This window comes from Eptesicus fuscus, chromosome 11, assembly GCF_027574615.1.
Source record: "Eptesicus fuscus isolate TK198812 chromosome 11, DD_ASM_mEF_20220401, whole genome shotgun sequence".
Classification (NCBI taxonomy): Eukaryota; Metazoa; Chordata; class Mammalia; order Chiroptera; family Vespertilionidae; genus Eptesicus; species Eptesicus fuscus.
The window spans coordinates 63,857,738-63,927,859 of NC_072483.1; the positions used below are offsets into that span (position 1 = coordinate 63,857,738).

At 48.1% G+C, this 70,122-nt stretch overlaps 2 protein-coding genes and 1 non-coding gene across 5 annotated transcripts; all 3 read right to left on the bottom strand.

Annotated features, from left to right (window-relative positions):
* Window positions 1–5,645: 5,645 nt before the first annotated feature.
* C11H2orf72 (chromosome 11 C2orf72 homolog) lies at window positions 5,646–12,298 on the bottom strand. The gene is made up of 3 exons (XM_028137277.2): window positions 11,683–12,298; window positions 8,759–8,875; window positions 5,646–6,051 (listed from the first exon to the last, which is right to left on the bottom strand). The coding sequence occupies exons 1-3, from the start codon at window positions 12,296–12,298 to the stop codon at window positions 5,912–5,914; spliced, it is 873 nt and encodes a 290-aa protein (XP_027993078.2). The 3' UTR covers window positions 5,646–5,911.
* A 13,012-nt stretch (window positions 12,299–25,310) lies between these two features.
* On the bottom strand, window positions 25,311–41,134 carry SPATA3 (spermatogenesis associated 3). 3 transcript variants are annotated; one of them, XM_028137262.2, is made up of 4 exons: window positions 40,252–41,109; window positions 31,898–32,072; window positions 29,491–29,633; window positions 25,311–25,377 (listed from the first exon to the last, which is right to left on the bottom strand). In XM_028137262.2, exons 1-3 carry the CDS (start codon window positions 41,075–41,077, stop codon window positions 29,528–29,530), a joined length of 1,107 nt encoding a protein of 368 aa, XP_027993063.2. In that variant the 5' UTR covers window positions 41,078–41,109; the 3' UTR covers window positions 25,311–25,377; window positions 29,491–29,527. The 3 variants fall into 3 exon arrangements, with proteins under 3 accessions (XP_027993063.2, XP_054579442.1, XP_027993064.2); XM_054723467.1 differs by lacking the exon at window positions 40,252–41,109 and adding an exon at window positions 35,730–36,373; XM_028137263.2 differs by lacking the exon at window positions 31,898–32,072 and having other exon boundaries at window positions 40,252–41,134.
* Window positions 41,135–69,282: 28,148 nt separating this feature from the next.
* LOC114229219 (U6 spliceosomal RNA) lies at window positions 69,283–69,390 on the bottom strand. Its single transcript, XR_003615298.2, has one exon. It is a non-coding gene; the product is annotated as a U6 spliceosomal RNA (small nuclear RNA).
* Window positions 69,391–70,122: the final 732 nt, after the last annotated feature.

Below are 70,122 nucleotides of genomic sequence, written 5' to 3' on the forward strand. Positions count from 1 at the left end.
CTATGGACAAGATAGTGACTCCTAAAATGTACTCCTGCAGCCTTGCCCTGTCTCCGGAGCATTAGGCTCACACACCTACCAGACATCTCTGCTTGATGCTCCTTAACCTCAGAGCTGCACACACTTGTCCATGCCTCCCAGCCCACCCGCCATGTCTCCTGCCTGGATCTCAGTGTGGGGAAGCGTATCCATCAGCTACGGAAGCAGGACCCTGAGAGGCACCTTGATCTGGTCTGCGCCAGATCTGGTCTCCTTAACATCTCTCAGACCAGCCCAGTTCCCATGTCGCTCCGTTACTCACTGGTGGCCTTCCCCTCTTCTTTTCCAGCTGCAGCAGCTTCCAGCAGGCTGGACTTCCTGTCTACTCTCTCACAATCCTCCAGTCCACTTTCACAGCCAGCCAAAAGCACCACCAGAAAACAGGAAGGCAAGGAGTCTCTCCTCAAGCTCCTCCAGGGCTTTCACCCAACCCTACCCACCTTCCATCTTCATGTCCCACCCGTCTGCCCTGGCTTGCCATGCTTCATCCATCCAGAACTATGTGACTCCCAGAGGGGCCATGAGGCTATGTATCTTGTCTTTGACCTTGGTACCTGCTCTTTCTTCCGTCTTCAAGGATTCCCCCCCCCCGCCCACCTCTGTCTAATATGACTTGTCTTGAGTCTCAAACAGCACTTCCTCCGGGAAGCCTTCCTTGCCTACTCCACTATGTGTCCCCTTACAGTGTTTACCCCACTACAGCTATAGTCACGTCTCTTTGTCTATGTTCCAACGGAACAAGGAAGTACTCAAGCGCTCAGTGTCAGTTAGTTATTGACACAAGGCTAGAATTCAGACCTATGTTTTAGAAACCCCTGCCCTCTCCAAGACAAACTCTATTTATTTTCAGCGAAGACTTGGGACTTAGTAAAACCACAGAGAGAATTCTTACCAAGTGCTCTGTATATAAACAACTACCTCCCTCCAACTTTAGGAGTGCCACAGAACGTCTCAGAGCCCAAACAAGGACAGCTGTGGGCTCACACAAGTAGGGGCTTGGTCAGGGCCTCTGTAAGGGCGGAGGGAACTGTGTTCTTTGCCCCTGTGCCCACCTCCTACAGGATTTCAGTTCTGAGCTTTGCCAGAGCATCTCCAGGACCCCGTTGCGGCGCCCTCTAGTGGTCATGGTGCTCCGCAGAAGGCGTGGAATTCGGGAAGGCGTGTGCGCCTTGGGAGCACCAACCCCTACAGCCCAGACCCCTAGCCTCCTGGCATTTAAATCCTGGGTCACAGGAGGCCTCGGCCCAACTGTCAAGAATCAGGCTTGATTGCTTTTTGAGCTACAGTGCGACGAGGTGGAAAGCGCGGGTGTGGGAGCCAGGGGACCCTGCTCTGCCACTTAGCGCTGGTTGTGGCCCTATGGTGGCCGAGCCTTGCTATAGAGGGGGCAGGTCCACCTTCCTGGCAAGGCTGCTGTGAGGGGAAGTGCTCTCTTCAAGGGTCTCGCATAGAACAGTGCTCAATAAACCTCAGATCTTACGTCACCGGGACTGGCCAGGCTGCTGCTTGAAGCATTTGTTCATGGGAGAAGAAATGTGCAATGCAGCTGGTGACATAGGCCTCCCTCCCGTGAATGGGTGCTTGGTGGGAGGGAAACACCTGGCCAGCGTTGGAATTGGCCTCGGCTCACTGAGGCACAAAGAGATCCGGGAAGCCCTAAGACGCTGGGCTTTCCTTTCTTTAAGGATCATGTTCAAGAAGGCAACTCCTATCTTGGGCAACCGGAAGGCTGCCCTGAATGAGTTGATCCTGGAAGTCACTGTCCTCACCTTGCCCAGGGTCTGGATGACTAAGCAACTCTGGGTATGTGGCCAGAGGTGGGAGGAGCCACAGTGAACCCCCAAGGCAGGCCTCCAGCAAGTTTCCAGTGTTCCAGACCATCACTGTGGCATCCCCATAGCCACTAGCCGCAGGTGCTATGGAGCACTTGAAATGTGGCTAGTGCAACTCAGTGACGGATTTTTTGTTGTTGCGAATCCTCACCCCAGGGTATTTTTCTATTGATTTTTAGAGAGAGTAGAAGGATGGGGGAGAGACAAAGAGAAACAGCGATATGAGAGAGACACATCGATTGGCTGTTTCCCACACATGCCCTGACCAGGGCTGGGGATTGAGCCTGCAACCGAGGTACGTGCCCTTGACCAGAATCAAACCCGGGACCCTTCAGTCTGAGGCCCGATGCTCTATCCACTGAGCCAAACCAGCTAGGGCAGAAACTGATTTTAAGTTTAATTTTGTTTCGTTGAAATTTAAAGACTGATACCCAATTCAGTTATAGGAAAGCTTTTAAGTATATTTGAAACAAACTGAGGACGTGAATCTATTTTATCAACTGAAAATTTAACAAAATCTAGACAGACCACGTATTTTGGATAAAAATTTAATATTTGAATTGGGCTGTAGGTGTAAAATTCTCACAGGATTTCAAAGATTCAAATCTCTCAATTTTTTTTCTTAATATTTACAGTTGAAAAACTATTTTGGACATATTGGGCTAAATAAAATGTATTATTAAGATTAATTTCACCTGTTTCCTTTTGTTTTTCCAATGTGGCTACTGGAAAATCTAAAGCTCCATGTGTGCCTGGCGTGAGGTTTCTCTTGGGCAGGGCGGGTTTAGTTTCGCCCGAGGTCTTGTTCCTTCCGACCGCCCACTCAGGCCAGGCCTTTGGCCGGCTTCTCCGTCTCGCCTGCTCTGGTTCTGGCACCTGTTCAGGCCAGACCAGGTATAGAGGCTGAAAGTGAAACCCACTCCTGTCAGGGAGCAAGGGGCTGGGAGCGGCTATCCCGGCAGCCGGGACTTCTGGGGCCGGCAATATACCTGGGGTGTAGGTGGTCAGGGTGAGAGTAGTTAGGGGTTGGGGCAATGATCCGAGGCAACACCCCACTCTGAGAAGACCTTGGTAATCAGTGAGGGAGAGAAGAAAGTCAGGGTGACAAGAAAGGGACCGAATGTCTACAACCAGGACTCAAAATGAGCGTCCTGGTTCTGTCTGGGGTAAGAGGGATTTGTTTAGGTCACAGATTGGGGGCGCAGCCCTTGGCCCCTCTGCAGGTTTGCCTTGGTTTTGGCTTGACAACCTAGGAACTCCTCTTGTGTGCTTAATCTTGGAGACAAATTCTTTGAGAAGAGAAACTGACACAAATATTATAAGGGGCTCTCTGAGACTCAGTTCAGGTCATTTTATCGCGTGAAACATGTGCGTGTGCACACGCAAACATATACTCCCTGTTAACTACCAAGCTAAATACTATCTTTTTTAAAAATCTCTTTTTAAATACTTTCCAACCCCAGCCAGTAAAGTTGCAGAGATGTCCCTCAGGGCAGGGCTGGCGGACTTTCAGGCCAAACTATTTCAGAGCTTCCCACCATTTGCCCAGAAGCCCCGCTCCCACGGGCTCCTGGAAGGAGCACCTCAAGACAGAAAGGGGAAGAGCCGTTGTGTTTGAATTAGACAGCAGTGAGGCACCGTTTGGTTTTGTTAGGTCTAAGGAATCATCGATTCAAGCCAGAAGCAGCACAACTGCCATGTTAGAAAGGTTAGTACCAAGAGCCCAGTCTGTGACCCGGCGGAGGCCCCTGGTCATTGGCTCCCGGCACCACTAACCTAATCCGGGGCCTCCACTCTCAGACAGGCCCACCCCAGCGTTCTGGCCTTGTAATGGTCACTGGGGAGGAGGCCCAACACCAAGGTCCATCCAGCACCCAACTCTTCTGTCTGCTAGACAAGAGAAAAGGACGGTGCTTATCTTAGCCATGTGCCACGGAAGCCAAGAGGGGCCTGGGAGGATGTCAGTCCAGTCTTCATCAGTTGGGAGGCAGAACCCAATCTCAGTCAAGAAAGACCCTCTCTCTTCAAATATTCACAGGAAATACTGAAAGTGAGGGAAAAATGGGCACACCACCCTTTGTACCAGAGGCTTGCAAACTCAAATGCCCACCAGGACCAGGCAGGACCAGGCAGGGGGCCTATATCAGTGAAGTGCAGTAGAGGGGAGAGTGGGAGGGTGAGAAAGGGACTCAAGTGTGTGGGGATGGAATTATAGCACACCCCTCCCCCCTCCCTGAAAACAAGCTTTTTATGTGCAATCTCCCAAGTTTCAAATATTGGCAACAAACTCCTGAGTTTTTAAATACAGCGGAGGAGGCTTCTGCCTTTCAACTTCTGCCTTAGACTTTTCTACCCTCCCCCCACCAAATAATAAAATTCTAACCAAATCATTACAAAGAAATTGATGGATAAATAGAAAAATAGAGCAGCTCCAACAATACCAGTCCCCATATTTTACAACAACATCAACAGTAATTCATTGAGTTCATTCTTGGGCAGAAGGCAGTCAATTGGGTCCTTCTATTGGAGAGATACTTTTGCATTATTAAAATGACACATGCTGTCAAACCACCCCAAATTAAGATGTCATCCTACCTGCCCGCACACCAGTAGGGATTAGGCTCCCCGTTGTAGAAAATAAACTGAGGCACAGAGCAGTGAGGGTCCTCTTTAACATCACAGAGCCCCTCAGCCACAGGCTTGCCATTCCACATTTTGGCACTATCACAGTTATTTTGGCAGAAATAACTCAAGGAAGTTATGCAGCACCTGCCAGAACACTGGGCAAATAGTAGGCACAATTGCATGTCTGCTGAGTGAGTCACGCATGAATGAATGAATTTAACTACTTCCTGATAGTACTTCCTACCAGAGAAAATCAGGAGCTGTCCTAGCCATTCCAAAGACCTGGCGGGCAAGGAAGACAAGGGAGGTAATGCAGAGCTCCTTCTCTGAGTGAATAAGTGGTCTTCCTGGCTTTGAAGGGAACATCCTTGACCCTGTCTGACTCATAACCAGAGAAAAAAGGATTCAGGCACTCAGCACCTCTGGGCTAGGTAGGCTTTGACCTTGGGTTAGGACCTGAGATTGAGAGCAAGTCCTATGCCCTTGTATTAATCCATAACCCAACTTCCCTTCTGTTTGGTGCCTTATTCTCAAAAGAACTTGGCACAGAAAGTCAATGGCAACATGAGGAAGAAAGAGCGCTCTCTCTTCTCATGGCTGTGCAAGGCTACTTCTGTCCCGGGCCAGCAGCACACAGAGCATCTTGCTCTGGCCCCCAGACCCCCAGGTGGCAGTGCAGTCCTTATTCTGACTTGCTCAGGAGCTGAGGTCCCAGGAACCCCAACCCTCTCTGCTCTGGAGGACTCTTCCTAGAATTTGACAAGGGGAAGAGATTGGCTCATCCAATTTCTCAAAGGTGCCACGATTGGCATTTTGAGTGGAACAATTCTGTTTTTGGAGCTTGCCCTACACAATTCGAGATGCCCACTAAATGCCAGGGCGCCCCACAGTCACAGTGAAGCCTTGCAGCGCGCGCGCGTGTGCACACACACACACACACACACACACACGCACACGCACACATTTCCAGTGCTGCGTGCAGGTGGGTAGCCTGGCCCCTGGTTGAGTGACAGGTCTAAGAGCTCCCCTCTCCCTGTTTGATAACTCCTGGTCCAGAGTTCTTTCCAGCTGCATGTGAAGTGATGGATGCTCATGCACACGACCACGGGATGCCACAGCACCACAGAGCCTCAAAGTAAGCCGCCATCTGTCTCAATGGCACAGAGAAACCAAGGCGCAGAGAGAACAACCTCACTGTGACCAGAGTGACCAAACTGGAGGCAGGGGAGGGACCCAGTTCCCAGAGGATACATTTTCCCAGGTCTGGCTTAGCTGAGTAAGTCGCGCTGCCTTGCTGGTAACTGTCGATGCGGCAGTCCCCGGGAAGGTGGGGCTTCATAGTGACTGCAATCCCAAGGTCATCGTGGAGGCCTGGGGGCTCAGTGAGGAGCTGCAGCAGCCCCGGGGTCCAGGCTTCATCTGGAGTCTCCAGCGGGCTCAGCGGGAGTGTGGGCAGCTCCGTCACAGGCTCCCGACCCCTTTCCAGGATCCTCACAGTCTCCGTTGGGAAGTATGACTGTCAGCGCCAGCTCCTCCTCTGGTTCCCGGAAGTTACCTGAAACACAAGAGAGGGAATCACCCAATCAGAAGGTAGAGTCTATGAGTGAGTAAGCTAGGAACCAAAGGAAGGAAATTGGCCCCAGTGACTATCTACTAAAAAAACACACACAGCAAAATACATATCGAAATCCTTAAAAATGTACATACCCTTTGACCCAGCAATTCCACTTCTAGGATTTTATCCTAAGGAGATAATTAGGAATAATTAGTGGAAATGCTGCAGTGATCTTGCTACCAGACTACGGATGAAACAACACGAGGATGGCCCCTCAGAGAGAAGGAAAGAACCTGAGTCCTTGGTGGGGTCACTGGACCCCTGAATCAACCGGCCCTGACGCTGAATCTACCTAGACATTCTTTCGGTGAGATCAGAGTGCCTTGATGCTTGTGCTAGTTTGAGTCACGGTTTCTTGATCTGTAACTGAAATCAGTTACATCCTAACTGATTTGAAGTCCAACAAAGGGATTGGGTGAATTAACTGGCTCACCCATATAATGGGATTCAGGCATTCAAAATGATGTCTAAAGTTCCTTGAACTACACACACACACACACACACACACACACAACTGCAAGTGAAATTGGGGAAATCTGAATATCAAGATCTGTGGATTGTTTCAATGTCAATATCCCAAAATGATGATGAAGAGGTCTAAGTTAACATTATTTTGCAATTAAAAATTTTAAATACCTGATGTAGATTTTATATACTATATAGAAGCAAATTTATTAAAATTTAAATAGTACAAGGAGATATAGACAGATGGTTGGACAGAATGGGTCTACTGCAAATATAAATTTGTATTTACCTTTGAGTGATGGGATTAAGTGAATGATTTATAAATATTTGTGTTCCTTCTTTTGTTCTTTTTTGTTAGTTTGTTTTTATTTTTTTAATTAAAGTATTATATGTGTACATATCTTACCATTGTCCCCCCCACCCCACACCCATACTTGCCCTCACCCCCCAGAGTTTTGCGTCCATTGGTTATGCTTATATGCATGCATACAAGTCTTCTTTTGTTCTTGTTGAGCTTTCAGATAGGTAGAATTCTCAGGTGGCCTCAAAGATTCCCACCCTTTGGTATACTCATCCTGCATAATCCCCTCCCTTGAGTGTGGGTGAGACCTGTGAATATGATTGGATAGTTACTCCCTTGATTGGGCACCTTATATGACAAAGGTGACGGAGAGTCACTCCTGTGATTATGTTACATGGTAGGAGCCCGAGGAGTCCCCACTGACTGAAGGAGCACCTGCCTGTGAGAGGAGGGAACTCTCAGAGCTGACAGTCAGCAAGAAGGCAGGGCCCTCAGTCCTACCGTGGCAAACGAATGAATTCTGCCAACAATCAGATGAACTTGAAGGAGGACCCAGGCTCCGTCAAGGCATGAGCCGGCCCACGCTGAGGCAGCTTTGGGAGCCCCTGAATGGAAGGCCCCACTAAGCTGTGTCCTGACCCCTGACCCTTGGAAAGTGTAAGAGGATAAATGGGTGTTGTTTTAAGCAGCTAAATTTGTGGTAATTTGTTACTAGGCAATAGAAGACTGATAACATCAAGTAATGATTTTTTTTTTTAAAGAGAAACAATAGAAGTTCATTTCAAAGCTCTACTCACTTTTTCTATAACAAAACTATACTATTCAGTACACTCTGGGGTTGGGATCATGTACATTCAGTGGGTTACAACCTGCTTCCCTGAGAACAGTCAGGCGCCCCATAACGGCGTTTTGGTCTATGTGGTTATAATGGAGCGGAAAAACTCCTATTGCTCCGAAGCAGAGGAGCAATAGGCTATCCCTAGGCATGTAGCAGGCTATGCCATCCAGGCTTGTGTAAGTGCACTCTATGACGTTTGCACAGTGACAAAATCGCCTAGGATGCATTTCTCGGATCGTATCCTTGTAGTTAAGCAGTAAACAACTGTCAGTCCTCTCTGGGTCACAGCCTACGGAGTACCTCTGTGGATCTCACTATCTTTCTTTTCCTTCTCCCTCGCCTCCCTTTAGCAGCCTGACGATTCTACCCTAGAAATGGCTCCGGGCTGGTGAGCTCCTTCCTCTCCAATCCAACACTGCCCGCCTTGGGCCAGGCCCCACATCGTCCCTCCTGGGACTCTGCAGTCCCCTCCTAGCTGGGTCTGCCTCTGGTGGCTTCCTGCTCCTCCCGTCCAGTCACCTCTCTAAACACAGCCCTAGTCTCCACAGCCTTTGCTCAGAAATCGCCAGCGTCTCAACTCTCTGCCTTCAGCCTCAGCTCTCAGCAGTCTCCTTCTGCACCTCACCCCTGGCACTCTTGACAGGGGTCCCTTTTCTGAGCATGACATTATGCTGTTAAGCCTTTGTTCATGATGCTCCCTCTTCAAATCTTCCCATTTCTGACTAAGACAATCCCCTGACCCCCGCGCCACCCCCCCACTTGCTCTGTGAGACCATGGGTCTGACTCCACGTGCCTTGCCATGTCAATGGCCTACACTGCCTTCACTAGGCAGAGACTCCTGGGGCTAGAGCCCTGTTGGCCGAGCCTGTGTGCTGGCTCCTGGTGGCCGGGGCACCTCACACTGCTCTCTCCCACCCTGAACACATGGCCAGTGCTCCATGGATGTCAGTCGTCTCCCTCCCTAAGGTCCCTGTGCATGTGACCACTCTCTTAAACCCAAGCACCTGGCCCTGAGTCCAGGAGCAGGAAGCAACTCACTCACCCTGAGCGGGACCACTGGGGGAGGTGGTGGCATACGGGTCCTTCCCCCGGCTCCAGGGACCCCAGGAGAAGCACGCCAACAGCGCCGGGAGGCCGGGTCTCTCCCAGGCTCCTTCTGCTAAAAGGAACACAAAGTCCCAGAGGCAGCAGGTCACATGGTGCTTGACACAACCGAGAGATTTTCAGTTAAGCAAACCAAGAGCTTCAACTATTAACTGCCCTAGTTTCGACTGTCTGATTAAAAACAAAGATTCTGATTTGCAAAAGGGGGTGGAGTTTTTATACTTGGAAAAAAAACCACACCAAACACAAACACAAACAAACAGCCCTGGCCATACGGCTCAGTTGGCTGGAGCATCGTCCTGTACACCAAAAAGTTGTGGGTTCGATTCCAGTCAGGGCACAAACCTAGGTTTCAGATTTAATCTCTGGCAGGGTGCTTTATATAAGGATTGCTCTATATATATTATATAATTTCACCCTCACAAAAACTCTATGATATAGGTACCATGTTGGGGAAACTACCTTGACAAGAATGACATGATATGAATTAAAATTACATAGCACCAAAGAAAATACTCAAGGAGCAGTAATTTCCCCCTGCTTTTTAGTTCAAACTATTTCTTACTATGAAAAGGCTTAATCTTTTTAAATAATCACATACAAAACAGTTATATGTTGATTCTAGTTTCCTTATTATAGTATCACCTAAGTGATGTAGGGATCACTTAAGAGCCCCAACTATGTGGAATAAGGTAACTGCAATGGAGTTTTTAAAAACACACACACAAAACAACTCCAGGAAGCCAAAACAAAATCGGAGTTCATTTTTCTTCACTTGGGGCTTATTTACTCTTAATTCGCACCCAGTTCTAACAGACTGGATTCCTAGTTTTTCAACCCAATGGCAGCTGGATTAGGCATACACTGAGTAAGAGGGAGGGCGTGTCAAGAGGCAGGCAATCTAAAAGTATAAGAATAACCATGAGGTAGTGAGGAAGGGGACTGGGAGACTTAAAAAAGCCATACGCAATTGCTAGGAAAACCTTAGCATCATGAATGTGTGAGTGGTGCTGCCCACTGCAAAAGCCCAGACAAAATTAGTGGACAAATAAATTAGTGGACAATAATCACGCTCATGACCTGTAGTCATTAGTAAAAGGTTTCATATTGTTTAGTGTGTTTTTATAAAAGTAGAAATGAGTTTAATGCAGTAGAGATCAATTCAGTGTTTAAAAAGAGGCAAGGGTTCTGCATGCCAGGCAGGTAATGGGAAATGGGAATACAGTGGTGATTAAACTCATAAGGAAAAGTGACAAAACCATTGGTAAGAAACTAGAGAGTGGAGGTAAGTTTTGGGATTTCATTTTTGAACTTGTAAAGGAGTAAGGGAGATCAGGGAAGACTTCTTGGAGGAGGAAGTCCAGTTCTGAATGATGAAATGGGGTTGGTCAGGTGAGGATGTGGAATGAAAGAAAAGGCTTTAAAAAAAAAAAGGAAGAAAAGAAAGAAAAGGCCTTTAAGACTTTCATTCCAGGCAACAGCAATGTGTATACAAAAGCTTAGGAGGCCAGAGCAAACTTGGCTTTGGGGAATTAAAAGCTATTTCCTGGGTAATGGAAAAAACTAAGGGCTCAGAATTTTCCAGGTACCAGCTCATTGCGGGTGGGGGAAGGTAGAAAATTTCCTCCCATGGGGCCAGGTCAACAATCAGAATGACAGTCCACCTCAGGACATTCCTTGTCTTTCAGGATGCAGGTTGTGGAGTTTCAGATGCAGCAGAAAGGGCTGTGGGCATGGGGTGGGGAGAGGTTAGGGCAGGTTCTTACAGCTGAGATGGATGGCCTCCACCTAGCAGGCCAGGCTGGCAGGTAGGTCTATAACATTTGTGACATCAGAGGTACCAAGTCTCCTTGCTGGAACCTCCCCCCCCCCCCAAGTCTGGCACCTCCGGGTTGCTGATTAACACAGCAGTGTCCAGGTAGGCAGAGCACAGCAGCCTCTAGCCTCAAAAGGAAGTCTGGCAGAGAATGGAGGGAAGACCAGAGGGCTTGGAGAAGAGCAAGTGCTGGCAGTGGGGGAAGCAGGGAGTGCAAAGAATGCGCCGGTATCTCCCAGCTTTGCCAGATCCAGCTATACTTAATGTCTGTATTTTAATCCGAGGACACTGGAAAGCTCCTGGAAAACCTTGTGTACCAGGAGGGAGGCGCTTCTGACTCCTCTGTGGATGGCAGCAGAAAAAGACCCTCACTCTGCTCCCCACACTGCAGGAGAGTGTGAATGGGAGGGAGGTGGCACTGCAGTGGCTGCACAACCAGGGCGGGTAGCCAAGAGGGACTAGAAAATTCTGTGTCCTCAGTCAGTCCCGCACACCCTTTCCCCACACCTCCAAGTCCCAGCACCTATTCCTTTTGCCTTCTTCCTATGACCCGCGGCGCTTACACACTGAGCCTCCTCCACCTTCCCACCTTCGCTTCCTTAGCTGCGCAGCGTCCTAGGAGCTCCAGGCACCACCAATCCCCTCCCTCCAGTCCTAATTCGGTCCTAATCCCTCCTTGCAATTTGTGCAACCCAAGGCTTTCCCATCTCCTCCCATTCCTCTCCCCCGCTCCCCTCCCCCAGCTCCCAGATCTTTGACCAGCCCAGTACAGCCCGCTTGCTCCATCAACTCCCCTTGCCTTCTGTTCGTTCCCTCGGCTTTCCCAAGTCACTGTCCCCCATGCTTTCAGGATCCTCCCGGGACAAACTCGACCCCTGGCCTAGGGCCTGCTCCGCGCTAGCTGGGAGGACCAATGCTAGGCACCTCCCCTCTCGGGGCCTCAGTTTACCTCGGCGCACCAGGGGGCTGGCCTAAAGAGTTCCAACTTCGGGATCCTGGCCCCAGCCACCGCCCACCTGCGCCCACCGGGCCTTGCGCCCCCTCACCTGGTCGCGCGGGTCCGGCTGCTTGCAGGGCCCTGCTAGCGGCGGTCTGGACGGCCAGGCTGGAGGCGGGGTGGCCGGGGCAGTAGGCGGCCGCCTGCACCGGGCCTCCCGCCTGGCGGCCGAACACGGTGCGCAGCAGCGCCTCCAGGAGCCGCAACATCGGCGCCACCGCGTCCTCGGGCCCCGCCTCGGCCACCAGCACCCCGACCAGCGCCGCGCCGGCCACCCGCCGGTCGCGCACATCGCGCAGCATCTCCCGCAGGCGGCGCCGCGGCTCCCTGGCGGCCAGCGACGACGCGCGGCACAGCACGAAGACGAGCGTCGAGTGGATAGCGCGCGCCCTGGCCGTCCCGGGCACCCACCGCGCCCCCGGCGTCCCGGGCCCGGCGCCCTCGGCCACCGCTTCGCCCGGCTTGCCAGCGGCCGGCTCCGGCGGGAACACCGCCCGGGCGAAGTCCCGCAGCAGCGCGCGGCTCTGCTCGCGCTCCCACAGCTCGCCCACCAGCAGCACCTGCCCGCGCCCGCCCGCCGCCTCCACCAGCGCCTGGAAGGGAGGCTCGGGCCGGGCCGCCGGGAGCGCGGGCCGGGCCGCCAGCGCCTCCAGCTCGCGCTCCATGCTCGCCGCCGCTAGCCCTCTGCGGCCGCCGCAGCCCTGCCGCCGCTGCCCGCCTCTCCGGGCGGTGGCGCCCGACCCCGGGAGGACACGCCCCCGAGGGCTGCGCCGGGCCCGACCCCCAGCCCGCGGGCCGGGCTCTCCCGCGCTCCGGCCCGCAGCTGGGCTGGCGGCAGGAGCTTTGTCCCCCAGCCCTCTAAGGATGGCGCCTCCCCGGGGCCTGTTGGGGAAGGGGGCACCCTGAGCCGTGCGTTCGCTCATCCAGCCACCCAACAAATACTTATTAAGCACCTACTAGGTTCAGGATAGCAAAAGGGGGAAATGATCGCGTGCACAAATATACCCTCCCAAGTTAGTTTTGAGACCTGGAGCAGATACGTCTGAGGAATCTATATGGTGTTGGGATAGGAACTTGGAGAGCCAGGGCCTGCCCCCAACAGTGCTGCTTTGGGGTGATGGTGGTGGTGGTGGGCACCAGAGAAGGGGGTAAGGAAGTGAGAAAAGCAAGGAAGCAGTGCTTTCTTTTATTACTTCTGTCATTTAACCCCCCCTTGGGGCCTTCAGCATTTAACAAAAAATGAATTGGGGGCTCATTGTTTCAACAAATACTTATTACTGGCAGGAATACATTTCCTTTAAGGGTCTAGGTCAGCTTTGTGCAACAGATCATTCAGAGATGTGCTTTATACTATCTGTACTGTCCAATGCAGTAGTCACTAGCCACCCGTGGCTGTTGTTGAGCGCGTGAAATCTGGCCAGTGAACCTGAGGAACTGAGTTTTACATGTTATTTTATTTAAATTAAATAGCTGCATGTGGCTAGTGGCTGCGTCATTGCAGTGATGGTCGAGGCTCTTTACTTCCCATCAATTACACCAAAGGCTCTTTAGATCAAGAACCTATTAATACTCAGCTCTCACCGTTACCATAAAACCCTCAATCTGCTGGTCTAGTTACCCTCTGGGCTGCCTCCTATAGTTATGCTGAATAATCTCTTGGAGAATTTGTATGTCCATTCAATAAAACAAACCTTTGTTGAGCACCTTTTAAAAAATATAGTTTTATTGATTTCACAGAGGAAGGAAGAGGGAGAGGGAGAGAGAGAGATAGAAACATCATTGATGAGAATCATTGACTGGCTGCCTCCTGCATGCCCCCTACCCGGGAACCCGGGCTAGTGCCCTTGACCTGAATCGAACCTGGGACCTTCAGTCTGCAGGCCGACACTCTATTCACCAAGCCAAACCAGCTAGGGCGGGCACCTTTTGTGTGTAAGCAGTGGGGATTCAAAGATGCACAAGTAGTCTTGCCCTAAGTCTGATCATCCAGCAGTCGTTGTAGCCAATGTTTGGGGGAAGGACCCTATATTTTTGTTAACATGAACTCTTGCCTCTGTGTACCAACTTTGCCCAGGGCGGAGATCCAGAAGTTTGGGTGGGAAAAGCCCAAGAGTAGAAGCAAGAAGCCCTGGACTGAACTCAGGGATGGATTCCAGCACCTGCTCAGTGATTCAGTCGCTCAACCTATATTTACTGAGGAGCACATCTGTATTCTAGGCAGCTGGATGGCAGAGGGCCAAGGAAGGAACAAAAATCAGATTGACTTGAGATTTCTTAATAGCAACACTGGACTTAAGATAGTTGAATAATATTTAAAACTGAGTTTTGATTTCTAGTTAAATTATCAGGTATTCAAAGGATGGGAAGGTTTATCACATAGAGTCCCTCTTTGAAAACACTGTTGGAGAAATCACTCCAACATGAAGAGAAATCAATACTATAGATGTGCTCAACAATAGTGAGAAGAATTATATCACTTTTTAAAAAATATATACTTTTATTGATTTCAGAGAGTAAGGGAAAGGAAGAGAAAGATAGACACATCAATGATGAGAGAGAATCATTGATTGGCTGCTTCCTGCTTGCTCCCTACTGGGGATGAGCCCACAACCCGGGCATGTGCCCTACCGGGAATCAAACTGTGGTCTCATGGTTCATACGTCCACGCTAAACCACTGAGCCATACCGGCTGGGCAACTCCCTTGTTTAAATGATGCTTGCCTAAGGGAATGGTGCAGGGCAGTGATGCAAAGTACAGCCTGACTGGGCATAAGTGGAGAGGGCGGCAGAGCCATTCGAGTCCCACCAAGCGAATGGAAAGGGAATTGACCCTATAGAAGTCACCTCTTTGAGGAAGAGAAGAAGACAGCAGCTAACTAGGGAAGAACTTTCAGAGGTGCTGTTATTTTTGTACTTTCTTGCAAGGCTTGTCTAAAACCCACGTGCTCTGTCTCTATTCTCTGACTCTAAATTTCCAGGTTAACAATTCCAACTTTTCCAGTGATGGGATAGAGGATGGATCAGAGAGGGGGTGGGTGTTAAACAAAGGTCAGAGTCCAGGGCCAGTGAAGTTTATCTTTACCCTCATTATTTACATGGTGAAGGTTCAGGTATTAATTAACAGGAAACCACAAAGACCTTAAAAAAAAAAATGCTGTATACCAAGAATATTTTTTTCCTTCTCTCTGTCCATGACCTAGAAAATATCATAATACAAATAGGCCTTTCTGATTTCTCTGGTTTTCAACAGAGATATAAAGTGAAACTAGGATTTCTGAAACATTTTGCTTCTTTATGTTCACTTAAGCAGAACTTGGTAGGAAAAGTACTGGTTTGGAAAACAAGGAATAACCTTCATCTAGTGGCTGGTACCTCATCCTTTCTCCTCTTTCCTCCCTTTCTTTCATCTTATTCTCCTTTCCTTCTTCCTTCCCCTTCCCCATCTCTCCCCTTCCCTCCTCCCTCTCTCCTCCCCCTTCTTTCCCTTCTCTTCCTTCTTCTGTCCCTACCTTTGACTTTTCCCATCACTCTTTCTTTTCTTCTTTCCTAACTTTCTTTTCTCCCTCCACACTCCCTCTTCTCCCCTAAGACAATTGTTCTGGGAGCTACAAAAAATGTGGGATTTGGGGAGATTTTATGGGCTTCCTGGAGAGCCAGATAATGGGAGAAAGATCCTTTTTAAAAAATATATATTTTATTGGTTTTTTTTACAGGGAGGAAGGGAGAGGGATAGAGAGTTAGAAACATCAATGAGAGAGAAACATCAATCAGCTGCCTCCTGCACACTCCCCACTGGGTATGTGCCCGCAACCAAGGTACATGCCCTTGACCGGAATCGAACCTGGGACCCTTGAATCTGGAGGCCTACGCTCTATCCACTGAGCCAAACCGGTTAGGGCAGGGAGAAAAATCTTAAAAGCAAGGGAGACTCTGCAAGGGAAGAAAATTGAGGGAGCCCCCAAGGAGCACCCCAGCCACCCTCTGTGCTTATGCCCGCCCAGGCTGTACTTTGCTGGCCCCCCACAGAGGAATGAGGCTGGGCTGGGGTGAGGGATGGCAGCAAGTTTAGGACTGGCTCTGACAAGGGGCCGTGTCCTGGCTGCTGGATGACCAAACAGGGCCCCACTGTGCTATGAGTTCAGTTTCTCGCGATGGAGGCAGAAAAATTTCTCCTTCTTCCTTTCTAGGTTCTTTGGCTGTTTTAATAATAAAAAGGACATAAGATAAATTAAGAGGAGAAAAACGAATTTAATTACATATATACAGGAGCCCACAAAGAGGTGAGACTCAAAGGCAATTGAGGCATGTGAGCCACCCTGAGCTGAGGAAAGGGGTAGGGGCCTGGGCTTCACGGGGAAGGCGGGCCATTCACAGGAAGATTAGTGGAATGGATGTTGGGCAATCAGCTATTTTCCCTGCTAAGCAGATTTTTTTCAGATACAAAATATGTTATCTCCGATAATAGCTCTCTTACTGGTACAGGCCCACTGTCTGAATTCTTTTAGGCAGTTAGGGGGAAGTAAAAAGGCTTTCCTGAGTCTGCTGTGTCTTTGGGCTCAAAATCATCCACATGCCAGAGACCCATTTTGGGGTGGGATAGTCTGCTCCCCTTCCCTGTCTCCCGGCAGGTTCCCTTCAAGGCACTGGGACTGCAGATCTCTGTGACAGCTGGTGCTCATGTGGGGGTCAAGCATCTCAATTCTACCTGGACTTTAAGGGTTTAATGATGGTTTGTTAAGAAGCATGGGAGGGAACGCTGGAAACCGTAGGCCCTGGCTTAAGCCCTACTGTATCCTTGCTCAGTGCAGGATGGACCAGTGGTATTAGAAAGAGAGGTGGGTAGCCCCCTAGGGCACACCTGTACTGGCTGAGGGAGTTGGGGGGCAGGGGGCAATCCTCCATCAGCAGACACCTATATTCAGATCATGCTTGAGACATCCTACCTCATCCTACCCCCACCCATGCACCAAGGGGCATGTGGCAGGGGACTGGGAGGAACAACTGCAAGAACCTCTGTGCAAAGTGGGGGACCAGCCAGTTCTGCTTGGCATCCAGGAGCAGGTGATAAGCTCTCCAGAGCAGGAATGGCACCTCTACATCTTCAGCCCAGGACGGCGTTGGCAAAATGCAGCCTCAGCATGCAAACTTGGAAAGGGGTCTGCACCGGTCACCCTGCTCATGGCCTCAAGGTGACTTCATGGGGACCTGGCAGCGGAGCAGGGAGGGGAACAGGAGCATATGGTGGTGACCTCGAAGCCACTCAGCTTGGTCCTCCTTTAAAATCGCCTTGGTCGGATCAAGTTAGAGCCTTTCCAGAGAATGGCCAGGTCTCTAAGAGCTGAGTGGGGGCTTCACCTTCCCCAGGACATGAATGTACCAATCTCACCCAGCCAGGCACACTTCCTGTAAGAATGGATCGAAGGGTGGTTATCACGGGAGGCATCTCCATTCCTCAGCCAAGGCTCAGAATGAACACCCCTTTATAGAATATCAAATACAATGTCAGCTGTGTCCATGGAGTGGACCTGGGGGTCCCCACTCACCATGGCTCCCTGCCCCCGTACCTACATGTCTCATTCTTGCACATTCTGCAGGCTCTAAGTCCCTGGGTGATGAGATATAGGAAGTATGCATATTTGGGGGGTATGGGTAGTGGGTGACTTCATGATCACTGTTCACAAGGTGCCTGACATATTCAATACTAATCTTCTGATAACACTACCTGCTCAGGCCAGCTCCCCACCAGTGCCTCTCCTGCTGAGAGAGACCAATCAAGAATTCAGCCAGAATGGGTTCAGCAAATGCCTACTTTCTGATATCTTTATGTAATCTTCCTTATGCTCCCTCCTCAATCCCAGATGCATAAAGAAGCTGCAAACTATCATTCTAATGAAGCATTTTTTTTCAGTCTGTTGAGATCTTGCTTCCAAATGAATTCTTTGTTTGGCTCAAGTAAAATTACAAAAAATTCTTTATAAAGAATTATGACACAAACTAGACACAGTCTCTTCTCTATGCTCACAGCCCATAACACAGTATAGTGTCCTGACACCTGCTGTTCTCCCTGGACCATATATTCTGGATATCCTTTGATGTCAACATCTATGGTCTGACATTGTTGTTTCAAAAAACCAAGTAGTTCTATGTATATGATTAACCATATTTTATTTTAACCAGTGCCCTAATGTTGTGAACTTCTATGCAAAATAAAAAGCATTCCTGTGCACCTTACACATACAGACCTTGCACTAGTCTTACGACTTCAAGATGCTCTCACATCATCCTCAAATGCACCAATGTAGAAAAATGGCCCCAAGTCACTTATAATCTTTCTGCTAGTTCAATGACTTCAGCTGTTCTTGGGCAATCTTTTTGTGTTTTAATTGCTTTTAGATCAAAATAATCCTTATGCCAAAGTTGCTTATTTTGGAGTGGCATTTTCGGCCACCCTTCACAGGTCTGGGTGCTGTTGGTAGCCCTCTTACAGATCACAAGGAGAGTCAGTCTCAGTCTGACACTGACTTTATGGAAGGCAGAGTGGGGAGAAAGAAAGAAATGAGATCTTTGGAGTAAGCCCACCCTAAAGCCTATTCTAGCTGTAGACTTCACAGGCCGTGAGCCATTGTTTCCCATATTGTCCAAGCCATAGGGAGCTCTTCCCTGGAAATGAGTCTGCCTAATATCACAGCCAATATTCATAGTACTATGAGTCAGCACTATGGTGAGCCCCACTGTCTCTTTGATTAATTGTGAAACAGATGATGGAGCATCATGCAGCTATTAAAAATGAGATACTGCATGGAAAGATTTCATTGAGAAGTGAAAAGAGCAAGTATCAATTATCAATTATATGTAATGAAGCCCTATTTAATAAAGGGAGGGAAGATGTCCATTTTAACCAAGTAATCTTGGGCGTGTAAAAGGTAGTGAGAGCAGAGGAGGAATCCTGTCATTTTCAGTGATCTCAGCTTGAATCTTATCTGCCACCTGAGGGAGGAGAGGGTACCCGCCCTCCAGGTAGGGCCTCTGTGGAAGGAGGGGTACTCCAGGAAACCTGGCTAGAAGTGGAGCCAGAAGCAAGGCAGAAGGGACCTAGTCTTTGAAATGCCAAGTTGGGGCTAGGGTAGGGTGACCAGACGTCCCGCTTTTGGTGGGACAGTCCCGATTTTTAACAATTTGTCCCGCGTCCCGTGGAGTTTTAAAAAAGTCCTGATTTTTGGAAAGAATGCACAACAAGCTAGGGAACGGTGGGAGAACGGGAAGGGAATATACGGTTTTCGGTGGCCATGTGGCTATTTAGCCAGGATATGAGTTTTATATTATTTTTGTTAATTTTATAATGTTAAACTTTAATAATAACAAATAATTGTTGAGAACTGATTATCGAGAACTGCTTATCAAAGTTCGCATTGTTGATCAGTTGTTAGAATTCGACCACCATTGTTTGGACTTAATGAACAATGGCATTTTTTGGGATTGGCAATGACGAAACCGCCCCCCCCCCTCCCCTCTGGTCAATGGTGTCCCGCTTTACCAATGTTAAAATCTGGTCACCTTAGGCTAGGGGAGGTGGGGGAAAGGGTGTGTGTAGGCATAAACAGAAATACAAGGCTTAAAATGCCCAATGCTTATGAACACAAGTCATCCCAATGGGAGTCTGTTTTTCTGGGCAGGGGCTGAGACTAGAATCTCCTGGTCCTGTCGGGTGAAGGGCACAGGCAGACCCAGGGCCTCTGGGAGGGGAGAGTTGGCTCATGTAGAGACTTGCCCAGGCCACTGGACTTGAGTGTCTGATGGGTAACAACTCTGTCTTATTGAGTGCCCAGTCGTCCAGGACTGATGTAAACACCAGCGCAGGGCAGTACTGAATGAAAGACGGAAGGAAGCAAGGCCGACGTGGGGGTGGGGCACAGGCAGCAAAATGGGGTTTCACATAGGCACACTCCCAGTGGCGTGAGGCCCTAGAAACTGTGTTCCCACCTTGCAGTCATCAAGCCTGACTTCACAGCCTGAAGGTCTGCTTTCTGGCGAGTTCAGAGTTTCTCCTTGAAATGTAAATATTATCTTTAAGGAGCCTCTAGCCCAGGGAAGTCTTGATCTGCTTAACTGCTTTCAGTGGGAATACGGAACTTTAAAGCGTTTGAAAAGAATCCAGTCTGAGAATTTGCATTTTCAGAAAGCTGTCAATAGAGGGCCAAGCGATGGCGCGGGTGAATGAAGTCTTTCAGTGTTTGCTGCTCCATGTGAACAGTACCGGAGAAGTAAGAGAAAGGAGGCACACTGCATTCCCCAGCAGCTGCGGCTGAGGGGGTGGGGGAAGGCCGTTTGCCAAGAGCCAGGGAGGATTCTGGGATGTGTGTGTGGAGTCTCCCCTGCAGGTTTCCTGGGAGCTGGTTAGCATGAGATAAACATGCGTCCTGATTCCCAATACCAAGGGCCACTGCTCCGTGCTCTGCAGCCTCCTCTTACCCCAAGGAGTGGTCTCGTGGGAAGGGGGCAGGGTAGCTATGGGAGAGGGAGAAATTTTCCTCTACTCTTCCAGGTTCTTCTGGCTGGTCTAATAATCAAATAGACGTGAAACAGATTAACAAGAGGAAATGACTGCATGTCATTACATATGGAAACCTCACATACATGAGAATCACAGACATGGGCGGTTCAGAGACAGAAAGGGAATATGGAGTATGTATGACATTCTGAGCTAGGGCTGAGGTAAGGCACCTGGGGCTTCAGAGGGGAGGGACAATAAGAAGAGCAGATGTTCAGTAATTAGAAGTTTGCCTTGTCTTGTGAGAAAGGTTATCTCTGGTAATAAATGTTATTATGGACAAGGCCCCACATTTAAATTCTTTAAGGGAGAGGTAAATGTTTCTCCCGAGCCCGCAGGGTCTCAGTTGCCTTCAGCTCAAAAGAATTCACATGCCAATGTGACACGTCTTGGGGAGCACGTTCTGAATTCCTTTGTAGCCCAGTGGGCAGTGTTGGGGGGGGGTTAGGGGGAGGGCGCAGGTGGAGCCTGGCTGTTTGGTGTTTGTATGGGATTTAGTCCCACACACGGATGGGCTCCTTTTCCATCTCTTCATACTTCAGTGGGGACCTGTGGTGGCTACAGCACAATTCTTGCTGCAGGTTCTGTGTGTGCACCTGAGACCAAAGAGCTGAGGGTGGTTTGTGAGGTGATTTTGTCCCCGCCAGCACTGAAGCCCACTCGGAGTTTAAGTTCATGGATTGGGAGTGATTCTGGTGTCATATGTGGCTGTGCTTCCCCAAGTTCAGCTGCCGAGACAGAAAACTGGATTTAACCAGGGTGTGGTTTTGCCAAATAAGATGCAGGGAGATGGGCAAGAAAGTTGAAGTTTCTTACAACCAAATCAATTCCTAATCTCATCAGAACCAAACGATTTTCCTTTCGCTGTTCCTATACAGTGAGTGGCCAGATTATTATGATCTCTGAACGCATATATTATATATAATATATATAACATACTATTATATATATTATATATATTAGAGGCCCAGTGCATGAATTCGTGCATGGGTGGGGTCCAGCCAGCCTGGCCAGGAAGAGGGGACATGGGCAGTTGGCCAGCCTGCCTGCTGGTTGAGGGGACAATTTGCATATTAGCCTTTTATTATATAGGATATACACTGAGTGGCCAGATTATTATGCATTCAGAGATCATAATAATCTCGCCACTCAGTGTAGACAAAGCAATGCCCCCAAAGATGTATGAAATATTAATCACCAAAGGTGCAAAATGGACTCCAAATGATCCTCTCTCCCACTTCCCCTCAGTTCTGTCCAGTTCCAGGGTTCACCCAGGGGCCTCCTGGGAACCCACGGCTCTTTGAGCAATTATAGCCTTGGGAATCTCACATGCATACCACCTCCTTGCAGATGCCTTATCACTGCATTAAAGGCACCTTCTACCACACCCGCAGAATAGAGCACCATAAGATAAAACTAAACTAAACCCCAGTGCCATTATCCAGTCCAAATATCAATGTTGAGGGTATAAACAGAACATGGTACAAGTAGTTTACTCTTTTTAAAAAATATATATTTTATTGATTTTTTACAGAAAGTCAGGGAGAGAGAGAGAGTTAGAAACATCGATGGAAGAGAAACATCGACCAGCTGCCTCCTGCACACCTCCTACTGGGGATGTGCCCGCAACCAAGGTACATGCCCTTGACCAGAATCGAACCTGGGACCTTTCAGTCCGCAGGCCGACGCTCTAGCCACTGAACCAAACTGGTCAGGGCAGTAGTTTACTCTTGAGCACTGGAGGTGGGCAGGCAAAAGGACTGGGACAGAAAAAGTGGAGGGGTGAAGAAGAGAAAGGTATAAAAGAGACTACAAATATAAAGATTCAGCTTCCTTGTGGAGATGGTCAACTGATCAACCCAGACCCTTCACCCTGAGTGCAGGGAAAGTGGGCTTTCCCACTCACCTATTTTATGCACCCCTTAATGGGGATCAATCACCCCAGACCCGAACCGAACTCTTTAGCTCTCAACCTCCTGGAGGAGTTGAGACTCCCTTGCATTAGCCCTGTAGCTGGGACCAATTGGCTCTCTTCCATGGATACGTTTCTTCTTGGCCGCCTTGGGGCTACACACCAAGCTAGGAGGTGCCTCAAGGCTTCTCAGTCCCAATCCTTTTGCCAGTTTAGGGCTTGATTCATCCTGGCTTTGGCTAAGAATGCATCTTGGGATGTTGACAAGGGTACATTGCCAGTTCAAATTCCTGCTCCAAGTCTTCATGACTGGCTGTGTGAGGTGTCACAATATATATTATTATCTACATATTATTAATGTATATGCTGTCCCTGCATATACAGAGGAGGAGTTGCCTGGGGACAGAGGGTCTTATTGAGTCTCCTGGTGAAGCCAAAACTTACAACAGCAACATGAAGAGCTGTTCTAACTCCTATGGGTTACCAGTGACTAGAGGCCTGGGTTACTGCCCTGTCCAACATGGCACTGTGCCTGGGACCCAGGTAGGAGGTGGAAGAGGCTGCACTTGATATATCACCTGAGTTCTACCATTGGATTTATTAGTTCAGTTCCCTGGATCCTGGTTACTGTAGCCCACCAGGCTCCATGGCCAGTGGGAGAGTGGTTGTCCTCTGGAGGTAGGTGGGGAAAGAATGGAGACCACAGAGTATCAGAAAAGCTCAGGACCTTCAGCTGGTCCTAGGCTCCTGGCACCAATGCGCTGGGTGGACAAGATGGGCACCTGCAGGAGGATGGGGCATCTCGACTTGGCTCAGCCTTTCACCTCTTGTACCCTTACCCTGTGTACCTCTCCCACCCTTGGATGGGCCAGTGAGACAGATCTGATAGTCTGCAGGCCATGTTTAGAGCCAAAGTCTGAGTCCAGCCTAGTGAAGGTGCCCACAGGCCTAGCATCAGCCAGGCTGCCCCAAACTCACAGCCATGGCAGCTTTAGTTGCGGCATTGTGTTCAGAAATATACTTGGTTATACTTCTTTCTACTTTAAACTTCCCTCGTGGCAAGTACAATGCAAGGGTAGTGTAGGGGAGTATCCACAGATGAGTCCCAATAGTGGTGATTGCCAATGAGAATGCTATGGGCATTTTGGAATAAATCTGTGGCATGGGGTCTGTTCTAGGCATTGCATTCTTGGCATTCACCACTAACAGCCCATAGTATCCCCCAGTCACTGTGATAACCAGCACTGCCTATACCTTCCTCTGGGGGTGGGAGGGTAGTACTGCCCAGGTCACCACTGCTCTGAGGAATCCAACCACTAGGAGCCCATGGCTCCAGGCTACTGTGAATCCCTGGCTTGACTACTCAGGCATTCACTCTGGGGAGGGTGAGGGTGAAGGGGAGTGGGGAGAGGTGGAAGATAGCATCAGGGCCCTGGTCACAGGCCCAAACCCATCTGGAGTAGATAGATATCTGCTGTTTATGGCTGCCTAGCATCCACTCCCATTTCTTTTGGTAACAGGTTACCAAAAAATTACTGTTTTTGTCTTTTCCCTACTCTTAGCCCTCATACTTTCAATGGGCTGGACCTTCAATTCCAAAGCTGATCAGAGCACTGCATTCCCCTGAGCAGATCATGGGTTCCCGGAGGGACACAGGACCTACTCAGAGCCCGATGGTAGGCCCTTTACTGCTGGGAGACAAGCTGCCTTCCCTGCCAGACTTGACCTTCAGAGCTTGGGAATGTTGCTGCTGCAGCCATCTGGCCACCTTGTAGAAGGAGCCTGCCTGAACATGGAACTGAGTCTGCAAAAGCAGAGACACATGGTCCTGGGCCATGGCCTGTGCCCCTGGAACAAGCCACAACTGAACCAGAATTCTTTCTTGACTTTTAGAAGAGTCAGTATGTTCTTGTTTTGCTCAGACCAGTTTGGGTTAGACTGTCCAGCATTCACAATAAAGGGGGACCTAATTAATATGCCAGAAAAAGGAGCTAAGTATCTTCAGAGGAGCTCGGCTGATCAGAAGCAGTGGCCATGGGGCCCTTTCACCCTGACCTGCAGGACAGGACCCAAACATGACCCCACTCCACCCGAAGTCAGCACTTTCCTTTGGGAGGCTGGCATCCAAGAAGGGTTCCTGTCACTCCAGGGGTATCCTCTCCCAAGTGCCTGTTAGGAAAGGAAATCCTGGGATTGGAAGGTGGTGGGTGGGCTCTGGGTTCTTGGTACCTGGCCTGGCCCACCTGCCAGTCACACCTGTTCTAGCCTGAGCAGCTGTCAGAGGCACAGCAGGTGACATGCGCATGGCTCTGTGCACTCCCTTCCTTGAGTTCAGGGCTGCTCCCCCTACAGCCCCCTCATCCCCCCCTCCCCCCCCCCCCCCCCCCCCCCCCCCCCCCCCCCCCCCCCGCCAAACACACACACACATGCCCCCTCACATCCCCTGGCTTTTACTGCTGTTTTAGGCATTCTGGAGCTCTAACTCCCACCATCTGCATTTCTGTGCCTGGGGTCTTCCTCTCTAGAGTGGCCAAAGTTCAGGGAAATTCATCGCCTCCCTCCCAGCAGCCCTAATGGATGACTGACAGGATGGGTATGTAAACCATCCCCTTCGAGTGGAATTCCTCTGAGGTGTGTTCTGTTTCCCAGAGTTGCCCCAGCAGACTAAGCACCTCCTCCTGTCTCACAGCCTCTCCCCTACTGGTGTTTCCTGGGATCACCTAGAACTAAGACCTCCGCCTCAGCTGCTCAGGAACCAGGCTCTGGCGGAGTGCAGTGAAGTCACCAGGACGGTCCATGGGCTTCAGGCCCTGCCTCGCCCTGCCCCTACGCCCCCCTCAGAGGTGAAGTTGAATGAAGCCATGTCCCAGAGAGGGAGTGTTCCCAGGCACAGGTGCGGGCCTGGAAAGGAGCCAGCGCATTCCTCCTGTTCCCACTAACCGGATTACCACTGGACGGACGTGGAGTTGACTAGTTTTGTTAGGTATTGAATTAACTAGTATAACTCCTGTTTTTAAAATGGAGAAGCTGAAATGATTTGTTCTGTGAGTGTGTAGAGAAAATTACCTCCACTTGGGTCTGTGGCCCCCAACAGGAACAGCAGGATCCCACCCTGGTTTACCTAGGGCTCAGAAAGTCACCACCGCCCCTGACCCCCACCCCCGACCCCACTTACCTCCCTACCAAGTCCAGCTTTTGTGTCTTGAGTAGAACACAATCAAGAAACAGAATTTTTTTTATTGTTCTATTTTGGTGACAAGGGAGATCCCTGATGGAAACTGGATCTGTAAGAAAAATAAGAACAGAGCCATTAGCTTACACAGTACTTCATGACACCAGAATGCTGGTGGCTCTCCAGCTTTACAGCCTCATCGGTGAGAGTTCAGCAGCAAAGGTCCTCCTGCGGAAAAGAAATTATTTAGGATTCTAATCTCTTCCATTTCTGCACTCACTCTTCCTTTTGTCCAAACACAGCCACCAGCAGACTTGTTTTTCCCTTCAGGCTCTAACGAGTTTATGCAAAGTACCAGGTGCTTATGCAAACTACCAGGCATGCTCTTGGCTGGCTCTCTCTCTCTCTCTCTCTCTCTCTTTCCCCCAACTCTTTTGGCTTAGTGGTGCTGGCACTTTCCATTTCCTCCTCCCACCCCAGGGCCCCCCAGGGCCCCCAGCAGCTAAGAGGAAGCCTCGCTCCCCAAAAGCTAGCCTATGGGGGATTTTTACTACGAGCAGTGCCCAAAGAGAGATGGGAAGCAGCCTCTTGCTTTAGTGCCTCATCCTTCACTGGTGAGATGCTGAGAGAGAGGCACACCAAACTTTAGGAAAGAAAATTCTAAAAATATCTTTTTCCAGAGAGTAGATGTTGCCACTGTCATCAGATGGTTTTTCATTGTCTGGACTGAGAAGGACACCAAACTGCCGGTTTCCTCCCCTGAGGGTCTGCTCCCCCACAACCCACACACTGACTCTCCTACCCTCAGGGTGGTAGCTTGTTTCAGTGGCTAAGCCAACAGATCTCCAGCCTCTAAGCCAACAGCTCTGGGCACTGAGGTTCATCTCACACTGGCTACCATATCGCCTTTTAATTTTATTTTAAATTTCTTTATTGATTAAGGTATTACATGTGTCCTCATCCCTCCATTAACCCCCCACCCTCAATCATGCTCTCACCCCCCTGGTGTTCGTGTCCATTGGTTAGGCTTATATTCATGCACCATATCGCCTTTTAAAACCCTCTGGCCTGTTCCCAATCCACTGCTTATTTCCTGGCAGGGGTCCTATTTAATTTGGCTGCTCCGCTCCTTTGCCCAGCCTTGTCCGGGACAGAAGCAATCCCAGCCCCAGCCAGGGAATGGATCTGGGGATGGATCTAATCCCGCCATGATAATTCAATCCCTATTAATTTGCTTCAGAAGGGGCATGAAACACAATTCAGGGGCATGTCACCCCAATGAGAGGGCAAGTATGCCAAGGAAAGGGCCTCCTGAAAAGAGTTTCTTAACTCAGGAGGAGACACAAGACTCTGGCTGGGTGGCTTGGTTAGCTGGAGCATCACCCAGGTTGTAGGTTTGATTCCCCATCAGGGCACATACCTAGGTTGTGGGTTTGTTCCCCCATTGGGGTGTGTATGGGAGGCAACTGATCAATGTTTTTCTCTCACACTGCTGTTTTTGTTTTTGTTTGTTTGTTTGTCTCCCCCCCCCTCCTCTAAAATCAATAAAAACATATCCTTGGTTAAGGAAAAAAAAATTGTTTTTTATTTATTTATTTATTTATTTTAAAGAAAGAGACATGAGGAGGAGGTAGCCTTTTCCCTGTTTCTGGCTGTCAAGATATGAGGCTGTGATTCTGGAAGCTTCTCCAGCCGCCTGCCCACAGGAGGGACTAGCCTGCCCGCTGCGGAGGGTGTCAGAGATTAAACTGGAAAAGTCCCTTCCCGGCTTTCTGATGACACTGTTGACTTTAGGGAGCCCTGACTCTTCCCAACTGTTCCACAGTTAGGTGAGATAATCTCCTTATTACCATTTTGAATTTGGTTTTCTGAAATTTGTACCAAGTAAATTCATAATCCACTTATCAGATCACTTTAAAAATGCCTCCTGACATTTGGAAACCTACCAATTCACTAGTTCTGGAACCTGCCCCAGAATACAGTACTGAATTTTGAAGGAGAATATGGCCCAAGCCTGCCTCCTCCCCGCCCTGCCCCCGCACCGGAACTCACACTGGTGGGCTCTGCTATAAGGAGACTCTAGAACAAGCATGACAAACTCAAAGGCTAACACGGGCCAGATAAACAAGGTTAAGTTTATGTGGGCCGCAAAAAAATCCAAAAGCTTTAATTTTCAAAGAAATGTAGGTTTATTTAGAAAAGTGTAATATATAAAAAAAAGAACAAGAGCAATGATAAAATTAATGTTTTTTTCCTGACATTTGGCATCTCTTCTCTGCTACTATTTTTCCTACTTCGGGGGAAATCTTGTTCACAGTGATTAGTTTCAAAACTGACCCAAGGTGAATGTCAGTAATTCTGGATCTGACAGGAGACTTATTTCCTTTCATAATTGTAAATAACTGCTCATACCATTATTTTGGCTGGGCAGCAAAAATATTCATTGTGGGCCGCGAGTTTGACATGCTTGCTCTAGAACAAAACACTTTAGCTCAAGTGCAGTCTTCACATTGTCACTGGCCACCATCCACCCAACTCCCGTGACCAGGCCCTGCACACCTGCACATCCCTTCATTTAATCCTCACCACCATTGCCCTGGAGGTACTTCTTCTTCTCCCCCTTCAGAGATGACACTGACTCACAGAAGTTAAGTTGCGAGGCCCCTAACACCCAGCTACCAGGTAGCCCAGTCCTGATGGAACCTACAGCTCTGGCTCCAAAGCCAGTGTCTTTCCAACCACCAGTAACTCCACCCTAGAGCTGGCCAGCTCCCTCATCTAAGCATCTTTTCTCGTGCTCCTGGAAATCTCAAGAGCAGGGCACGATGGCTTTCCTTATTTAGAGCTGAGGAAGCTGAGGCCCCCAGCTGCTGTGTGTTTCATGAAGCTTAAGGTGCTTCTTCTCTCCTATGAATATCCCGTGATCAGGCAGCAGAGCCCTGGAGCAGATGCTGAGCTCTCACTGGAGTTTATTTTCTGGGTTGGTCTTTTGAGGTACTCTGAGTATCTGCTCCACGGTGGGCCCTACGGTGGCTACCCTGTCCACTCCTGTGGCTGGCAGAGGTCTGGGAGTGGTTGAAAGGCTGCCATTATCCCCTTACTGCCCCCCTCCCCAATCATCACTTATGAGACATTCACTGTGGGTGGACTTGACAATGGGGACAATGTGGGTGCTCTTGGTGCCTGCCCAGACCCCCTTTCTGGGCTGGTGCATTCTTTATTTAGCTCCTGTGAGTTGTGAATGTTGGCTGCTAAGGATTCAGAGCTGCCTCTTTCCCCAGAGGCGTGTCCTCAGCCAAATGGGAGCTCTTTTCCACAAAAATATGAACTCCGCACCCTCACCCCTATTACCAATGGCGGAATGACAGAGGGGCACAAAAAGCCTGCCCTCTTGCTTCAAGGTGAGACCAGTTCTATGGTGTGATTCATGCTTGAGAGCCCCCGTGGGATCAGGCTGAGGCTGGACTTCAGCTGACCTGGTCCTTGCTCTGCTCCTTCCTTTGACTTCTCTTGCCTCCCTCCCTCCCTCCCTTTTTTTCTCAATAAATCCTGTGTACTCGCATCCCTGTCTCAGGCTCTGCTTCTAGGAAGCCCAGCCTAGAAGAGGGGAGGATTGAAGATGCTGTGTGAGGCATGCTCTCAAGGATCTTGCAGTACACTTGTAGAGATAGGCCACAAACACGCACAATGATCCTCTACAACACAGGATGGACCAGGCTGGAGAAAACAGTGATTAACCAGGTGCGAGAAGTCACTGGAAGTGCAGTGCGGGAGGAAGGCTTTATAGAAGAAATAGGGCTAGGCCATGAAGAATAGTTAGGACTTGAAATGTTAGGAAAAGGAAAAAGCTTTCTAGGCAGGAAGAAAGTTCCAAGGAAAGGCCCCAAGATGGATAAGAACCTCTGCCCTCACCTCCTCCTGTCTGCTATCTGTGACTAGGGAAACCACCCAGGTCAGTGGGAGTTTGGGGACCTCTGTCTTGACAATCCCAATAATGGATCTAACATTGGCAGGGCTGCTTGAGAGAGCCATGCCAGGCCACCCTGAGCCCAGGAAGGACTCGCTCAGTCCGCACGAGAGGCTGGGGGGTGTGGTCCGCCTGTAACAACCTTCTCACTTCAGAGAAGGGACAGGAACCCCGCCAGCCCTGCACGAGGGCTGGCAACTCAGGGGGCCTGAGGACCACTTCTGCAAAGAGCAGTGGGCACTGAGGGGGTCCACACACCTGCTGGACCGTGAGCCTGGGGTTTGTTCACAGGAATTCAATGACGTAGTAGGCAGTTGCTAGGGCCCCCAGAGCCACAGCTGCAGTCCCGAGAGCCTGGAGCACGGGAATTACGATGACTGGTGTGCTTCCTTGCAGGTCCTCTGCAAAGCAAAGTAGAAAGCCCATAGGTTGGGGGAAGTTGGGCTTTGGTGCCTTTTTATGGGAAAGGGAAGATTGTGGGGTTCCCTCAGGATTGCAGGAATACCCAACTCCCCCTACCGACCCTCCTCTCAAGGGGACACAACTCTCCCACTCCTTCCAATAAGACCTACCACAGGACCCCAGGACCTGAGGATGGGCTGGCCCGGGACACCAGTTCCCTGGGACATTCAGGGAGCCGAGCTACAAAGGTGATCAGGGCCCCCATGTGCCAGGCCCTGTGCTAAACACCTCACACCCCAGGTCTCCTCGAACCTCAAGATAACCGTGTGAAGGAGGTTCTACCAGGCAGCTCCATTTTGGGGACACATATTACACCTGAGGAAACATATTACACCCACCACGAAGACAAGGATAATATATGAGTATGATACTAATTGTGAGGAAGGCTTTCACCAATGTAATATCCATTTGGGTAAAAAATCCTATTCAACTAGCGGTTCTTATTTAACATGAGTGTGTATTTCAAGCCAAGAGCCAACATCCCACTCCTCTGAGAAATGGAACGATTACGGAAGCAGGTGCTAAACATCTGAACAGAATATGTCTTAACCCTGACCAAGCTGGACTCCTGCCCCTTCCCCCTCACTTTCCTAATTCTGAGACTTGCTTTTGCCTTTTCCTCCATCTGGAGTGCTCTCCCTTCCTAAGGTCCTTTTAGACTCAGCTCAGATGTGATTGACACTACGCAGTCTGCCTGGACTCCAGTTTCGGAGTGAACACTCTCTTTTCCTGAAGCTCTTTGAACGTCTCCTATGGGACACAGAACGCCTGGCTCACACCTTACTTTCTCAATGGACATGCCTAAGCTTACCATGCAGCCTGTACAATTTTTAAGGGTAAAGTTCCCTGTTCTGGTCTCCCTCCTAGTACCTGGCATCCTGTGCAGATTAGTTTTTCCTACTTGTTGGTTTTTAAGTGATATGAGAAGGTGGGGGAGGATGGATGGATGGGAGGCAATCAACCAAAGACCTTGTATACATATATGCATACGTAACTCATGGACACAGGCAATAGGGTGCTGAAGGCCTTGGTGTGTGTGTGGGGGGGCAGGGACAGAGACAGGCCAGAGGGGGCCAATGGGGGGGAAAAGGGGACACATGTAATACTTTCAACAATAAAGAATTATTTTAAAAAATTACAGTGATATGAATCCATGGCACAACGTGGCACCAGATGGACAGAAGTACTAAGTGTGTTGGAAGACAGTTAATAACAATGAGTGGGGGACAGGCCCTTCCTTGACAGGGACTTACCAGGTCATAGAGTATTTTTAGCTCTAGGCATGCTCTTCCAACACACCTGGGCATCTGTTTGTTCATAGGTTTGTTTCAAGGGTGGACAGGACAGGGGATCTGGTGGGGGAGGGGCTGGGAAGAGGAGCAGGAGGAAGGTGGGGGATGGGTGGGCTCTGCTCCTGGGTCAGGGGTATCAGATTGTCAAGTGGAAGACCTCTTCCGGGGACACTTGTGAGACCCTGGGTACAGGCGGAGCTGCTTTGGACCCAGAGCTGGGGATGGGCGGAGGCCCCTTTCCCAGCCCTGGCACCACTGGAAAAGGTTCCACCTGGTGGTATCTAGGAAGAGGCAAAGAAGGGCAGAACTTCAGATGCTGCTGTGGGTGGGGGGCTGCTCGGCCACGGACAGACCAACCTTGGGGCATTGTTCCCTGTTGGGGTTGTAGAAATAGCCTGAGACCCTCTGCATGGGGTGGAGGTCTTGCTATTACCAAGGGGGCAGGTGAGTTACACTCAGTATTTGTGACTCAGTTCCAGGGGACATTCACATGCAGGTAAAGAACCTAAAGTTCTCAGCTGTGGTGTGGGCCACAGAAGGAGGGCGATGGCCTCACAGAGCATTTAATTCAAAGCTCTGAGTGACAAGGCATTTCTGAAGGGCTGTGAGGGGGTGAGCTCTGAGAAAGGAGGGTGCCTTTGGGGAAGAGAGAAATGAAGCCCTCGAAGAAGCAATTCTTGGGAAGGAAGAAAATCGGCATCTCTCTGTGCAGGTGGGATACCCTGGGGGGATGGGTCTGCTCAGAAAGGGCCAGTGCCAAACCTTAGGCTGTGGCCACCCGGAGGGAGAGGTTTTCCTTTGGCCTAGGATTCCCAGGCGGAATAACACAAGACTACAAAACGATCTGGGGGAGAGCCTGGCCCTTGGGAACTGTATGTCCTGAGGGCCCAGCCCTCCACGAGCTCCAGAACCTGTAGAAGGTGAGGAGGTTTGGGAATCCTCTCCCTGACACGGTCAGCCAGGCCCGAGGCAGAAGGACATCGAAGATGCGGCTGTGGCACAGGCCCAGACGACGCCAGCAAGCAGAGCTGCCGGGGCAAGTGGTACAGGAACAGAAGGGGCGTGGGCTCGCCCGAGTCGGAGGCCCTGGGTGGACAGAAAAAGAGAAAGATAAGGGACCCACCAGCCTGCAGGAGGCGGGGGAGAGCCTCGAAGACACAGAAACAAACTGCGTGGGGGAACCTGATTGTATTTCAGACTGCTGCTACCTGGGAGTAAAAATAATGATGCAACGGCGCTCCATGCTTCACATCATTATCCATCACATTTAATTATCCAAGTGCAATATTGTTATTCTCGGTTTACAAATGAGGAAACTGAGGCGCAAGCTGAGAGTAAATAGATGGAAGAAGTGGGCCTCAATTCAGGATTTCTTGATTCAGGGCTCTCGCCATGGAATTCACAGGAAGTGGTGGCAGCAGATGGCAGGCGGCACTCGATTCCTGCAGCTGGAGCTGCCACGTCCCATTTCTGTGGGGCTCACTGGCTCATCCGGAAGACAACCGCTGCTCCAGTTTACAGTCCTTGGAATACTTTCCCAAACTTATCTCCATTTCTGTCCTCGTGTGCGGTGGATCCTAGCGGAACTCCGAGATGGTGCCCTCTGCTGTTTAAAATGACCTCTGCCTCATTTCCTCCCCTTGCAGCTACCTCTGTCCGGCTTCCTGATGGAACGGTGGATTCTTCCAACCAAAGCTCCGTGAAGACAGTGGTCAACCTTGGAAAACTCAGCACACTTCCTGCTTAGACCTGCCCATGACGGATACTTTTTCAGGACTGGAGAAGGAAGAGATTCTAAAGGCAAGATGTTATCTTTTTTTCTGTTTTTAGTTAAAAAAAGAATTGTTTTGAAATGGACATCTAATTCCCATACCATAAAATTCACCCCTTTAACGTGTTCAGTGGTTTTCAGTATATAAACAAAGGTGTGCAACCATCATCGCTACCTCATTCTAGAATATTTCCTTTTCCCACGTAAGAAACTCCGGACCATTAGCAGTCACTGCCTATTCCCCACTCTTCCCAGGTTCAGGCAATAGATTTGCCTATTCTGGACATTTCAGAAATGGAAGCATACAACATGTGGGCTTTCTTATGGACTGGCTTCTTTTATTTAGCCTAATGTTTTTGAGGCCCGTCCATGTTGTAGCATGTATCAGCATATCATCTCTTTTTATTGCCAAGTAGTATTTCATAGCACATCTGTACCACCTGCTGTTTATCCATTCATTAGTTGATGGACATTGAGTTGTCTCTTTTTGGCTATTGTGAGTAATGCTGCTGTGAACATTTGTGTACAAGTTTTGTGTAGAACATATGTTTTGTTTTTACATTGTAAAGCAGGAATTTAATTTTTTTGTGTGGAAAACTCTAAGAATCCCAGTTACAACCAACAAAATAATATTTAAAAAATTGGCTAGGAGCTGAAGGCTTAATTTTCTATAAACTTTGAAGTGGTAGAACATATGTTTTTAATTCTCTTGGGTATATACCCAGGAGTGGGATTGCTGAATCTTAAAATATATATATATTTCTTTATTGATTTCAGAGAGGAAGGGAGAGAGAGAGAGAGAGAGAGATAGAGAGAGAGAGAGAGAAAACATCAATGATGAGAGAGAATCATTGATTGACTGCCTCCTGCACGCCCCCTCTACTGGGGATTGAGCCCACAACCCGGGCATATGCCCTTGGCCAGAATTGAACCTGGGACCCTTCAGTCGGCAGGCAGGCCGATGCTCCATCCACTGAGCCAAACTGGTTAGGGCAGGATTGCTGAATCTTATGGTAACTTCGTGGTTAACCCTTCGAGGAACTGCCAGACTTTTCCACCGCAGCAGCACCATTTTGCATTCCCTCCAGCAGTGTATGATGCTTCTTACTTCTCCATAGCCTCACCAACACTTGTCATTGTCCATTTTTTATTATAGTCATTCTAGTGGAAGATTTGTCTTTTATTGAGCTACAGTATTTTCTGCATATAAAAATTTTGGATTTTAGAATATGGCATCCTTTATGTAAAGGCCCTCATCCCTTATTGCCATCATTCCTTCCTACTCTGGCTCAAAGGGAGAAAATTCCTTTGATAGAAGAAGAGTAGGTGGCCATTGTAAGCACTGAAGAGCCACCACCAGTGCCTGGATAAATTGGCCAGCAGTAGCACATGAAATTGTGGATAGATGAGAGTCTTGTATTTGTATTTATCTAAATGCAATACATAGCACCAGGTTTCCCATTTAATGAAATGCAGTTTCTTTTACAATTCTTTGGAGCAATAAGCCACATCAGTAAGCAGAACTCCCCATGGGGGTGAGTCACATGTATTCATTAAAAGATTTGGGAATGTAAAACTTTGCATTCTACAGATATCCGTTCTAAAGGCCACAATTCAGAAATGTTTAGTTCAGCGGATGATGATCATAACATACACAATATGTAGTGTAGCTCTCAAAACCATTTGAGATGTTAAGAATGGATTGATTCCTAGCCTCAGAAATATGTCACAGAGATACCTTGGATATACACATATCTCTTATTTATGTCCACATTATCTCAGAGGGATATATGCTGTGGCCTGGGGAGTGTGGCCTGGTCAGGACCAAAGAGCCATGGGCTCTGGCTCACGGATCCAGGAGAAGCTCAGAGAAGGATGTGCTTCCTCCAAGGGAGACCACCAGACCTCAGGGGATCAGAAAATTAGGGCTGCAGTTAAGAGCGAGAATTCTGGAGTCAGAATAGACTGAGCTTCCTGCTCAGTGCTTCTAGTGCCTGCTTGAGAGTGAATTGCATGATTTCTTTGGGCCTCAGTTTCCCATCTATAACATGGAGATGATACTAGTATGTTCTTTATAGAGTTGTTAAATGAGAAAATTAACATAGATGGCTGAACTGAATGCTAGGTACACCGTTGGTTAGCTATTACCATTCAATGTTCATTCAAACTCTGGCTAACAAGAAATGGGGGGGCCACTTTTCCTAGACGTGGATAGATGAGATTCCTTTGTCAGAGAGAGCTAATTATCGGAGATTTTTAATGTTGAGAAGAGAAATCCGCCTCTGTCTTCCATAGGTAAGGTTGCCAGATTTAGCAAGTAAAAATGCATGATGCCCATGCAATATTTATTTAAAAATCATTTGTCGGCCTGCATTTTACTGGAAACCCTATCCATGGGTCCTTAGTCAAACATCTGAGGACAACATGGAAAAAGTCTATTCACATCTTTCCACCTGACAGATTTCCTCCAAACCCTTCCACCAAATCTCAAACACCAAGTGGCTCTCGCCTCCCCCTACTTCTCTCATCCACCATCAGCCTGGACTTTCCTCTTTGGATTAGATTGTAGGTATCTTTTATAGCAAATGGAGATTGTCTGACGAGGACAGAGTGAAGCAGTATGACCATTCCCTTGTCCTAAACTGCATAATATCACTGCATCCTTGGGTTTTATTGTTGAGCAGCTACACGCACCTTGATTCCTAATGAGCACCTATGACCACTGAGCCATGTGAAAAGTTAATATGGATGCGGGCTGCCTTCTTCAGTGAGACTCAACATGGTGAGAAATGGCAACACCCAGGAACCCTGGTCTCTTGGGTAAAAACAAAACCCCAAATCCTCACACTCCACAAGCACAGTTCCAGAATACACGTTAACCACGCATCACTACCCGATAAGAACCAGCTTCTGGGGTGACCCGGGATTCAGCAGCAGAAAGGCTAGAACTGTTGAGCTAGAAATCTGCTCACCTGCTTTCTTGGATCCATGGGATGTTTTTGTGCCAGTGTTCTGAGTCAGCAGGCCCCGAGCCGACTGACTGGTTTGGGGAGCTGGGAGGGCCCGGATCACGGGCCTCTGTGCGATGGAGCCCAAACTGGGCTGCCGTGGGGTGGACCCTGAGGCGGGCTGCTGTGGGGTGGACCCCGAGATGGGCTGCAGTGCGGTGGACTCTGGGCAGGGCTGCTGGGGGGTGAACTCAGAGCTCTGTGGCTGCTGCTGTGGGATGGACCCAGAGATGGGCTGCTGGGGGGTGGACTCTGGGCAGGGCTGCTGGGGGGTAAACTCAGAGCTCCGTTGCTGCTGTGGGGTGCAAGATAAACTGTTCTGCTGTGGGGTGGACCCCAAGCTGGACTGATGTGGGGTGGACCGCACGCTGGGCTGCTTTGGGGAGGACCCCAAGCTGGGCTGCTGTGAGGTGGACTCAGAGCTACAGTGCCGTGAGTTGGAGCCACGGCGTTTGGACTCTGGCTTCTTCTTTTTGCCCTTCTTCATGGTGGGTCTTCCTGACCTAAATGTGGCCCTACATGGAGCTGCCTAATCTCCCGGCTCCCTCCCGGAGGGGCCGTCTGCCCCTGCCCTGGGGGAACACTCTGGCCTTGGGCTGGACCCAGGCACCACAAAGAAAGGTCACCCACACCCCTCCTGTGAGGTCACAAACACCAGGGTGACTCCTATGGCAGTGCCCTGGGGACAGTCTTCTCTGCCTAGCCTGCTGTTCTCCCTCTTCCTTAGCTACTGGGATGGGCAGAGGGCAGGTGTCAGACCCCTCAAGAACCTGGGTTAAGCCTGGCCATGGGGCCTGTGACAACCTGGATCCCTACGATTCTGCAACTGGAGTGCCTCCTTCAGGCACCTCTCTGCTGGTGTGTCCTGGGTCCCCTTAGAGCTATCCATTCACTCTAAGACCCCCTGGCTGTGATGCTCAACTCTGTCACCGGTTTCCACATAACAAAAAACTGAAAACCAAGAACCAACCCCCCAAACTACTTCCCCATGCATACTGTGTTTTAGGTGACGTTACTGAAGATGGGGGGTCCATGGAAAGCCCATTGCCTCCTACCATCTCAGCTGTTCCCCCAGATTATTTTCATAGAGTAGCTTCCCCCTTCTTCCAAAACCTACTCTCCCCTAATGTGGGAAGGGTCTTGGGGAAGGGGGGTGTCATCCAACTTTGGCAAGAACCTTTGCATTTGGCAAAAGAATTTCCCCTACAAACGTAACGGCAGTTTGGAAAACCACATTTTTCTCAAACTCATTACGCCAGCCACAATAGGCTACGTTTCAAACCCCAAACTCATCGGGTCAATTAGGAGATTATGAATCTTTCTCAAAGTTAAAAATGTGATTTTCCTTTTAGGATGGGAGAGAAAAAAAACATTAAAAAAAGAGACAACCTTAGGTTTCACATGTTGACTACAACAGAAAATGTGTTCACATTAGAAGACTCTACTTCTTCCATTGATGCATCATGAGGTGGTGAGTAGTTTACTGTCAATCCATTGAGTCTGGGGTGACACTCTTGCCCCAGGAGAAGGTTTAGGGTAGACCTATGCAGGAGGAATCCCCACTCAAGGCCATATCCGATATGAACTGTGAAATGACGGGAAATATTTTAGAGATTCTAGAACCTGAAAAGACCTTGCTGATTCTCTTTCTGCAGAGGGGAAACGGAGGTTCAAGGTTAAACTGCCATTCCAAAGTCACACAGTGGAGGGGCATCGAAGGGGCTAAATTCCCATTCAGAGGTCTCTCTTTTTCTGACTCCAAAATGCAACAGGGAGTCAGGTAATTATACAGGCCTTAAAATCAATCCCTTGAGTGAGAGGATTGAAGGGGAAAAAGGCATGAAAGATGAGAAGTGAAGGGAAGTTCAGATCAATAAAGTTGGGTTGAATTTGATTGATCCTGAGTGTGAGGAGATTCAGGGAGCCATCGAGGCTACAAGAAAGAAGGTGGTAAGTCCCTGAAGTCAAGAGCAATGGCTCCCTTGGGGGATTCTTCAGAATCAGAGAGACTGGAACCCGGTCAGGAACCCTGTCTGGATCTGGCAGAGAGGTCACATCTCCTAAGGCATTTATCTCTGTAAAACTGGATTTTCAGGCACTGATGGGCTTTTGACTGAGGGCCTCAACCTGATGTGTGTGTGTGTTTGTTTTTTTTAAAATATGAGGAAGGGAGAGGGAGAGAGAAACATTACATGCCTCCTACTGGGGATTGAGCCCGCAACCTGGGCCTGTGCCCTGAGCTACACAGGCCAGGGCTCAACCTGGTTTAAATCAGCCCTATTGACATTTGTTGTGGGGCTGTCCTGTGCATTGTAGAAAGTTTAGCAGTGTCCCTGGTCTCTGCCCATGAAATGCTGGTAGCAACTACTGCTCCTTCCAAGTGAAACCAAAAATATCTACAGACATTGGTAAATGTCAGTGTGTGTGTGTGTGTGTGTGTGTGTGTGTGTGTGTGTGACAGAGAGAAAATTGCCCCTGGATGAGAACCACTGGTTTAAATGCATTAAATAGGTGCAAGAATGTCCTGGTAGGAATGAAAGAAGCATTTCATTTCACACCAAGGGGCCAAAAAAGACACAAAAACAGATCCTTGGTTCCCCAGGAGAGGAATGGAAGAAACATAGAGGGTCAAGCTTTGGGAGGAGTAGGAGTTTTTCTATGGCAGTGGAGAAAATAAGTGGGGGTTCTTTAATAAGGGTGGCCCGAAGATGCAGGGGAGGGCACTTGTGAAGTAATAGATCGGGTTAGAAGGACTAGGAAGAATGGCACCGCCATAGTTCTTTGCTGGAACATCTCCCATGCCCTCTGCCTTCTGGCTGGAGCACCATTTCCTAGCCTGAAGTCTGACTCCTCTATCACACAGTCATATCCCACTGTCCCAGGTTGATGCTTCCCGCGCCTCGCTCTAGCCAGCCGCAAGCACCAGAAGTCTGGTGCACATGCCTCACTTCCCTGTGTTTGTGGAAGCCCTTCCCACTCCATCCCACCCCTCTCTCTTCCCATCATGCAGGTCCATCTCAAGTGGACCCAGCAACTCATAAAGCCTTTCTCAAGACCTCCAGCTGGAAGCCATGCCTCCCTCTCGGAGCCCAGACCTTGGATCACATTCTGCCTGGTGTCAGAATGGCTTCTACCCTTGTCTTCTCTTAAAGTCCACACGCCCAGACTGTGGAGACCGCGAAGGGCCCAAGTCCAGAGAAAGGGCTTAACGTAAGCTGCTTGAAGGCGAGAGTAGAAAGCAGACAAAGAAAGCAGGAAACTGGTGACCGCAGGGTGGGTGTGGATGATGGGGGACAAGGCACCTCAAAGACTGCATCCGTAAGGGGTAGTTTTCAAAGGTGGTCTGGGTTTCCTGGTCTTGGCTGGGAAGATCGCAGTTGGAACAGTCCATAGTCAGGGGCTTTCCTAACCAGGCATGGAGCCATGGGAAAATCTCGTGGACTATTTGGGAGAGTCAGAAGAATGAGTCTATGGGCCTGCAGAGTTAGTCAGCAGCCTGAGTGGTTCTGGCCCTCTGGGTGGATCCGGGGCACCCAGAACAAGCATGCCAACATTTGTCCCGAGGCTAACGCCTTCGAACTGGATGTTACCTCAGGCACCAACTGGCCGTAGTCCCCAATGTCAGGAGGGCAGCAGCCCACAGAGGGGACAACTAGCTTTGGTCTCCAGCGGGAGAGTGGCAGAGGCTCGAGGAACCTGGCTTTGGATGCCCTGCGCAGAGCACTTCCTTCTGCCCCACCGCTGCCCCAAGGGGCTTCTGGAGACAGAAGGCACTTGGTGCTCCCGTAAGAGCCCACGGCCCTGGACCCTTAGACCCACAGATTAACCCTCTGGGGCCACAGATCCGGATTCCTCGGTAGGAAGGGTCCCAGGGGCTGTGAACAAGAATTGTGCAGCTACTCTAAGACAGCACCTTCCCGAGAGGGCTGCTGTGAGCGTTAGAGGTGAGGAATCCTCAGCACTGCGCCTGCCTCACACTAGGCATGCTTTGATTGCAATTGTGGTTCCCTTGGAGGAGGAGACCGAAGGACCCACCAAGCAAGGAACAAGTGGAAGTGGAGAGGAGGGGGCGGGTCTGGGGCCTGCAACCCCCCAAATCTGTGCTTTACAGGGGCTGATTCCCAGTAGTGAGCAAGGGAGCAAGGGGTTGGGTGCCTGGGTGGGAAATGTAACAACAAATCAAGTGAATTCGAACCCGTGTGACCCCAAATTATTCCAGTGGGCACCCCTGGGGACAGGAATCTAGTTCATCTTCACCCAAACGGTGTAAATGGAAGCGCCAGGGGAGGGACCGTCACGTTAGGGACCTGTCCAGTACTAGGACCAGCAGGGTCAAGGCACAGGCCTCCCTCCGTATTTGTTGTACTGGACGACGCTCCAGCCAACCGAGCCACACAAGCCTCCCTCTGTACTGAAGTTTCTCCCGAATCCCCTGGGACATCGGCGGCAGCCTGGCGTTCCCACCCCTCGCCTTCGGGCTCCTCACCCTCTGTCTGAGTCTCTCGATCCACGAGGGGGACGCAGCCCCGCGTGGAGGCCTCGTGTGCTCCGTTGGTGGCGCGCTGGATGTCCAGGGTGCCCTCGGGGCGGCTGGGGCTGAACACGGCGGTGTGCACCTCCACAGCCGGGCTGTGCGGCGCGAAGGCGCTGCCGAGCAGGGTCTCCATGCGGCGACGCGCCTCGGCCTCCTCCTCGGGCCGCGGCAGCACCACGATCCCGACCAGCGCGGCGGGCGGGCTGCGGTGCCGGGCGTGCACCTGCTGCAGGAGCAGCTGCAGCCGCGGCAGCTGCGAGCGCAGCGCGGACGCGCGGCACAGCACCAGCAGCAGCCGCGCGCCCTGCTCGGGCGGCTCCCGCGGCAGCGGAGGGTCCTGGCACGCCGACGCCGCATCCTCCGCCGCCCAGGACCTGGGAGTCTCGGCCGAAGCCCGAGCTGACTCGCGCTCGTACCCGCAAGGGTCCTCAGCCTTGAGCCTGCCAGGGGGCAGCTTCTGGGTGGAGCGCTTGCACTTGGCGGCCCGGCATTCGGTGTCGTTGGAGGAGCTGTCGCTGGAGCGCTTGAGACGCCGCCTGGAGCAGTCGCTGGAGCTGCTGTGACCGCATGTGGCTCTGGTGGACGAGGGCCCAGTGGGCCCACTGGTCGGGCTCTGCTCCAGAATGTCCTGCAGGGTCAGGAAGCGCTCATCCTGCTGCCAGAAATTGCCCAGCAGCAGCACCTGGCCGTGGCCCTCGATGGTTTGGGTCGGAGCCTGTTGCTGAGGCTCGGCCTCCCCATCCTGCGCAGCACCCGCGGGCTGGGCCGCAGGCTCCATGTCCGGCCCGGCTCCCTTGTACCTCTGAGCCGGGGCCTCCCTTGGCCAAGGGGAAAGCTGCCCTTCCCTGGAGCATGTCACAATACCCCTGCGCCCTACCGCTTCCTGTGGCCACCAAGGGTCTCTGCCCGCTATTCCTTGGAAATCTTCCAACATAGGGAAGTTGCTTTGGGGCGCTGGCCTAATGCCGGGTGTGTTTAGTTTCTCGTCATTTTGTATGTCCTCGGTGTCAAAGGACAAACCCTTTTATCCTATGGATGCGCTGTCATGCCCAAGTCTCCAAGTAAAATAGATTTTTTGTGGAACCAGGACATTTAAAAAACAGTGGACTGGATGCTCACTGCACCCAGACCATGTGACCCGTGGTGAGGGACAAAGAGGCTGGTTCTGGATGGCTGCCGCTGGGAGACGGGCCCCACCCTCGCTCCGCCCTCCTGCCCTCGGGGCGATCTGGGAGCCAGAGTCCTGGGCTGTTGTAAACTGATGGGGCTGCAGGAGATGGCTGGGGGTTCCCCTCTTCTCTGGGTATGCATTTGAAAACCAGTCTCTCCCTCCTGGGTTTCTCACTAACTCCTCACACAGAACACATCATTGCTGACACTGCTGGGCGTCCTACAGTTTAACTCAATTCTGACACTATCTACCTGGAGAAAGTGTCAGGTCCCCCGGGGTAAGGGCTCAGCCTCGCCAGACTGTCCTGCCTTCAGACACCAATCACAAGTCCACCTGTGGTTCTGACCCATCTGCTGCCCTTGGAGGTTCCCACGACCTCCTCCTCAGGGTTAATTTGCTAGAGCGGCTCATAAGACTCAGAAAACAGTTCACTTCCTGTTTGCCAGTTTCTTATAAAAGGATGATAAAGGACACAGATGAACAACCAGATGGAAAAGATGCGTAGGGCAAGGTATGTGTGAAGGGGCTCCGAGCTTCCGTGTCCTCTCCAGGTACAACACTCTACCCGAACCTGGGTTCCCCAACCTGGAAGGTCTTCAAACCCCATGCTATTGGGATTTTCATGGGAGCCTCCTCATGTAGGTGTGCTCAGTTATTAACTCAATTTCCAGCCCCTCTCTGGAAGAAGGGGGTGGAGCTGAATATTCTAAGCTGCTCATCATGGCTTGGTCTTTCTGGTGACCAGCCCCCCATCCAGGGGCCCACCCAGAGTCACCTCATTAGAACAAAAGACACTCCTAGCACCCAGGAAATTCCAAGGGATTTAGAGCTCTGTGGCAGGAATCAGGGTCAAAGACCTAATATTAGAGCAAAAGATGCTCCGAGAGCTCTTATCACTTAGGAAATCACAAGGGTTTTGGAGCTCTGTGGCAGGAACCATGAGTAGAGATCAATATACTAGTATATTTTTTTGTTATCTCACAGGGTACCAGAGGCCCATCAAAGTGCCAGGAAAGATCTTCAGGAAAACAAAACAAAACATATTAAAACTTATTTGCACAGCACACGAGGTGAGCAGAGAGCCCTGGGGAGGTGGGACAGAGTACCTAGGACAGCCTCCCTGACTGGGAACTCAATGGTAGGGGGAAATTTTCCTCTTGTTAATTTTTAAAAAATGAGCTTAACCAAATTTTTAAAAATTATTTTGAAAAATATAAAAATCATAGACTCTGGAAAGCAAGGTGTCAACCAGAATCCTGCTATCTCTCCAGGAGCCCCAGGCCAGGAAGCCTGGGAGAGGCCAGGAAAAGGGGTGGAGGCCGTTATTGGCAAGAGATCATTAATTGGGGTCCTTCTCTGTGCTGGGCGTTTACATATGTCATCTTTATTGCAGCCCAGCAACGGAAAGGGCACTGTCCCCAAGTTACAGATGCAGAAACCAAGGCTCAGAGAGGTTAAGTGACTTGTGCAAATCCAATGATTAAGTGGTAGGTCTGGGATCTAAACCCAAGCCTGACTGGCTGTAAATTGTAGGTGACTGCCTGGGCATATAGTAAGTGCTACAGCACATTGAGGTGGGGCTGACCCTCTGTCAGAGCGACTGCTGAGGCTAATCCTGAGTGCGATGGGGGGAAGGGGAAAGGTGGGGGCAGAAGACAGGACAAGTCCCTCCCCCCTCCCCCTCCCCAACTTGTTTTAGGCTCTTGGGTTGCAAAGCATTCTGGGTACACAGTTTTAAGGGCATGGTGAGTAAAGGTTGGGAATATCTGTTCAACCAAATGACTAACCTTTCCTTCCTTCTTTTGGAGGTTTGTAACTTCAGACTAAAAAAAATACTAAAATTAAATGTTTTCCTAATAAAGAGACACTGAAAAGAAATGACTTTGGAAGGAAGAGAGAGTAGTCTTGTTACCATTTCAAATCTCATAAAAGCTCTTATTTCCAGCTTTGAAAAGTCAGCAAGTTCCTGCTCAGATAAAAGGTTGAATCTGGAGGTTTGTAAACTGAGGAGTGAGAGGCGCATAGATGGTCCCCAGGCCTGGTGCCTATTGGAGCCACTTGCCCTTGTATCGGGTGGGTATATTGTCATTCCCTGGAAAGTTTTATTTGAGGAAAGGACTTTGCTGATTATGCTTGGAAACTTCTGAATTAGACCAACCTAAGTATTGTTATGGGTAATTTTTATTTATTTTGAAAAATGGTTTAAATAGGTAATATGTGTGCACGGCTCAGTAAAAAAAAAAAAAAAAAAAGACATGTGGCTTCTGGTTTGCTCTCTTGGATCTCTCTGTCTAGGGGGAGCCAGCTGCCCCATTGTGAGGACACTCAAGCTGCCCTTTGGAGGGGTCGATATGCAAGGAACTGAAGCCTCCAGCCAACAGCCCCTGAGGGAGCCGTCTTAAAAGCTTTCAGCCCTAGCCAATCTTCCAGATGACTAGAGCCTGGGCCAATGTCTTTACAACCTGATGAAAGACACACTAAACTACTCAGCTATGCTGCTCACTAATTTGACCCAAATAAAGGTTGTGGGAATATTGTTTTATGCCACTAAGTTTTGGGGTAATTTGTTACATAGCAATAGATGACTGATATAATCACCATCTCTAATCTCTGTTCCGCTTATTGGAGGAACTCCACTTCATAAAGAAATGGACTCTGAGATATGATTACTCTAGGTCTGTGGTAAAGTGGCATGATGGCCCCCCAAAGGTGCCCATGTCCTAATCTCTTCGACCTGTGAATACGTTACCTGGTAAAGGTGAATCAAGGTTTCCGATGGAATTGTGGTTGCTAATCCCTGACAATAGGGGGATTATTCTGGATTATCCAGGTAGGCCCATATAACCATAAGGTACTTAAAAGGGAGGCAGAGGGGGGAGTCAGAGGGAGATGAGATTATAGAAGAACATCAGAGTGTTTGCTTTAAGGATAGTGCTCAGGGACATTGAGCTAAGGAATGTGGACAGCCTCTAGAAGCTGGAAAAGACAAACCGGGAAACTCTCTAAGTCAGTTGGGGCTGCTATAAAAAATACCATAAACTGGATGGCTTGGAAGCAATGAAAATTTATTTCCCACAGTTCTGAAGGCTAGAAAGTCCAAGGTCAAGGTCCTGGCAGATTTGGTGTCTGGTGAGGCCCTGCTTCGTGGATCTCAGACAGCCATCTTTTGGCTGTGTCCTCACCTGGTGAAAGGGACAAGGGATCTCTCTGGGGTTCCTTTTATAAGGGCACTAATCCCATTCAGGAGGGCTCCACCTTCATGACCGAATCACCCCCAAAAGGGCCTACTTCTAAATACCATCCCATTGGGATTAGGTTCAATATGCATGTGAATTTGTGGAGACACAAACACTCAGTCTGCAGCACAAATGAATGTTCCCCATGAGCCTTCAGAAAGGAACACAGCTCTGCCAACATGTTGATTTGAGCCTGGTGAGAGCTATGTCAGATTTCCAACCCACAGAACTGTAAGATGACAAATCCGTGTTGTTGTAAGCTGCTGAGTGTGTGGTAATTTGCAGCAAGAAGAAACTACCCAAGGTCATAGAGCCAGAAAGTGGCAAAACAAGGATTCAAGTCTGACCTGCACCCCACCCTTCCCCCATCCCACCTAGGCTCCCAGATAGTGGAGAGAGACTCACCTTTTCTGCTGCAGAAGGAGCTCAGGACTTTGTTGACTGAACAAAGTGAGCGAAGTGAGCGGGAAGTGTGGGGAGTTGTGTTTCTGGGGGGAGAGGGCAGAGAGGCCAATCTGGCTGCTCAGGAGCCTGTGGTTAGGACACAGGTCAGATCTGGTAAATTAAGTAAACAGGGAGGCCATTAGGCTGCAAAGAGTGGAGGCCTGTGTAAGCTCACCACAACCTAAGCCTGTAAATGCCTCAGGGTTACAAAATCAAAATGAAGGACAACCAATCACAAACAGCCAAGTAGGCTTGAAGTTGTAGTCAATTAAATATTTTCCTTTCTTTGCTTCAGCACCTTCTCTACGTCTTTCACCAGGCTCCTATGAGCTGAGCACTTTCAGTTTTGGGCTGCCCAATTCGAGTTGATTTTTGCTCACATAAACTCTTAAAAGTTTTAATATGCCGTAGTTTATCTTTTAACAGATCCCAACGATGCTGCACCATCTCCCCCAAAGTGGACAGTCACACCCTTTTCTCTTGTGTAAAACCATCTGTCACTTGGTCATTTGGTCAACATGTATTTTTGCCAGTGGTGTCCAAGCGTTGAGCAGGTTCTCTGAGGACATAAAGGTGACTGATCAACAGGGAAGTTTCTTGTCCAGGCAGAGGTTGCCATCTAGTGGAGAAGATAAAGGCTAAGCCTCACACTATCATGATCACCAGTCCCATTTTGCTGCAGCTGAGCAGTGGTAGGCCATGGCAGGAGTTCCAGAGAAGGCCTTGGACCCACTGTCTGATTCCTGAGCTGGATCCATAGTGCTTCTCAGAGCAAATCCCCTCTTGTTGCTCTCTGGTGTAGCAGAATTCAGACCTGCACCTGCTACACATGCTACATACAAGGCCTGCAGTGGAGGAAAGGGAGCCGCTGGTGCAGTGCTGGGAACCAGAGGAAAATCAGGGCAGCTTGTGCTAATAAATAAATAAATAAATAAATAATCAAGAAACTATGATGGTCTGTAGATGTTGAAGTCTTACTTATGTCAGCATAAAAAACTGGGCTATAAAAGGACATGTGATGTCATGAAAAGGTGTTCATGGGATATTGTTAAATGGAGCAACTGGGTTGCAAAACAGTCTACCTTACAGAGCTCCCTCTTTTGGTAAATAATGTACATACAGGAATAATTTTTTAAAACTGTGTAAATACACTTCAATATGTTAATCAGAGTGCTAGGTTTTGGCTATAGATTTGTCAGAAACAACAAAAAATACAGAACATAAGTTAGATTTGAATTTAAGATAAACTATGAGTAATTTTTTTTAACTATACTTTTTTATTGATTTCAGAGAGGAAGGGGGAGGGAGAGAGAGATAGAAACATCAATGATGAGAGAGAATCATTGATTGGCTGCCTCCTGCATGCCCCCTACTGGGGACTGAGCGCACAACCCGGGTATGTGCCCTTGGCCAGAATCGAACCTGGTAGATGCTCTATTCACTGCAGGTAGATGCTCTATTCATCTGCAGGTAGATGCTCTATTCACTGAGCCAAACCAGCTAGGGCAGTGGTCGGCAAACCGCGGCTTGCGAGCCACTTGCGGCTCTTTGGCCCCTTGAGTGTGGCTCATCCACAAAATACCACGGCCTGGGTGAGCCAATTTTGAAGAAGTGGCATTAGAAGAACTTTAAGTTTAAAAAATTTGGCTCTCAAAAGAAATTTCAATTGTTGTACTGTTGATATTTGGCTCTGTTGACTAATGAGTTTGCCAACCACTGAGCTAGGGCAACTGTGAATAATTTTTGAGAACAAGCATCCCCCGTGAAATTATTCGTTGTTTATCTAAAATCTGAATTTAACTTGATATCTTGTGTTTTATCTGGCAATCTGATATGGGAATTTTTCTTCTCGTTTACCTGTGTTTTTTATGATACTTTTTTTTTTTTAAAATATATTTTATTGATTTTTCACAGAGAGGAAGGGAGAGGGATAGAGAGCTAGAAACATCGATGAGAGAGAAACATCGACCAGCTGCCTCCTGCACACCCCCCACTGGGGATGTGCCTGCAACCAATGTACATGCCCTTGACCGGAATCGAACCCGGGACCCCTCAGTCCACAGACCGACGCTCTATCCACCGAGCCAAACCGGTTTTGGCTTATGATACTTTTGTACAATACTTTCGTTATTTTAATTTTATTTTTCACTTACAGTTGACATACAATATTACATGTTATTTTCAGGTGTACACATAGTGATTAGACATTTACAGACCTTAGGAAGTGGTCACAGCACTAAGTCTAGTACCCACCTGAACCACACATAGTTATTACAATATTATTAACTATGCACAATACTTTTTAAAAAACCTATGTTTTTATTAATTTTAGAGAGAAAGGTAGAGAGAGAGATGGGAACATCAATGAGAGTGAAACATCAACATGGATGGCTGCCTTCTGCACCACCCCTTCCCTGGCTGGGAATCCGACCAGCGACTTCTTAGTGCATGGGTCAGTGCTCAACTACTGAGCCACACCGGCCGACCTGCACAATACTTTTGAATAAGGGAAACCAACCAAAGTCCTGCCACGTGTAAGAGGGTCCGTTAGAGGTGTGCTCGGTGGATTTCTGGATTTCCTGGACAAGTCCGTTAAAGTAGAAAATAAATGGGCCCTCCCACCTGGGCCCAGGCCCCGACAGATTCCTACAAGGGCTGACCACCAGGAGGCGCTGCCGGACTGCGGGACCGGGATGCCAGGGCTCTTAGCATCTGGGAAGAGGGAAAGATCAACAGTACCTTGTCTGGGATCCAGGTGACCCTTAGGGAGTCCCCAGAGGAGGGCAAGGAAGCAGGAGGAGCTGGGTGCAAAGTTGGAACTCTATCTCCATAGCACACCCCGAGCTCCTTTCTCTGCAAAGTCTGGGAACTGCTGTCACTGTGCATGAATCTGCGGGGCTGAACTGAGGTATCAGCCACCTGTGCCCTCCTGCAGGTACTGGTCCTTTCCCTCTAAATAGACCCCAGGAAACTCCCCATTGACACAGCTCACTTTCCTCCCGGGACTGAAAGGGACCCGGTGTCACCCTGCCCACTCAACTGTGGGCAGACTCCAGGAGGGAGGAGGGAAGATGATTCCTGAGAGAAGGGAGGGTCTAGCTGCCAAGCAGAGAGAAATGAAGATACTGGGCATGTGTGCGGAGATGCTCAGAAACTGTAAATTGCTGACCAGCTTGTGTGCACACCTTGGCACAGCATGGGCTGAACAAAGGAGAAGTTCAGTAAATGTTTTTCATCCACCAATAAATACTCTAAGCCTCTTTCTGTGTCAGGAGCTGGGCTAGGCCCTGGGGATGAAGTCCCTGCCCGCCTAGAGCTTATATTTTGTTAGGAGTGATACACACAATACACAGGTAGAACAATACTATAACTTCACTTGGTGTTAAGCTCTAGAAGAAAATAAAGCAAGGTAATGGGCTCCTCTCTAAGGTTTGCTTCCGGTCTGGTGCAGGCTGGTGGTGGTGCAGGAGAGAGAACAGGAGGGGCAGGGAGGGCACAGCCAACAGCCCTTGCTGCCATTTAGAGGGTTTGTTGGGGAAAATATAATTCAAGGATCTGCCAAAGTGTTTGGGATCCATCTGGCTGGAAGTAGAAAGGTCCAGGAAGAAGGAGTTCAAGTCTCTAGCTCCTGGGGCCTCTTTGGGTAGAATAGGGCAGGGGAGAGCCTCAGGGTCACCCCACCCTGGAAGGAGTGAGCAGAGGGAATGAGAGAGAGAGAGCCCAAGAGGATCTCATTGGGTGGGGGAGTTGGGATGGTTAATTTCATGTGTCAGTTTGGCTGGGCTATGGTGCCCAGACAGATATTTGGTCAAATATTATCCTAAATCAGTGATGGGCAACCTTTTGAGCTTGGTGTGTCAAACTTCGCCAAGAAAACTGAGCATAACTCGGGTAGTGTGTCACTTTGAGGAAAAAACATTATTTTGCAAATGTTTCATCCTCAGGAGCAGCAAATGTTTCATCCTCGGCATGCGGCCGCCTCAGCAGCCGCGTGTCATCAGAAATGGCTACACGTGTCAGTGCTGACACGCGTGTCATAGGTTCGCCATCACTGTCCTAGATGCTTCTGTGAAGGCAGTTTTTCTTTTTCCTTTCTTTTTTTTTTTAACCATATTCAACTGCTATTTTTATTGTATTCTTTTTTAAATTACTTTATTGATTAAGGTATCACATATTTGTCCTCAAACACCTCCCCCCCCCAATTCCCATCCCAAACCCCTCCACACGCATGCCCCCACCCCCCCTGTTGTCCGTGATCACTGGTTAGGCTCATATGCAAGCACACAAGTCCTTTGGTTGATCTATCTCCCTTATCCCCACCCTCCACTACCTTCCCTCTGAGGTCTGACAGTCTGATCGATGCTGTTCTTGTTCAGTCTATGTTGTTCATCTTTTCCCCTAGATGAGTGAGCTCATGTGATACTAGGAATACACTTATAGGAACCGAAAATGAGACAAGCAATAATGGTTATGCTGAGAGGCAAATGAATCAGTCTATAGTGAGTTTCTTTCTGGCCCAACAGTTCTTTTGAGTCCCAATTTCTATGTCCAATAGTTCTTTATGTGTACATAACAGCAATGATATTTCAGTTCTGGATGGTGGACAAATGGTGGTAATGCAGGTCCGACCCTCTCTGGTTTGGTCCTGGGAAATCTGCAGTGATGCACATCTGCTGACTGATAGTATGGCAAGGCATCGTCAGCGTCTTCCATCTCTGGACTGTTTCTCTTCTGTCTTCATGGCTGGAGTAGTCCTGTCGATTCCTCTCTGTTGCGGGAATTCACATGGTCTTGGAGTTGAAGGCAGTTGTTCGATGGGCTTCACATTTAAATCAGTAGACTTCGAGTAAAGCAGATTGCTCTCCATGATGTGGGTGGGCCTCATCCAATCAGGTGAAGGCCTTAAGAAAAAGATTGACCTCCCTGGAGAGAGAGGGCTTTCTCTCAGCAGACTGTCTTTGGACTCCAACTGTAGCATCAACTCTTCCCTGGGTCTCCAGCTTACCCTGCAGCTTTTGGATTTGCCAGCCTGCAGAATCTTGTGAGCTAATTCCTTAAAAAAATCTCTCTGTATATACTCATCCTATTGTCTTTGTTTCTCTGGAGAACTCTGACTAGTACAGGGAGCCCCAGGGCCCTGACTGATATTGGCAGACCTCAGCAATCTCTGAGACATTCAACATTTAATAAGTGTCTACTTTGTGTCGAGCTCTGTGTCACAGAGACTCCAAAACTGTGGGCCTTTGTCTGTCCCTGTCATGGGTCTGGTTGGATATTTGGTCCAGAGGGAAGGTATTGGGCCTGGGAAATGAGTTGAGAATGCCCTCTATTAACAGCTCACCCCAGAATGCCTCTTGCTGGGAACAATCTCTGGGAAAGTACCTCTGAAGTAGTGAGACCCACAGATGTGGGCATTGCTCCCCTTCCTCCCTTCTTTCCCTCAGGCCATTATCCAGCACCTGCTCTGCCTGGCCTTGCACAGGCTGCCCCTGGGCCGTTCAAGGGCAGAGGGGGGATTTTTTTGTGTGTGCCATCAAGGAGCTTGTAGTGAGTGAGGGTGAGTCATTCATGAGAAGAATAGTGAGTTGCCACACACATGCCCGTAACTTAGGCATGAACTCTAAAATCTGGAAATGAAGAAATAAAAGAGAAAAGTTTTGTTAACTTATTTCCCTCTTCCATCTCCCCACCCCTATTTTCAAAGTAGATCTGCCGCAGGGTCAGGGAGACCCTACCTACTGTAAAAGGCAATGAGCTGATTTTTGCTTTTGAGCTTCCAAGTCTGGCTCTCAGTGGTTTAAAGGATATCTTTGAGTGTGATATTGACCAGAAGGATTTTAGCTTCTTGTGCTGACTTTTGGCTTCCCACTCACAACTCTCCCTTGCTCCCTCACAAATCTGGGATTTCACAGACCCAGCCCAAGGCTAGCATGCCAAGGCCATTGGCAGGATTCATGGCCAAATGAGTGTTCTCATAAGCCACGGGTCCGGCATGGAGTGGGCAGCCAGCAGATGCTTGTCAAGGGTTCAAACAAGATCAATGCCTAGAGTCACAGGATCCGATGGAGGGCGAGACAGCTGGGGCCTGGGGTGGCTGACAAAGGAACCTCAAATCAGGGGGCTTATCATCTGCATCGCTGGGAAGGCTCTTGGGGCCCACCAGCATTTCCCAGAATGCCTCTGTTTTCTTCTAAAAAAGTGGTGAGAGCATGAGGGAGCCATGGGTTTCTCAGTACAGTTCTAGAATGAGTGGCCCTCACCACAAGGCACCATTACCAAGTCAGAAAGAAAGCAAGCTTAACCGCTGCCTCCCATCCCCCGTGTTCTGTGAAAGTCTCTTCCTGTTGTGGGTTGAATGGTGCCCCCCACCCCGCAGTATGTCCACATTAAAATTCTCGGGACCAGTGAATGTGACTTTATTTGAAAAAAGGTCTTTGCAGACATAGTTGAGGATCTTGAGATGAAGAGACCTGTGAGATCATTATCTGGATGGACCCTAAATCCAATGACAACTGTCCTTAGAAGAGACACACAGAGACAGCAGAGGAGAAGGCCGTGTGAAAACAGAGGCAGAGATTGGAGGAATGCAGCCACAAGCCAGGAGCACCTGGAGCCACCAGACGATGACGACGCAAGGAACAGCATCTCCCCAGGAGCTCCTGGAGGGAATGTGGCCCTACTGACACCTTGATTTCGTACTTCTGGCCTCCAGAGCGGCGGGAGAATACGTTCCTGTTGTTTTGAGCCACCAAGTTTGTGGAAATTAGTTGCAGGAGCCCCAGGAAATGAAAACACATCTCAACGCACAGTTCCTGCTCATCTCTGAGAGTTTGCACTCCGAAGACTTTCCCACAGGTGCTCTGCTTTGCTGCACGTCCACCTGGAAGTGAGGCTTTGTCCCCGTGTCTCGTTCCATGTAGAATGGCGTTGGGGGGAGCACTGTGGCAAAGAAGGGTTCCATTATCCAGTTCAAAGCCTGGGTTTTCCCTTAACCCAGTTTGTGCAAATAAAGTGACCTCCAACCTCTACAAAGCTGATAGGGAGAGAGCGAGAGATTGCACCGAGCTATTCCCCTCCTCCACAGGCCCCACGCTCGATTTCAGGGGAGGAAGGAAAGGCACCCTCCTGGCCAGCAGGCCAGAGGAGGCTTGTCACCGGGATGTGGATGCTACCAGAACCTGCTTCTGTTAACAAAGAAGGACAGAATATAAGGAGATTGCACAAGATTGAAGATTTCTCCTCCTGCGTGTCCTCCTGGGAGTGGCGGAGGTTCCTGGAGGAGTGGGGTAGGCTTTGGCCACGCGTGGCCTCCGTGACAACTGACAGCCCACAGCACAGCCCAGGCCTGTCTTCTGTGTGCCTGACTGTTGTGGGTGGTCCACATGATGCCTGTCACCCCTCCTCTGCAGGCCTCTTCCACGACATCCAGGGAAGGCCACCCCTATGCAGTTATATAAGCCAGACTCTGGGAGCATCTCTCAACACCCTTTTTATTGTCCCCCAAATCTACCCCATCCTCAGACCCTGTTGATTGTATTTCCTGCTTGTCACTCACATGTCACCATAGCCGTTCATCCCATTACCAGCTCTGTTGGCATCTCCTTCATCCACGTTGTGGCACGTGTCACAGTTGCGATTTGCATGTGAGCACTGTGAGGGTAGATAGCATGGCTACTTGTTCATCAGGGTGTCCCTAGAGCCCCAAACAATGCCTAGTGCTCAAGAAATACTTGTCAAATAATTGAATAAATGAGCAAATGAGTGAATTAATGCAAATTTGAACCCAGATGGTGATGGGGAGAAATAGAATATTTCCCACTGGAGCCAGAAGTCCACTTAGGAATAGCCCCCAGGTTCCTTGGATAAGAAAGGAGAAACCCAGATATAGTAGGTCCTCCTCCCAAGCACAGGGCTGGAAACCAGCCATTAGCCTAACTGGTCCCAAGACCTTGGGTGGGGGAACCCCATTTCAGGGCTTGGGGCATTGGGGGACTCTTTTCATCCACCTATATGGTGTCTGCCAAGTGTTGTTTTTTTTAAAATATATATATTTTTATTGATTTAAGAGAGGAAGGGAGAAGGCGAGAGAGATAGAAATATTAATGATGAGAGGGAATCATTGATCAGCTGCCTTCTGCATGCCCCACACTGGGGATTGAGCCCCAAACCCGGCATATGCCCTGACCAGGAATCGAACTGTGACCTCCTGGTTCATAGGTAGATGCTCAACCACTGAGCCACGCTGGCTGGGCCCAAGAGTGTTTCTTACTCATCAGACTTTTCCAATGGGTTCAATGTCTGTAGTGATAGGGTTTTTACCAGGTGCTTAATGGGGGCGAGGGACTTCAAGAAACGTGCAATGTAGACCATCTTTCTTTTAGAAAGACTTTAAAAGGAGGTGAAGCTAGTTTAATGTAAGGAGTCATTCTAAACTCCATTCGTGGGTGGCTGACTGCTTTGGGCCTGGCAGCAAGCTCTATCACAACCTCCTGCACCAGCAATTCCTCTCGCCTCCCACTGTTTATTTTGTAATTGTCAATGCCACAGAAAAGTTGACCAAAGAGAACAATGAACACCCAGAGGAAAACAATGAACACCTCTAAACCCTCCCTCCCTGCCCCAGATTCTCCAACTGGTAACATTCTGCCATATTTGCTTTCTCTTTCTCTCTTCTCTCTATATTTTATATACTTTGGTTTTGCTGAACAAATTGAAAGCAAATTTCTGACATCTTGATACAAAACTTTTAGAATACCTCAGCACCTCCTAATAAGGGTGTTCTCCCACAAAACCACAATACCATGATCATAACCATAGCAGCACCCAGCACGCTATCTGAATGTGAATCTCTCGACTGTCCCCCAAATGTCTCCCATAAGCTGCATTTCTTTTTCCTATCTAGAATCCAATCAAGATTTGTGTACGATATTTGGTTTTGTCTCTTTCGGCTGTCTTAATCTGCAACACTCTCGCACTTTTGTTGTTGTTGTTAGTGTCATTTGTTTGTATTTGTGACATTTTTTTGAAGAGTAGGATGCTCCACACACTGGATTAATCTGGCTGTTGACTCATGACTAGATTCAGAGCCAAGAACTCTAGTGCAAAACTAAGTTTATTTAGCCTGCAAAGCAAAAGTACCCTGGAAGAAAAGATTCAAGCAGGCTTCTCAGAGAGCTGCCTTGGCATTTTGGAAAGAAAGTCACAGAGGCAGAAGAAGTGAGCCGGCTGGGCTGTGTGGACTCAGGAAACAAGTTACAGAGGCAAAAGAAGGGCCCTCGGAAACAGGTTCAGGGGGTTAGTCGGAGACCAGCGGACCCTGTCCCCTGCTCCCCTGGTTGCAAGTCTCCTGGGAACCTCTACAGCAGTGGCTCTCCACCTTTCTAATGCCGCGACCCTTTAATACAGTTCCTCATGTTGTGGTGACCCCCAACCATAAAAGTATTTTCGTTGCGACTTCATAACTGTAATTTTGCTACTGTTACGAATCGTAATATAAATATCTGTGTTTTCCGATGGTCTTAGGCGACCCTGCTAGCGGTTCTCAACCTGTCGCGACCCACAGGTTGAGAACCGCTGCTGTAGAGCCTAAGACCATTGAAAACACAGATATTTACATTACGATTCATAACAGTAGCAAAATTACAGTTATGAAGACACAACGAAAATACTTTTATGGTTGGGGGTCACCACAACATGAGGAACTGTATTAAAGGGTCGCGGCATTAGAAAGGTAGAGAACTCCTGCTTTAGAGCCTGAGGAAAGAAGGGTGGGGGTGGAGGGAAAAGGCATGAACAGGAACTGAGTCCTTTGTCTTAAACTTTTAAAATCTCTTTTCTAAAGGCGGGGATTTTAGGGGAGTTCTCAGGGGGAGGATCTCAATATAATATTCATCAGCTTTCCAGGCCTGTCCTTTAATATGCCGATGCATCAAAATTAGTGTATAGGTCATTCCCTGGTCAGTTTCACCTTCAAAGAATGTCACTGAAGGGGGACCAGGACCAAGGTAAGATATTACCCTGTGATTTATTATCTGGCTGTAAATTGTGCTGCCAGTTTGTTCAGCTGTCTGTCTCAGTTTCCCCATTCCACTTGCCAAGGCATTTTCCTAGCTTCTTACTAATCTGCCTCAAAAGTACATATTTAAAAAAAAACAATGAGGTAAAATTCACATAACAAAATTCAACACTTGAACAATTTTAAAGTGCGTGTGTGGTTTTAACACATTCACAATGTTATGTAACTACATTTTCATTGCTCTTAAGAAAACCTCCTACTCATTAAGCAGTCACTCCCCAGCCCTCCCTTCCCCAGCACCTAGCAATCACTAGCCTGCTTTCTGTCTCTATGGAGGTGCATATTCTTGACATTTCAGATAAGTGGAATCATAGAATATCTATGTGCCTTTCGTGGCTGGCTTCTTTCACTGAGGATGCTTTCAAGGGTCGTCCATGACGCAGATGTATCAGTATCTCATTCCTTTTTATGACTATTGGACAGATGCAGTGCAGCTCATTTATCCGTTTATCAGCTGGAGGACTGATAAGCTGCTGGGCTGCTTCCCCGTTTTGGCCACTGGGAACGGGCTGCTGCGAGCATTCTTGCACAAGTCTCTGAATAGCTGTTTTTTTTTTTTTTTTATTCCTTTGGAAATCTAACCAGGAGTGGAATTGCTGGGCCATATCGTAACTCTATGTTTAACTCTTGAGGAACCACCAAACTGTTTCCCACAGCAGCTGCACCATTTTACATTCTCACCAGTAATTTCTCCAGCTCTTAATCAACAACTATTTTCTGTGTTTTTTATTATAACCAGCCTAGTGTGTTGGAAGTGGTCAAAGTATATACTTTTGACACAAGCTTTAGGTGTCCTGCAATATGCTCCAATGTTGCCCTTTGGTCTCTTGAGGCTACTTAAAGCTTCCATTTTCCTGTTCATCAGATGAGTCTTTGCTAGCTTTTTTTTTTTTTTTTTTTTTTTTTAAGTATTTTTATTGGTTTCAGAGAGGAAGGAAGAGGGAGAGAGAGATAGAAACATAAATGATGAGAGAGAGTCATTGATTGGATCCCTCACACTAGGGATCAAGCCCCACAACCTGGGTATGTGCCCTGACCCGGGATCAAACAGACTTCCAGACTCACAGGTTGACAACCACTGAGCCACGCCAGCTGGGTGAGTCTTTGCCATCTTTACACTAAGTTGGTGACATAGGGGCTCAGGGCTATCAGAGGAGAATTGTGATATAACATGATATGAGCTGAATATTTGCAAAAAACAAATAAGCAAGCAAAAAACACCTGAAAGAAATATAATTTTTCAACATATAGTCACACTCATAATATACCGTGGGAGTACAGAAAAACAGAGCTAATATTAACTCAGGGGAGGGGTGTGAAATGGTGAGATGCATAACCTTTAGGGCTCTTTTTGCTACCTTTTCTGGTTTTAAACATAAAGCTTCAATATGTTTGTGGTGAAGGTAACCTGGCCCAGGCCTGGGGTATCCAGGTTTCTTGAGAAGACCACATGAATGAGGGGACTAACCTTCTCATGACCAGCCCCAAGGGGGGTTGAGGGGGGGGGTTCAGCCAGGTACCTTACTGTGTTGTTCAGGGCCTTAGGGGCATGGAGACCATGCCCTCAGGCTGGGGACCCCAGTGAGTCAGAGCTTGAGACCGGGAGGGTGAGAACGACCACTTCCTGTATATGAGAAACACTCCGAGGAACAGCAGTTCCCATCATGGCCAAGAATCAAATCAGATTCTTTTTCCATTCTTCGGCTTCAAGACCGCCCCCCACCCCCCTTCCCAGACTCCTGGCAAAACCAAGGCACTGCCCACGTGGTTTACATGGGGAAGTTCAAGGTAGTTTTCCTTATGGCTGGTTGATGAATTTAATTATGGTCATTTTTCGAGGTTGGCAGCCAAGCAGATTTCAATAACATTCATTCAGTAATCTAGGTTTTATCTCATGTTAGCCTCATGCCAAAGTACCACCAAAGTTTGGAAGTGGAGAACTTCCACCTGGTAGATCGGGAAAGGCTGAACAGATGAGGGGCGTTTGTGGGGGATGTCATTGGGATGGAAGAGGACAGGTGGGGAAGGTGTCCCACATACGCGTATTGACAGCTGAGTCTGGAAACTGAAGTTGAATGTTCCAGAAGAGAATGGATTTCTGGGATAAAATCATAAACCCGAAATGTATACAGGACTTTTATTTTAAAAGTTTAGTGGCCAAATTTTAAAACTTTGAGATTTGGGAACATAAATCATTATTTCTTGACACTGTTAATTGTGAGATCTCTTCCATAGTTACTCTGCTGAATATTTGCCAAACAAAATTTCCTACTGAGGCAGGTGGATATTTTTCTCGGAGGTAGAGCAGGATACTTTAGGGCCACCTGGGTTACCCAGGACGGTCACATTTATCTCTGGTGTCCAGATGTAGTTATGACAAGCATCTGCTTTCACAACCCAAAGTGTCCCAGTTAAGACAATACATCATATTGTTACTCTATTTGTCATGGATTGTTATTATTAATTTTAAAAATTGTGATAACATATATATATACACCATAAAATGTACAGTTTTAACCATTTTTAAGTGTGCAGTTCTATGACATTAAATATATCCTCATTGTTGTGCAATCATCACTACCATCCATCTCCAGAACTCTTTTAATTTTGCAAACTGAAACTCTGTAACCATTAAATAATAACTCCTCACCCCACCCCCTGGCAACCACCACTCTACTTTCTGTCTCTATACATTTGACTACTCTACATGCATCATATATGTAGCATCATAAGGTACTTATATTTTTGTGGCTTGTTTATTTCACTTACCGTAATGTCCTCAGTGTTCATTCATGTTGTAGTACATGTCAGCATTTTCATCCTTTTTAAGGCTTCCATCCTTTTAGGTTTAATTTATCTAGTATCTTCATAGTTGAAGAAGGTCTTCTTTTTATTTTTATTTTGTCCTTTTTTTTATTTGCTACAGTATTTTATTTTATTTTTTAAATAAATCTTTATTGTTCAGATTTTTACAATTGTTCCTCTTTCCCCCCCCCCCCCCCATAGCTCCCCTTCACCCGGTTCCCACCCCACCCTCTGCCCTTACCCCCCGCCACTGTCCTCATCCATAGGTGTACGCTTTTTGTCCAATCTCTTCCTGCACCCCCCCACACCTCTTTCCCCACGAGAATTGTCAGTCCACTCCCTTTCTATGCCCCTGATTCTATTATATTCACCTGTTTATTCTGTTCCTCAGATTTTTTTATTCACTTGATTTTTAGATTCACTTGTTGATAGATATGTATTTGTTGCTCATAATTTTTATCTTTACCTTTTTCTTCTTCTTCCTCTTCTTAAAGAATACCTTTCAGCATTTCATATAATATTGGTTTGGCGGTGATGAACTCCTTTAGCTTCTTCTTGTCTGTGAAGCTCTTTATCTGACCTTCAATTCTGAATGATAGCTTTGCTGGGTAGAGTAATCTTGGTTGTAGGTTCTTGCTATTCATCACTTTGAATATTTCTTGCCACTCCTGTCTGACCTGCATAGTTTCTGTTGAGAAATCAGCTGACAGTCGTATGGGTGCTCCCTTGTAGGTAGCTAACTGTTTTTCTCTTGCTGCTTTTAATATTCTCTCTTTGTCTTTAGCTCTTGCCATTTTAATTATGATGTGTCTTGGTGTGGTCCTCTTTGGATTCCTTTTGTTTGGTGTTCTGTGAGCTTCCTGGACTTGTAAGTCTATTTCTTTCACCAGGTGGGGGAAGTTTTCTGTCATTATTTCTTCAAATAGGTTTTCAGTATCTTGCTCTATTCTTCTGGCACCTCCATAATTCGGATGTTGGTATGCTTGAAGTTGTCCCAGAGGCTCCTTACACTATCTTCATATTTTTGGATTCTTTTTTTTTGCTTTTCCAGTTGAGTGTTTTTTGCTTCTTTGTATTTCAAATCTTTGACTTGATTCTTGCGATCCTCTAGTCTGCTGTTAGATCTCTGTATATTATATATTTTTTATTTCAGTCAGTGTATGTTTAATTTCTAGTTGGTCCTTTTTCATATCTTCGAGGGTCTCGCTAAATTTATCTGTCTTTTCTAGAAAATTCTTGAAAAACCTTATAACTGTGGTTTTGAACTCTATATCCAGTCGTGTGCTTTCCTCCATTTCTTTCATTTGTGACCTGTTTCTTTGTCTCTGCATTTTGGCTGCTTCCCTGAGTTGACAGAGTGGCTTTATGTGGTAGGTGTCCTATAGGGCTCAGTGGCTCAGCCTCCCCAGTTACCTGAGGTGGACACTCTTGGTGCACCCCTTTGTGGGCTGTGTGCACAGTCTTGATGTAGTTAAGCCTTGATTGTTGTTGGTATCACTGGGAGGAATTGACCTCCAGGCCAATTAGCTGTGAGGATCAGCTGTGTCTACGCTGGGAGAACTTCTGTGCTGGAGACACCCTTATGGGACAAGACTTGCAAAAGCCTCTGTGCTCAGCTTGGATGGGGCAGAGTCTCAGGGCAGAGCAATCAGCAATGGCTTCGTGGGGCAGGATCTCAGGGCAGAGCAAACAGAGATGGCTTCCTGTCAACCCTGCCCCAAGAGTCCCCTAGTTCTCAGTGTCCCATGGCAATCGCTGAAAGCACCTCTGAGAGAAAGCCTCCCTCGAGCCTCGCCCGCTGCCAGACAGTCCAGTTTCTCCCTGAATGAGTCTGGGTCCCCAGAGTCTTGCCCAGAACCGGAGTTCAGAGCAGTCAGGAGCTTCTGTCTCCCTCCCGCTTGAGAAAGCCAGCCGCGCACTCAGTTGCCAGTTCTCTCCGCGCATGTGCTTCCGTACCTCTGCCTCCTGCAGCTCCTCTGAGTCTCAGTGTGCTTTTCTCTTTCCTTCTAGTTGTAGAATTTCCACTCAGCCAGCCTCCTGTGGTTCTGGATGATGTCCGTTTTGTCTTTTAGTTGTTTTTTGAAATTGTTGTGCGAGGCAGCAGTTTAGGTGTTTACTTATGCTGCCATCTTGGTTTCTCCAGGGTCTTCTTTTTATATCCACTCTGACAGTCTCTGTTGTTTAGTTGGATTAATATCTGCCATGTTTTTAATTGTTTCTATTTATTGCACTTGTTATTGGTTTCTTTTTAAAATCTTCTACTCTTTTTCTACTTTCTCTGGTTTTAAGTGAGTATTTTATTTTATTTTAAATATATTTTTATTGATTTCAGAGAGGAAGGGAGAGAGGGAGAGATAGAAACACCAACAGGCTGCCTCCTGCATGCCCCCTACTGGGGCACTGCAACCCAGGCATGTGCCTTTGACTGGAATTGAACTCGAAACCCTTCAGTCCTCAGGCTGACGCTCTATCCACTGAGCCAAACTAGGTAGGGCTTAAGTGAGCATTTTAAATGATACTCTTCTTTTTCAGTGTGTCAATTATACTTATTTTAGTGTTTGCCCTAGAGTTTGCAATAGACATTTACAAGTAATCTAAGTCTACTTTCAAATAGCATTATTTTGCTTCACTGGTAATTCCAATTCCTCCCTCCCATTTCTTATGACATTGTTGTCTTTCATTTCAATTATCCATAAGCTATAACCACATAATACATGTTGCTATTATTACTTTGAATAATTACCTATAAGGTCAATATAAAATAAAAAAATGTTTCACCCTAGTTTGTTCCTTCTTTATTTTCTAAATTTCTGAGCCATATCATTTTCCTTCTCTCAGAATAACTCCTTTTAACATTTTTTGCAAAGCATGTCTATATATTCCCTCAGTTTTTGTTTATCTGAGAAAGTCTATTTCTCCTTCACTTTTGAAGGATAATTTCACTGCACACACATTCTAGGTGGGTAGAGTTTTTTTTTTTCTTTCAACACTTCACTCTCTTCTTGCTAGCATAGTTTTGACAAAAAATTTAATGTAATTCTTATTCTTGTTCCTCTATTGATAAGATTTCCCCTCACCCTGGCTTTTTTCCTCAAGATTTTCTCATGTTTATAGTTTGAGAATGATATGCCTATGTGTTGATTATTTGGTATTTATCTTGCTTGCTCTTAGTTCTTTCTGGATTTGTGGTTTGGTGTCTGTTATTAATTCTGGAAAATTTTCAGCCATCATTTTTTCAAATATTTCCTCTCCTCCTTTTTCTCTTTCTGATATTCCCATTACTCACATGTCTTTTGCAGTTGCCCTTTTGTTCTTAAATATTCTGTCCCATTTTTTCATTCTCTTTTCTCTTTACCTTTCAGTTTTGATTCCTAGCATTTCCTTTTGTTTCTTTCTTAGTTTCCGTCTTTCTGCTTTCATTACCCATCTCTTATATAACTATTCTTTCTATCAGAGTTCTTAAAATATCAATTACAGTTTTTTCAAATTCCCTATCTGATAATTCCAAAATCTCGGTCATATCTGAGTCTGGTCATGATTGCTCTGTATTTTGTTGCTCTGTAATTTTTTGTTGAAGGCTGGATATAATGTATGTGATAATAGAACCTGAACTAATCAGTGGAGATTTTATGTTAATCTGACTAGCATCTGGGCTATGTTTAATGTTTGCTGTAGCTGTAGGTGCCAGCGACTTCGGGTTATTTATTTTTTTCCTGTTGTTTTTGGGTTTCCCCGAGAATTGCATCTTAAATGGAGTCTATGTCTTGCCTCTCTCTCAGTCGTAATTTCCTTCTATTGCACTGGAGTCTGTTGATATGGTGGTAAGTGTACTGGGTTGAATGATGTTCCTCCCAAATTCATGTTCGCCCAGAACCTCAGAATATGACCTTACTTGGAAATAGGGTCTTTGCAGATATAATTAGTTATATTGACAAGGTCATACTGCAGTAGGGTGAGTGCTAAATCCAAGGACTGATGTCCTTATAAAAAGAGGAGAGGACACACAGGAATACACGCAAAAAAGATGGCCATGTGATGAGAAAGAGATTGGAGAGATGCAGCTATAAGCCAAGGAATGCCAAGGATTGCCTACAAACACCAGGAATAAGAAGAGGCAAGGAAGGCTTCTTCTCGAACACCTTCAGAGAGAGTGTGGCCCTCCCAACACCTTGATTTTGGATCTAGCCGCCAGAACTGTGAGAGAATACAATTCTGATGTTTAAGCCACCCAGTGTGTGGTTCTTTGTTACAGCAGCATTAGACATAAATACAGTAAGGTAATGGGGAGGGCAACTCCCACAACCTTAGGATTAACTCTCCGTGGGCCTGAGGTCCTGGGCCTGACCTTCAGGAACATTTCTTGGCCTTTCTTTTTCTCCCCTTCTGTGCGCCCTGAAGTCTGGAGGGGGCTGGAGCTGTCTTGCTGCCCTTCCCCCAGGGCAGAGAAGGCTCTGGGAAAACAGTTTCCCTCCTGGCAGGGCTTTGTTAAGAACAGAATGCTCTGGGCTTTCTAAATGGTTACATTTCCTCGGAGCCTATTTAAAAATGGTCATTTCTCCTCCCTTTCCCTGAAGCAAGTGGATTTCTCCCCAACTTCACAGTGATAACCTGGTAGGGCTCTGGAGGTAAACCCCAGGAAAGTGTGGGGCTGCCCTAGCACTGGAACCCCAGCATTTAAAAAATCTTCAGCTAGTCCACACTCAGCCTCCAGCTAGTCATCAGACCGTTAACTGTTGCTATCAGTTGCTGGCTCCAGAGGCTTCGTCTGCTCCTGGTAAGTCGTGATTCTCTGTCTTTCCTGCCTCTTTAGATTTCAGGGTGATGGCTTACCCGGTGACCTCAGTTCTCCAATGGATCTAAGCACAGTTGTTGATGCTCTGATTGTTCAGCATTTTTCTTGTGAGGATGGAACTAAAGACTTCCAAGCTGTTTACATCTAAGAGCTGTCTTATGGTGGCTTTTTTGCTATTCAGAATTAGACATAGTTTTGTATTTCTATCCAATCTCCTTACCAATTCTCCCCCTACTCCTTTTTAAAGGCATTGGAAGACTATAGGAAAAAGACATGGAGTAACATAAAAGAAACATAGGAACGTTACACAAGCCCAGAATCTTCTAAAATCTCTCAGAGCAATGACTTTCTGGTTTGTGGTTCTGACTTTCCTTCTGGAAATTTATGGAAGCCCCAATAACCTCTCCTGTATTTGACCTTGGCAGGTGGTGGTCACTCCTCGTACGCTGCTGCCAATCGTTTCTTATCTTGTCCTCAAAAATGGTCTCTTGTGTGTTTCTTTGTCTTGCTGTTAAACTTTGTAAATAATTTGAGGTCCAAGGCTCAGTCTTCTCTGTGCTTGATAGCAGCCTGCAGGCTTGCACAAAGCCTGTCTGTGATGAGGACTCTGGGAAAAGGGACCAGTAGTTGAACTGGATTCTTCCCCCGAGTTGGTTTGGTGCAGAATGTATCATATATATCACTAAATGGCCACTTGTTGGCACATAAGCCCAGGCATGCTCCCACATGTCCATCCTGTGAGCCATGTGCCCGTGTGTCCATCCTGGCTCTAAAAGGCACAGATGACCCCTAGGAAGAGCCTTTCAGAATCTGACAAGTACACATTTGCCCAAATCATCAAGGCATGCTCATTGTAGAAAACTTGGGGGACATATATATAAGTAAGCATGAAGAGGAAAATGAAAATGATCCATGGTCCCATAGACGCTATTTTGGTACAATTCCTGCGGCCTTTCACTATCCCGTGCTAATGCTCGGAGGGAAGGAGGAAGAGTTCTCTAGGAATCAACAAGATCAAGGGTCACGATTGCTGTGGTGTTATGTATGGATACAAAAAGGGATAACACGTTGACTTAAGAATGTGACTGGGCAGGAACACAGCCTTTCAGTCAAATGTGTCTGGGTTCAAATCTGTCACCTACTGGATGTCCCTCTCCTTAGATTTCTGCCAGTACTTAGAATTGCCGTGTAATAAAACTCTGCCAATTCCATATGAAAAAAAAAAAAATCTCATTTTTATTTTAGGTTTCTTGATTACAGGTGAAGAACATGTGTTTTTAAGATTTACACATTACCTCTTTTGAATGGGATGAGTAATAACAAAAAGCCTATTTGAAATGTCACAGTGTTTCTGTTTAGATATGAAAACATGTCAATTCATGCAAAGAAGAGAAGGTGTCGTTATGTGTGCAAATTTTGTTATGAGAGTTGAGGCTGGGGGAGGGAAAAGGACAAAAACAAGAGAAAAACTAAGAAGGGGGAGGGGGGAGGAAAGAGCAGAAGAAAGAAAAGCAGGGAAGAAGAGAGAAAAAATTAAAAAATGTAGAATTGTTTTGCATTTTGTCCCAGAGGCCTCGCCTGGGAGACAGGCTAGTAGTCGGTGATGGTGGAAATGAGCCACACTCAGCTGACCCTGCCCTCTGCCAAATCACATCCAGGCCAGGGGTTCTCAAACTAGGTGACCTCTGGACCCCTTTACACTATTAAAAATTATTAAGAACCCCCAAAATCTTTTAGTTATACAGATAACATCAGTATATACTATATTAGAAATTAAAACAAAACATTAAAATATTTACATAAATATATTTTTTAATGAAAAATATATTTTCCAAAACAAAAAATTAGTGAAAAGAAAGGCATTATTTTTACAGTTTTGCAGATTTCTCAGATATCTGGCTTAATAAGAGATGGCTGGTCTTTCCTTTCTGCTTCTGCATTCAGTCTGTTGTGTTACCACGCGTCACATAGCCTCTGGAAAACTCCACTCTGCACTCAGAAGAGGATGCGTATGGAAAAGAAAGTCATAGGATTAGAAAATGAGGCAACCAATCAATGAGATATCCTCCTTCCCCATCCCCTCCGCCATTGGTTAATAAAATTATAGAGGGTGGATTTCCTAAAAGCACCCCAGGAAGCCTTTAGGGGTGCCCAGGCCACACTTTGAGAATCACTGAGTTAGGCAGGGGGAATTAATACATGGTGCCCAGAGGGAACCATGGAAGGAATATCTAACAATTTGTCAAGAGCCATCAAAACATTAATGCCCTTTGACACAATGATTCCCCTTTAGGGAATATATTTTCCCTTTAGGGAATAATCCCCCAAAGAAGGAAAACTGTTTAAATGACCTACAATTGGGAAATGGTTAAGTCTATTTAATGGAATATTTTGCAGCCTAAAATTATAATTACTACGTACCAGCATGGGAAGAATTATATCGCCCTCAGTGAAAAATGCAAATTATAATCTTGACCATGCCTACCACTCTCGGGAGACTGGATGTCTGCAGACAAAGCCTCAAAGGGAGCAAGGAAAGTTGGGTCAGTTTGATATATGGGCATGGGCTTATGGGAGGTTTTTATTTTGGCCCATGTTACTTTGATGTTTGTTTATTATTTTGCAATAAGTAAAGGCAAAATTAAGGGCTCTCTGAACTGTCTTACTCCCGTAGGTCAGTGTGGTCAGGAGGGAGCAGAGAACAGAGTCACCAAGGGCCCTGGAGCTGGGGAAGAAGGAGTGGCGGGGGCATTTGGGGTGTGCCAGTCAGGATGGGGACTTGATGCTTCAGCTCATTCTGTGGTGCCCTTTCAGCGGTGACAGGAGAGATCTTTGGCTAAGCAGCTGTTATCAAAGGCTTGTGGGGAGATGACAGAAGACCAGGTGTGGGGCCAGCACTTCACTTCAAAAAGGGGAGGAAGAAGCTGGTGGGGGCAACTACAGAGCCCTGCTCCTTTGGAAAGAACCAAGGGCCAGGGCCACACTGTGTCTAAAGGAGCTGGGAAAGCACAGCTGGGAGGCCGCCAGTGCTGGGTGGGTCTTGGGTCGGAGGAAGCAAGGGCTGCAGGGCCCGATGGAGCGTTTATTGGACACCTTGCAGCTCAGACGCGGTCTTCTGCCACTGAGCACGTGCTCTTTGACTGTGTTCTTGCCCTTCACATTGGAGCAGGTTTGGCTGCCTTACGTCCAAGGTGCAGCCAAACTGAGGTTTGAGGTTGGCTGCTTCATATACCTCACCATTTCGGTCTTTGTTTTACCCTATCTAGGTTATTTCCTACCACAGGTATCAATGCTTGTATTTCCCATTAACAGTCATAAAACAATAAGGACTAATCTCATGCCCCATGATCAGTGTGTGGTTCAGACCAAGGGAGGCAGCTGCACAAAGAGCTGTTGGCTGCCAGGCAGGTGCTCCAGGTGATAGTTCAAAATGTCAACTTGACATCTAATGGATCCCTCTGGATTGGGCATGGAAAGGGGTGGAGGGTGCCGGTCTGTACTGTGGCCCAGGGGATAGGGCTGTTGGAGAGTTGAATCTACCAAAGTCAAACATGAGAAAATTGACAATAGGTTAGGCTGAGAAAGTTCAGCACGAACCTATAATTCTCATTTACTTTTTGGGATGCCCTAGAGCAGTGGTTGGCAAACCGAGGCTCGAAAGCTGCATGTGGCTCACGAGCCGCAGTTTGCTGATCACTGCCCTAGAGTATCTGTGACTAAGATGTTCTGCTCTCCAGTTTGGAGGTATGTCTCAGAGAACGTCTGTAGAACCCTAAAAAACCTCACCCTTCTGCTATGGTCCTGAACATCCCAAGAGGTCCTCAAGGGTCCAATGGGCTGTCCTGCATGCTTCCATCTCTGCCAGGTGTGGGACCAGGATGAGAAGGAAGTCCTCCTGCCCCACTGGGACCCCTTATCTAGCTGTGACCATCAATTTCCACCAGCCTTCCTTCCTGTATTCCTTCCTACACCCACGTCCACTGACCTTAGGATGTCTCAGCCTAATAATACTTCAAGGTGATACTTTTTAATGCAAAATCGAATCTGTGACCCTTTGGTGCTTGGGCCGATGCTCCAATTACTGAGCAATACCAGCCAGGGCTAAAAGTCTTTAATATCATCTACCACCCAATCCATACTCACTTGTTTCCCCAGTTATCTCAAAAATGTCTTTTTATAGCTGGTTAGCTGAAATGAGGTCAGGACCCAAAGGTAACATTCTGTAATAGTCTCCCCTTCTTTTCTTTTCTTTCCATGTCACTGAAAATGACATGGAGTCATTGAGAGTACATTTCATATTTTTTTCATTTATTAGGTTGACATTGGTTAATAAAATTATAGAGGGTGATTACCAGAGAGAAGGGTGGTGGTGGTGGACGGAGGTAAAAGAGAGTAAAAGGGGATAAATGGTGACAGAAGAAGACTTGACTTGGGATGGTGAACACACAATACCATATACAGATGATGTATTTAGAATTGTACATGTGAAACCTATATAACTTTATTAACCAACTAGAGGCCCGGTCCACGAAATTCGTGCACTGGGGGGAGGTGTGTCCCTCAGCCCAACCTGCAACCTCTCCAATCTGGGACCCCTTGGGAGATGTCCGACTGCCTGTTTAGGCCTGATGGACATCCCTTTCATAATTTGGGACTGCTGGCTCCCAACTGCTTGCCTGTTAGTAGACCTCTATGTGAAAATCCTGTTAGTAGACCTCTATGTGCCTGACTGCCTGATTGCCCCTAACCACTCCCCTGCCAGCCTGATTGATGCCTAACTGTTCCCCTGCCAGCCCGATCATCCCCAACTGCCCTCCTCTGACAGCCCGGTCACCCCCAAATGCCCTCTCCTGCATATTCCCTCTTTTATTAGATAGGGTTTTTTTCTTTAACATATTGGACAGTGTACCTGCTATGGTCTTGACAAACCAGTAAAAATGTAAACCCAAACTAAAGGTGTCAAAAAATAAACTCCTTAAACAGGAATTTCATGAGACCTTGGAAAGGTGATATCATGTGGTTGTTGGGCTTATATTTGAATAAGTAGAAGGTTTATAGGTGATTTCACACTTTTTCATATTTTCTAAAAGCTTCCTTTTCTTTTATAAACAATAGACATGTAATCAACTGTCCATCTTTCCCTCCAAAAATTATTTTGAAAGGGCAAAGTCAACTGAAGCCAAGTCTGTTAAGTAATGTAGGTGTCAAGATGGAAGGCTTTTTCACATAGAGGTCTACTAACACTGTACTTATCCATTTTCCCACAAACTTTTGGCCCATTTTTTCCCTTCTGCTAGAAATACTCCTTCCAAGATGCCTTTCTCCTCTTAATAATCTCAATCCTCTCTTCCTATGAAAGTTCTACTGGGCCCTTTGAGGGTTGGCCAAGTCTCTGTGGCCCTCTCCTCATCCTTGCAGCCAGATCTGCTTGCTCCTTCCTCAGTGTTCCACAATGCCATGGACACAGCTCCAGCACAGTCCACACATGCAACCTGTTGTCACCGTTTCCTGGGAACGTCCTGTCCTATTCTCTTCCCTTTATAGGGGAATCAAACTGGAGTTTTGCAGGTTGGGAAGAAGCTGGCAGCGGCTGAAATCAGAATGTGCCGAGAGGGGTGCAGGCGCCTCCCAGCCAACAGGCCTAAGGCCCGGGTCATGGCTGGGAGCGGATCGCGCTGAGAGGGGCACAGGCACCTCCCAGGCGACAGGCCTGGGCCCTGGCGGCGGCTGAAAGTGGAGCATGCGGAGAGGGGCGCAGCTGCCTCCCAGGCCCACAGTCCTGACAAAGGCTGTAAGGAAAACGCGCCTAGAGGGGCACGGGCGCCTCCCAGCTGACCGGCCTACAGCCCTGGCCACAGGTGGGAGTGGATCGTGCTGAGAGGGGTGCAGGCGCCTCCCAGCCGACAGGCCAACGACCTGGGTCACTGCTGGAGTGGATCACACCGGAGGGTGTGGCCGCCTCGCAGGCCCACGGGTGGGGCACGGGTGGGGCTGGAAGCCCATCGAGGAAGAGGGTGGGGGTGGGGGGGCACGGGAGCCTCCCAGGCCTACAACCTGGGCCGTGCTGCCGGCTCTCATTGGCAGCCCTCCCTAGGACTGGGGGTCTCCGGCGGGCCTGAGAAGACTGGGCGCTGCCATCTTGTGTCTATGGGAGCCACCATTTTGTTGCAGAGTGATGGTTAATTTGCATATTACTCTATTATTAGATAGGATGCGAGCACATTCTTTTTTAAAATAAGTTAATTTCAGAACATCTTAAGGTTTATGAAGGAAATTCAAGGTAACATGTTAGCACAAACACCGAGGTATTACTCAACTTTGTTTTCCTTTCACAGATTGCCTTCCACGAATATTTTTATAATGAAAAGTCAGGGTTTTGCTATTGAGTGTCACATGTTGTGCTTTGACTCATATTTCTTGGGAGCTAATCACAGGGATGAGGACACCCACCAGGGCACTGCACGAAACAGAGCAGTTCACAAAGTTGTGTGTCATCCTTGCACAGGGGCCATGCTAACCTTCTCTGTACTGTTCCAATTTTTATTATATATGATGCTGAAGTGAGCACACAAATAAACATCCTTAATGCACAGCAACTAACTGAAATGTACTCTCTACAGAAGGCAGCTGCCTCCCTGAACTCACTCTCTTTTAGTCTCTTTCTCAAATCCCAGCTCCATCCCACCTCCCCCCAGCTTGGTGTGTAGGTAGAGCTTTCCTCTTCCATCCTGTCTTTCTGTACAGACCTCCTTGGTCTTCTCTAGTGTTCTCTCTGCTCAGCCCATGACCAAGGTGTGTTATTGCAAAGAAGAGCCCAGCCTGAGCCAGCAGGCACATGGCCGTCCCCTCAGCGTCTGGTGGCAGAGGCATGAGGTGCCAGTAGCCCAGTGACAATCCTTGTTCCTGTTTCTCGGAGGAGGGTAAGGAGCATCGCTATCTATTTAGACGTCTGCCGTCTTCACTAGGCAGCCAGTGCCTGTGGTTGAGATAATGTCTTACTTAGTTCACTGTTGCACCCGCAGGGTCTAGCACAGTGCCTGTCGCTTGAAGGCATCAGGAAGGATTCCTTGTCGTGGGCACAGGCTGTGGGCCTTCTTTGTTGGCGTTGGGAGGGTGGCCTGTGCCCGAGGAGCTGTGATGAACAAGCCCCATGTCCATTGGTGACAGAGCATCCAGTTATATTCTTTCTACCCCTGGAAGATTGTGTTAAGTTCCAGCTGAAGCAAATGCCCTGTGTGACATCGGTGTTGAGTCACTCTCGGGGCTCCCACATGCACGACATTCTCGTTTTCACTCTGAG

Excerpts from the sequence above, each read along its gene's own strand:
- C11H2orf72 (XM_028137277.2), bottom strand. The coding sequence starts at position 12,298 with ATGGAGCGCGAGCTGGAGGCGCTGGCGGCCCGGCCCGCGCTCCCGGCG. Across the intron at positions 8,876-11,682 it reads AGCCGGACCCGCGCGACCAG|CAGAAGGAGCCTGGGAGAGA; the intron begins GTGAGGGGGCGC and ends TGTTCCTTTTAG. Across the intron at positions 6,052-8,758 it reads CCCCAGTGGTCCCGCTCAGG|GTAACTTCCGGGAACCAGAG; the intron begins GTGAGTGAGTTG and ends CTTGTGTTTCAG.
- SPATA3 (XM_028137262.2), bottom strand. The coding sequence starts at position 41,077 with ATGGAGCCTGCGGCCCAGCCCGCGGGTGCTGCGCAGGATGGGGAGGCC. Across the intron at positions 32,073-40,251 it reads TCGAGAGACTCAGACAGAGG|GGCCTCCGACTCGGGCGAGC; the intron begins GTGAGGAGCCCG and ends CTGTCCACCCAG. Across the intron at positions 29,634-31,897 it reads AACCTCCTCACCTTCTACAG|AGGACCTGCAAGGAAGCACA; the intron begins GTTCTGGAGCTC and ends TTTGCTTTGCAG.